Source organism: Coturnix japonica, chromosome 35 (assembly GCF_054131305.1).
Source record: "Coturnix japonica strain WE chromosome 35, WE-NBRP24, whole genome shotgun sequence".
Classification (NCBI taxonomy): Eukaryota; Metazoa; Chordata; class Aves; order Galliformes; family Phasianidae; genus Coturnix; species Coturnix japonica.
Genome location: NC_140697.1, coordinates 2,865,854 through 2,936,724, shown reverse-complemented (window position 1 = coordinate 2,936,724; position 70,871 = coordinate 2,865,854). Strand labels below are relative to the sequence as shown.

The 70,871-nt window shown below is 47.8% G+C and overlaps 1 protein-coding gene, 2 long non-coding RNA genes and 1 pseudogene across 3 annotated transcripts; 2 read left to right on the top strand and 2 right to left on the bottom strand.

Annotated features, from left to right (window-relative positions):
* The first annotated feature begins 16,072 nt into the window (after positions 1–16,072).
* Positions 16,073–17,182, top strand: LOC146755197 (uncharacterized). The gene is made up of 2 exons (XR_014938309.1): positions 16,073–16,113; positions 16,223–17,182. It is a non-coding gene; the product is annotated as an uncharacterized LOC146755197 (long non-coding RNA).
* Positions 17,183–17,544: 362 nt separating this feature from the next.
* On the top strand, positions 17,545–25,187 carry LOC146755196 (man(5)GlcNAc(2)-PP-dolichol translocation protein RFT1-like). Its single transcript, XM_085526215.1, has 8 exons — positions 17,545–17,643; positions 18,088–18,222; positions 18,916–18,994; positions 20,052–20,182; positions 21,305–21,449; positions 22,062–22,167; positions 23,242–23,491; positions 23,942–25,187. The coding sequence occupies exons 2-8, from the start codon at positions 18,187–18,189 to the stop codon at positions 24,104–24,106; spliced, it is 912 nt and encodes a 303-aa protein (XP_085382341.1). The 5' UTR covers positions 17,545–17,643; positions 18,088–18,186; the 3' UTR covers positions 24,107–25,187.
* A 962-nt stretch (positions 25,188–26,149) lies between these two features.
* On the bottom strand, positions 26,150–31,448 carry LOC146755195 (maestro heat-like repeat-containing protein family member 7; annotated as a pseudogene).
* Positions 31,449–31,477: 29 nt separating this feature from the next.
* Positions 31,478–32,000, bottom strand: LOC146755194 (uncharacterized). The gene is made up of 3 exons (XR_014938311.1): positions 31,965–32,000; positions 31,740–31,862; positions 31,478–31,523 (listed from the first exon to the last, which is right to left on the bottom strand). It is a non-coding gene; the product is annotated as an uncharacterized LOC146755194 (long non-coding RNA).
* Positions 32,001–70,871: the final 38,871 nt, after the last annotated feature.

The window sequence follows — 70,871 nt, the reverse complement described above, 5'->3', positions numbered from 1 at the left end:
AGAGCAATTAGAGCACAGAACCCTGAGCTGCATCTGCTGCAGGCTTCATTCCAAAGTGTTGAAGTCTGGAAGAATTCACTAAGTTACTGTGCGGTGTCAGCTCAGACATATGTAAAGTACAGGTAAGGATCTTCAAATACAAAACCACTCACATTAATAATCCCCAGGGGACATGAAGGAATGCAGGTCTCGGTGAAGGCAAACAGCATCTGTAGGCAGAAGGCCACGCATCAGAGACCTTTTCTTGTTGTTTGCTTGCATTGTAAGTGAAACATCCTAAATGACACTCCCAGAGGAGAATTATACCCAGGCAGTGGTGCACAGGCATGTATTAAAGTGCTCTTAGTACTTGTAAACACAATCAAATCAGATGGAAACATAGTGCAGAGTTCACTTCCAAAGGTCTTGAAGTTTGTTATTTTTCAGGCAAGATCTGATTGCTCAGGGTGTCAGTTTCATCACTATCAGGATGATTTCCCTCCTGAAGCAGAATCTGTTCGTCCCAGTCTCACAGGAAGGCTGAGGCTCACAGTCCTCATTTCCACATAGGGAAAACGGTCTTGTATTTTGTATTTTGCAAGTGTAGCTGCAGGAGAAAGTAGATCAAGTCTGTCTTTGATGCCAGGAATGAAGTACGAGGAACTGTGCTCGTTTCCCAGTTAAGGGCCATCAAGGTAATTAGACATCTTGAAGTACATTATACTTGATAGATCAGAATATTGCATCTCATTTAAATGTCAGTGGGGTCTTTTGGTGTTTTTTCTGCATCCATATTATTTTGTTTCCTTGTCTTTTGTTCTTTCTAGGGCTCATGTGCTTCTGTTACTGTCTGATTCCTTTCTCTGCTGTTGTTGTTTAAGGTTTTCAGGTATCAGGTGGAATATTTTCCATGAGTGAGTCCACAATAATAGTTTAAATGTCTGTGGGATTTTTTTCCATGGTGCACAGCAGAGGTTAAAGCAGTTCATCTGTCCTTGCACTTGAGGCCTGATTTATGCGTCCTAGCCTTCCACTCGTGACCAGCTGCTGTTCTGTAAGGTGCTTTCCTAAATAGCTCAAGTAAAATCTGAGCTTCATAAATAGGGAGCAAGACGATTGTTTAACAAGGAATGCTACTGTTTTCCGAATCCTATTATGTTCTTTATCAAGTACACTTGTCATGTGAGCCCTTTTACTTTCTCTTGGTGCTTTACTGTAAACAGAAGAAGTAGATTTGAGAGACCAGAGGAGGAAAAACATCAGGATGTTGTGTTCTCACTGGGTGAAACTTTGCAGAAGTGTGGAAGAACACGTTGTTCATCATGTGATTCTTCCCTGTTGTGTTTGCTCTCATGCTCACATCGAACGACCGTCAAATTCCAGCTTCAAACCGGCACAGCATCACAGCTGATGGTTTTGCTGTTCAAGTTATTGGAAGTCTTATCTGAACTATGAAAAGTAGGGATTCTTTGCTTTCTGAACATATGGAGTGTGTTTGAGTCACAGCTCGATGCTTTTGTCCCTCAGCTGTGGCAGCTAGAAACTTCTCTTACGTGATAGCTGCCATTCTTATGCAGGCATCTGAATTTGACACCTCAGTTTTCAGGAGAAAAGTCTTCAGTTATTAATATTGCTTACTATGATTATAGCTGATAAGGAGCCCTTGTCACCAACCCTGCGTGGATTCAGAAAATGAATGATCTGAAAAAAAACAAACATGACAGCCATAAGGGGGAAAGAAGAAGTAGAATGTATGACTGAATAATGTAGGCAGTGGCACAGAGTAGGTGGCTTATTACTGTAATTTCTTAAATGTTGGTTGTGAGCTTATTTTGGGAGAGGCTTACGTAAATCAAAAGGGAAGGATGGTCTTTGATCAATCAACAGGTGAGCAACTGTGGGTGAGGGATGCTGGTGAGGAGTCAAGCTGATTGAAGAGATTGATGAGGGTGTAGGAGATATTTAGCATAAAGAAATCTTTGGACTAGGACAGAAAGTCCAGCCCAAGTTAGAATGATCGCAGTCTGTAAGTTCCTTCCTTAGTGGATTTTGCTGGCTAGAGATTTCAGATGTTTTCTTCCTGGCAATAAAATAGTTTCCTTCTAGGGGAAAAAAAACACCAAAACATAACTGTAAACCCCACAGGATTATGATATCACAGATGTGAGAACTACTGACAGAGACTGCTGGATCTCCTTCATGGAATGGCTTTTAAACAGAACCAGGCGCAACCTTTTGTTTCTTTACGCTGCCCGTGGTTTGTCCTTTTACTCTGGGCTCCTTAGTACTGAATGTGCAGCTCCAGGGTTCTTCAGGAATGAATCAAGTGAAATGATGGATAATTCTCATGTTCTCTTTAAACGGCGAATAACAGAATTTTCATTTCTCCTAAATATTTCTGAGACAAAATAGTTAAGGACAGTGGAAGTGGTATTTCAAGTTACACTGCCAAAACATATCACAGTACAGTGCTACTGGCCTGGTTTTCCATTCTGGTCACCATTCCAATCACCAACATGCTGATCCTGTCTCCAGTGTCAGTCTTTGTGCAGTGCTGTTTTGCGCACTAAACAGGCAGTGTGCTGTCCTCCACACCACCCACGAAGGAGCTATGTGTGTGCATCAATGTGCTTCTGACACATTCTGTGATGGAAGTCACTATGCCTTAGGCCATTAAATAGATATGGTCTGAATTTGATTTTTTGTACTGATAAAGTTAGCGTTTCTGTCACTCTATGCCAGTAGTCCGGTGACTGGACTTAGAAAGCAAGTCAGTTTGCTCCTGTAATTGCACCTAACTTTGAAGAATAATTGATTTTCAATACCATTGTTCCATAGTGCTCCTCAAATATTTCACAAATTAAATTCCATTTGAAATGCTTCAGGCAATCTGAAAGAGGAAACTCCCCTTAAAAATACCTGTTATGCAGAGTTTTCTAACTTCCTTGTTTGTCTGGCAGTGATTCAGCCTGGTTGATGCTGACTCAGTTATAACTCTTGTATGTGACTCTTTATGTTCCTGTTTTCATGCTTTTGTTTTATTGAGGGACTGGTTCTTCTGGTCATGGGTTTACATACTGTGACTCAGGTGCAATGCAGACAACACGGCAGTTACAGGAGAAAGCCTGTTAATATCAGGTATGTTAGTACTTACGTTTTCCTTGTGCCTTTAGCTGAGAAATTCATACAGTCATAGAATGCTTTGGGTTGAAAGGGGCCTTAAATTTCCAACTCCCTCCAACAGCTGGTTGTCTCCCACAAGGACAGGCTGCCCTCATCCAGCCTGGCCTTGGCCATCTCTAGGGTTGGGCACCCACAGCTTCTCCAGACAACAGTGCCAGGGCCTCACTGCCCTCTGAATAAAAAGACACACGAGGGTTGAGCAGGTGATCCAAGACAGCTGGCACAGCTTCACCAAGGGTAGATTGTGCCTGACTAACCTGGTGACCTGGTGACCTATGATGGAGTGTTGGCATCACTGCACAAAGGGACAGCAACTAATGGCATCTACCTGGGATCCTGCAAAGCCTTTGGCACGGCCCCTTATGCTCTGCTCTTGTATGGCCCCAGCTGGGGTAGTGCGTCCAGGTTTGGGGTCTTTAACGCAGGAAAACTGTGAACTTCTAGCGATGGTCCAGAGGAAGCCATGAGGATGCTCGAGGGCTGGAGTGCTGCTGCTATGATGACAGGCTGAGGGAGCTGGGCTTTTCAGTCCGGCTTCAAGGAGACCTCGCTATGGCTTTACAATACTTAAACATAAGTAGGAGGGGAATAACATTTTTACACAAGTGATAGGACAAGGAGGAACTTCCTTTGTATGCCCAGCAGAGGCAACGCTTCGCCCGCCCGGTGCCAGCCCTTGGTGCTCCTTGTGCCCCACTCCGCTCGCTCAGAGCTGCGTGCCGCTGCCGACTTGGAGCGGTGTCAGACGCGCCGCGGATGCTTTGTAATTTTAATGCTAAAACGGAGCTGTGCCCGAGGGCTTGCACGAACGTGCCAGGAGGTGGAAAAACAGCAAGCAAACAAACGCGGCCTTTCCAGCGGTGTCGGGGCTCCCTCAACTCTGCCGCAGGCAGGAGCCGCCTTCTTTGTTTTACTCCGTGTTTGGCTTTTCAGATGTTGGAGCGCTCTGCCTTTCATTAGTCTTGGATATGGTGAGGACAGGCCGTATCTGTTGGCTCCCAAGGGCTAAGAACCAAATGTTTAGCTGCTCTGGATAAACCTGGCATTGAAAGTATGTTTGTACAGCTGTCACCTTTGTCCCTATGGCTATTTATTGTCTCCTGTGGTCAGTGGGTGTTTCTCGTGCATCTTTCGGAGGACAGCCCGGGAAGGGACACACCTTGTGGGAAAGGTTCTTGAAGTCTGTGCCCTTTTGACACTGACCCGAGTGGAGCAATGTCCTGAAAACCTGCATTTTCCTCAGCCAGCATCTAAAGTTCAAAAGTACAGTTGAAAGTTAAGGACAGAGAAGTCGGGTTTTTTGAATTCCTTCTTATAAATGCATCAGTGTAGGTGTGTGCTGGAAGGGATTCAGAACGAATGCTGTCTTTCTCAGAGCTCTGTGCACAGCACAGATTGTGTGCAGCCGCCTCAGGTACCTTCCAGCATTCTGTCAGTCCTGCTTTCTTTCTGAACAGCAGCTGTTTAACACTGACCTGTTTGCCTTGGGGATTTCTGCAGAGGTGCTTTTCACATCCAGTGAGTTCACTTTTGCTTTGAAGACTGCAAAGCCATGTTTTGCTGTTGACGCTGGGTGAGTGTACAGTAAGAATGAAGTGACACAAAAGGCTCAGCTGACCTCACCTCTGCCTTATAAGAACGTGTTCTGCTCGTTGGGGGTGCCAGGAAAGCAGTTCTGTCAAGTGCATTTGTCAGCAAGAGTTACCAGCCCTCGTTTAGAATCAAGGGTTGCGCAGATTAATTGCGTAGTAGTTTAGCTGTGCTCAGTGCAAGGAGTGCAGGAGTTGAATATCACTGAGTAACCGCAGGGGAACCCCGAGTTAATCAGTGTTCCTGCTGATGGTGAGCAGTACTGCATCACTCAGCAGAGCTGCTGCAGGAGTCCTTTGCAGCCTCCTATTTTTAGACCTCGGAGGAGGGCTGTGTCCATCGTCACACACGGTGACTAACCCTCCTGGAGTGCTCTGTGGGCCTATAAATACTGGGTGTGCTATTTCAGTCTCAGTACCTGTGAGGCAGATCGGTGCGTGAGGGCAGCTCTGTGCTGCTGAGGGCAATGTTCCGTCCCACACCTGCCCTCAGGTTACAGCTGGGCTGTGCTGCTGGGCTGTGCTCACACACAGAACCAACCCAGGCGGCTCTCGTTTCTGAGCCCTTGTAAGACAAATCTTGGCCAGTGAGAGTTTCTAAGGGAGATCTGCCCAGTCTGGAGGCGGAATGCTTCCAGCTGTTCATTGCAAACAGCAGACCTGCACTGAAGGATGTTACTGTTCTTAGCACTGTATATTGTGTGCGGTCTCATTGCTGTAAAATAACATATATGTACATATGTTTTAAGATATTGGAGTATCCCTACTGTTGTGGAAGTGTGTACTTAGGCAAGCATTATAAGTGCGAATGCAGCTATTTAACATGCACATGTAGCACTTCATCACTATTGTGATCCTATAATACAGCTGGCTGGTCTTTTTAATTCAGCTGGAGTACTTATCAGGAAAAGAGCTGAACTGGACTTGTATCTCACTTGCTGCTGTCTTGTAATATTGGCCCTTCTGCTTAAATTTAGCCCATCTGTATTCATATTCTCAACCAGTGACCAGCCTCTTCCTTTTGCTGTGTATGCGGCAGTGCCCAGCTACAGGCAAGGTAAGTGAACTTATAGGGCTGCTCTGTCTTTCTGTTCTTATTAAAGTACAAGCTGGATGAAGATTTCAGGGCTGTTTTGTGAGCTCTGACAACTTAAATGTGCTTAATGTTGCCAGGGAGAGCAAAGGAAAACTGTTCTTTTTATGTAGGTGTTGAGATGAAGATTTGCTGTGATGCTCTCAGCTTTGCGGAGGAACTTCTAAAAGTTCCTAATGTAGATTGCACCAGGTGAGCAACCTGGAAATTAAAAAGCCTTTGTTCCCATCTGCAGCTTTGGACAGATCACGTGCACTGCAGCAACTTACAGATCCTGAAACAGGCAAAGAAATAGAAAAAAAAAAAAAGTTCAGTCTTTTGCTGTAGTCACTGAGCTGCATTGGATTCCTTCTGGCAATGCTGTATAGCAGCTGCTCTGTCAACTGCAAGACAGCAAAGTTGTGTCTTTTTAAAGATGGGGCTGTGTCTGTATGTCGGGTCTGCACGACGAGGGTTTGATGGCAGCTGCAGCAGTGACCTCTGGTGGTCTCCAGCAGCTGCCCCAGCTCAGCTCAGAGCCAGATCCACCCAGGACTAGAAGGGTGGTGCTGGTGGCCTGAGCTGAGCCTGAGCAGTGCTGTCTATGCTCTGGGGATGTGGGGAAGGTGTTTGCATTTGCTTTAGCTCTCACTGCTCTGATTTGTTACCAGCCAGTAATAAATTACAGCAATCAGTCTATGCTGAGTGTTTTGACGGTGACAGTAACTGGTGATTGACCTCCCTGTCCTTACCTCAACCTGTGAGATTCCTTTTCCTCCATCCTATTTCCCCCCTGTTCTGTTGAGGAGTGGAGCATGGTGCGGTGGAGCTGAGCTACCTGTTGCTGGATCACAACAGTGTGTGTGTGCTGCTGGGAACCTGTGTGAGGATTCCACCATCATTTTAAAAGAAATCTGAGCAGTGGGAGGACGTTTAAGGAGGGAGCTGAGGGGCTGCTGGGAGCGGCATTCTGACCAGCACAGCTGCAAAAACATGAAACTTTTTCCCTGAAGATTTGGAGGAAAATGTTGGTGTTTCCTGTTGCAGCAAGTCCTGGGAATGTGTAAATGGAGCAGAGAAAGAGAAGGGAGCCTTCATCCTGCCCAGCCGTATTTCTGAAGGTGGTTTGCAAAGCCTCTGAGTCATACAGTATTATCACAGAGTCCCCCCTCCTCCTTTTTTTTCCCTCCATTCTGACAGCTTAGATTTGGGTGGGAGAATTTTGCCCTCTTGCTCTCACCCTTCTTAATATTCTGCAGTAACTGGAATAAAAACATATAAAACTCATCATGCTCTTCTAATACAGAACAATGTGGCCTACAGCCTGCTGGAAGGAAAACTTGCATCGGCTTAGAGTATAAATGAAGAAGCTTGAGGCAGAAATTAAGAAGTAACACAAATCATCGGCATTTCTGATGGTACAGAAATGTGAATAGAAGGGCCATGTTTCACTTGGAGATCATAAGCTCAGTCAGTGTGTCAGCGGGGTGACACGTTAGTGTGCAAGGTGTGCTCAGGACAAACGGGGGCTTCCATGTGCTTTCTTTTGTTGCATCTTTTGAGCGAGCTTTCTGCTTCAGGAGCTCTGTGAGGGGGCTTAATGGCTTTCTGCTGATTCTCTGTTATATAGTCACGTAGCTCTTCCCTTTCTATCTTTTCCCTTGGCATTAGGGAGCAGCTTCTTGCTGTTTGCAGAGGTAATAACCAGCGGGTTACTTAGCACAGCACTTTCTATATAGTGAGAACATTCCACAGTGGGTAGGTGTTCTGCTTCACCAGGCAGAGTGCATCACAGAGCATCTGTTTAACGTGCGATTAAGAACCTATGAAGCTTGATAGATCAACTGCCCGGGGAAATAAAGTTCACTTTGTTTGGAAGCAAAGACAGAAGTGGAGCACTGTGTTCACAGTAAGGTTTGTACTTCTTTCCCCTTTTTAAGAAGAATAAGAAAAACAACTGAGCACCTGCCTGGCAGAATAGTTGTTCTCAGTCATATGAATGGTAGTAACTACTTTTGGGATGTTGTCTTAGATCTTCAGCACTTCAGTAGTGTTTAGCATCTGATTTAGGCCTTAAAAGGTATGCAAATCAGTATTGGTACTCCCCAGAACCTCTTCTCTAGGCTGAACAAGCCCAGCATCCTCAGCCTGTCTTTACCCGGGAGGTGCTCCAGCCCCCTGAGCATCCCAATGGCCCTGCTCTGGGCCGGCCCCATCAGCTCAGGGTGCAGAAAATGAAATCCTTCTGGGCAAACGTAAGCCGTGGTATTACTGCACTGATTTCATTTGCCCTACATGTTTGCTTTGGATTTTATGCAGGGTCTCATACGGGTTTTATGCTAATCATGCTAATGGTTTTGCAGAAGAAAACGTCTTAGAAGCACAATTTCCTTGTAGTATCTAAATCTCCGTCATGTAGAACAGTCCCAGGTTGTACATTACCTACAGACAAGGCCGCATTTAAATGCAGAATAACTGGGGGAAGAACCTGTCTTTACAGTGGGGTTGGGAGCACGTGATTAATGAGCTGGAAGACTTGCTGGAGCTGAGCCCTGACAGTGACCGTTCTTATTCCTGCTCCAGATAACATTATGCTTGCTCCATTTTATTGGCACACATGAAACACCTAAGCATGGTGCCGTTGCATCCCTCCTACTATACTAGGATAGTTGCCACCACAAATTACTGGGTCATGACTGACCGAGAAGGGCAGGGCTTGGTCTCTTGTACCTTTTTATGGTATTGCAAATAGCTATGCAGTCATCCTGGAGGAACAGTGCAAGAAAACAAATTACAGGCTAAGCCAGTCTGCCGGTGTCTCGGTGCAAGAGTTTGTTTATGTTAGTTTCACTCTGCCAGTTCTTCCAGAAAAAGGAAATACAGGGAATGCTGCCGTATCAACAAGATCTTCAGCAGGTGTAAGGTTACCAGTGAAATAAGCCACCTGGGAGTGCGCCCTGGGTGCTGCACTGGGGTAGAACAGTTAAAGACACTCGATGGTTCCTTCCTTGGATAGGAACGGGGAAGTGGACTAAATGAATGTGAAGTTCAGTTGGGACAAACACGCTTCTCCAGAAAATCATAGAATGACCCAGGTTGGAAAAGACCTTGAAGACCATCAAGTCCAACCGCAGCCTAACCAGTACCCTAACTCTAAAAACCCTCCGCTAAATCATATCCCTGAGCACCACATCCAGACGGCTCTTAAACACATCCAGGTGCAAACAAAGAATCCTCTATAGAAACGCAGTCCAGCAGAGAGAGATTTGAGAGATGCAGTGACTTATAGCCTTACTAAAACAGAACCATGTGAGCTGTGATCCTCAGGAACAGCACAAGTGCTGTCCTGGCCTGCACCGTCACTGTCCTTTATGTCTCATGGTACCCGTTTTCTCTGTAAAATGTGTGCATTGTCAGCAGTTCTTAGTCTGTTCTTGTTACAGTTAATAAAAGATAGGATAGAATATTTTAGCTAACCATTGCCATGGGGTGTGGTTTATTTTAGCTCTCTGCTGAGTTATTTCTGAGAATGGCCATCCTTCTTTCAAACATGTTTTACGTTTTGTTCCTATTCTCAGATACCGGCTTCTGCTGAAGTCTTTGCAGGGCTATGCAAATGCTAGTTTTAGCTCTAAATAGCTTCTCTATTTATTCAGAACTAAAGATTTGTGGCAAGACAAGCTTTTTTAAGAGCAAGTCTGTATCTTAGAACCAGTGATTTGGCTGCTGTGCAAGAGTTGAACTGACCCTAACCGATGCAGGTGAGGATTGGCCTCTGCACGTCCCACATCTCTGCCTCATCTCTGGAGGCGAATGGTGCCTTCAAGGCCAGGTTGGATAGGCAGCCTGAACTAAGGGGTGGAGACCAACCCAGCCCATGGCAGGAGGTTTGGAGCGAGATGATCTTTAAGGTCCTTTCCAATCCAAGCCTTTCTATGTGTCTGGGACAAATAGGCACAAATAAGCAGTTAGATGAATGATTACAGTCAAAACCGTGGTCATTCCTGAACAGGCTGTTTGCTCTGGGAAAAAAAGGGGTGATGAAAAATATATGGTATGAAGTTCCATGACTGCTGACGTTCTCAAGCCCCATAAATAGTCCGTGACTGCAAACACAAATTCAGATTTGTTAATCAGCCCAATCCCTGGAGAGAAATGGGAGAAAATGTATCGCAGATACTGCATCCATCATTGGTGTCATTACTGTCGCTTCCTATTTGCTCTAATAAAGAGACAGAGACCTAGAAAAGGAGTCTAAGGCTGTGATTGGCAGCACAGGGAGGAACCTTTGCAAAATGGAGCCAGCTTGTTTCCAAGTCACTTCAAAACTAACAAGCTTTCTGCTACTTTTAGACTGCAAAATATGTAATGTCTCCTGTGCTCACCCTGATACACGGGGTGCTTTTATCGTCATTCTCATCACAGTCATGCTTTAAGAAACCTCAGAAATATTGTCTTATCTGTCATAAAATCTAACCTTTTATAATAGCTACCAAAACTCTTAATTCGTGGCTGCTCTGCTTCATAGCAGGATTATGGTTTCCATTTAAGAGGAAAGAAAAAAAAAGCAGTTTGCCCAAGATTAGTGACAAGAGGCAGCAGTTTCAGTAGCAGCTATAGCCATTAAGAGTGCTTTCTTGCTAAGCCCTGTCACCTTTCTTTTAAGACAAGTGTTTCTGCATCTTTTTGATCCTGTAGTCTATAAAACAGTACCATATTTATTTGGCACACTTGTGTTTTTCTTGTTAGTCAGATTTTTCTCCTTTCTAACTTGAAGGCTGTAAACTGTTTCCAGTCAGTCTGATGCTTAAGGGCCAGGAGCCTAATGAGAACAAACGAGAGGCTAAATTTTGCTTTTGCTTACAGTGGGTTTGTGCCAGAAAAACTCAGCTGAAGTTACTGGAGTAGAGTTACCCTTGTGCAAAGCCAGAGTAATAGAGTGACCTGGATTAATTCCACTCCATTAATTACAACTTTCCCTCTAGTCTGATTTTCTCATTTCAGCAGTAATAAAGGCTGGTAGTGAGAGGGACTATCAGAATGAAGACTATGGTTTTTCATTTCCACCTTACAAACGATGCTGACTTTCTGTGTGCTTTAGTGACCCGTTACCTTTCCTGTTCACAGCTGACTGTAACGTTCAGTCACCTTCAAATCACAAAACAGACACTGGACACTCAGCAGTGGAAAGGAATCAGAACAGATGGACATTTACATAGGTTAATAGCTGCTAAAAACAATTCACTGCAGCAGTTCTGGAATTAACTTTCCAGTAATTGTAGAGCTGCTTGAGAACCTGCATAATTTCAGAGTGCCACGTTTGGACCAGCAGCTGAGTGTCCATGTAGTAGAGCTATAGAACAGGGACTTCTCATTGTCAAGATTTAGTTGGACTGTGGATGGATTTGGAAGTCGAAAGCTGCTTGATTTTGGTCATCCTAGCACAGAAAACAGGCAGCTTTCCCAAAGACATCCAACCCAAGAACGTCAGTAAGGAAGAGTACAGAGCACTTTCTGCAGGCGGTGCTGCACAGACTTGGAGTAGTTGCTGGCACTCACTTGGCAGTTCTCTTCTGCAGGGATGAACCTGTCCACTGCCACGGACTGAGCCTGTTTATTAATACTGGGTGTGGGCACAGATTTTAACCATATTCAACCCAAACAACAAAAGCTAACTGTCGTTAACCTTCTTGGCCTGTATCCCTAAAACAGTTCTACCTAAAGCTGGAATACTCACGCCAGTAGGCAAGAGCAGCAAGGCAGGAGCAAGACTGTGGGTGGTGAGAACAGATGCAGCACGCAGAAATATTTTAATGCTGCAGTTTTACTTTAGCATGGAGGCGGGCTGTGTGTGTTTGGGCAATGCTGTGAGCCAGGAGAAGAGCCCCAGGCTGCCACCCACATTTGTCAGTATTCTCACAAGGGGAAAAAAGAGAATATTTTCTGTGGGGGGTGGGCTGAGGCCAAACACCCCATGGTGAGGCTGGGAGGAGTCTTTATAAAGTCTCAAATAGGTTGTGGATTTTTGGAGGGTTTCCTCCCCTGCCCCAAGTTTTTATGTGCATGTTTGTTTCACGGTTTGTGGTGGGTTGGCTTTTGTCAGATCTGCAGCATGGCTATTTCTGTACAAGTTATTAAACAGTAAAAAGGGAGAGAAAAGGAAGGCTGTTTGCAGTCTTGGAGGACTTTGTTACAAAAGCAAACATTAGAGTTTAATAGATTTTCACGGATGTGAAAACAGCTCCAGCAGGGGAGCTGAAGAGAGGATGGTGGATAAGATTCTGAAAGAGTTTTTGACTGCTCAGCCTCTGATCAAACCTGGCTGCTAACAGCATCAGTGGGGCCAAGCAATCACAGGTGTGTGTCTGTACACCACTTCCTTGTCTTCCAAGTACACAGTGCTTTGTGGGTATGTAAAAGGACCAGGAATCTCTGAATGCTGCGTGCATCCTGGATGACTTCAATGAACGTTGGGTACTTTCCACTGTGCAGGTGTACGTGTGAGCTCTGATGCTCATCGTTTTATAATGCAACAGGAAAGATCTCAAGAACCCCTCTGTGAGTGAAGATCAGTCAGTCAAGACTGCTGTGATCTTTGTGACCTGACTGTCCTGGCTGCTTTCAAAAAGCACCGTAAGGATACTGGCTGTTAAACCCCTGTGCTGTATGACATGTGTGTGCTCCCTGCTTCTATACACAAGTCACTAAGCAGCGCGTCCCTCATTCCAGTGAGTGGCCATGTGAATTACTAGCAAAACTGCTCGTAGTTGTGGACAGCTCATCCTTGCTGTTTAGCTGAGAAGTTAAAGCAGTAAACTGAAAACATCATTTGTCCTTTCAGCCTCAGCTTTTTCAGTCTGTTTCCCAGAGAGGTGAAAGTAGCTGCGTTGGCTGCCTCAGTACATGTCTTCCCATGCATCTCCTGGGAGCACTGTGCAGAGTTCTACTTGTGCTTACTCTTTGCTTGGAGGGGGGAGCAGCCTTAATGAGTCCTGTGAGAGTCATTCTTAGGTTTTTGCCTTGGAAAACGAGAGGATCAGAGGCATGCTATGAAGGAGCTGGCGTGCTCCTTCAGTGACAGAAAGGGAGACAGATGGTGAGCTTTGGTTCTTGAAACCTCCATCCATTTCTGCAAGGAGAGGACATTCATTCTTTTAGGCTTTCTGCATTATTTCAGTCTCTAAATGCAGTTAACAGTTTCACTTAGTGAAGTGTGCTTTAATTCCTGTCCTGTGCCTTCCAGCTGTAATGCTTGAGCAGTGGAAATGCTGTGTTTTCCCCAGGGGGGGAAGACGGTCTTGTGAAGGACAAAGTGTTTGGGAACCATTGGGATGAAAAGGAAGTTCAGGAACCGCATGGCATAAGTTTCAAAGAAAATCCCCAGGATGGTTTTTTAATCTTATAAAGGAATGATCTGCTCCACTTCTCCCTTATTTGTGACTTGTGTTTAGTTATGTCGGTGTGTGCTGTAAGGTGTGCTGCTTCAGTTGACGTTACCCAGGCTGAAAACACCAGAGGAGAGCAACAAGGATGAGACAGTATCGTGGAATACAGTGCAGTTTATAGCATGCATGTGCTGTACAAGCATTCTGACTATCAATATGCTTTCCTTGTTGTCCATAAAATTCCTCTCATTCACTTCCAGGAGAAGACTGGGGAGTCCTTCTTTTCCACGTGTTGTCTGTTCACCTTACAGACTGCATTGGAATAGTTAGACTGACATTTCCTATTTATGCACAGCTGGGTACAGGATGGGCAGTAACACACGAAGCTGTCTCGGATTTGCCCACCTGGCTCTGGTGATGTCAGCACATTTCGGTCCCTGTAGCAGTTCAGTGCTGCTGGTTTTTGCACTCTGCTGGTCAAACACTTCAGAAATAGTTGCAGAGGAGAGTTCTGTGTTTTTTTGTTTTGAATCCACCTCGGTGTGTGTGGGGGAGGCAGCTCTCGGCCCTACACTGACTGCTTTGGCAGACCCATCCAGTTTCCTCTGTAGTGTTCTCCACATGTGGTTGTGAAATCCAGTGCCTGACCTCTTTTCTAAATACTGAGTCACCATTCTTTTAAAATAAGTGATGCCAGAATTCTCCCTTGTTTTCAGGACCTTTCTTTCTACTTCTGCAAGTATTGAGCATTTCTCCCTTGTCCATTCTGCACAATCACTTTTCAAGTAACTTTATTATTCTTTTTGCTTTACTGTGTTCTGGTGTAAGTAACTGTTTGGTTTGTCTTCCAAGCAAAAGATCTGCTAACAAAGACTGCTTTCCTTCAGCAATGCAGGAGCAGCCACCGAGGAGTGTGCTGTGCCCCACAGTTAGCACAGAGCGTGTTCTTCACGTGGGCACACCTTCTGTGTGTAGAACACGGACAGTAACGATGGTGTTAGCAAAGATGAAGTGTTCTGTTTTCTCAGTTCAGTTCTGAGCAAATAGCTGATATGTCTTCACTGCACTACCCAGCTGGAACCACCTGATGTCCTGCATTATTAACGTGGTTAAATGGTATTGCGTGTAAGTAAATGTCTTAGCTTGGCCTCTTGCTAACGATGCTAGACTTTGGCTCAGAGGTAAAAAGGGACCAAATGTAAGCCTGGGCTGCAAAACAGCCAGCAGACTGAATGAGTTCACTTTTTATTGGTGAGTCGTCATGTGCTTCAAGAAAATGACACGCAAAGCTCATAGCAGCCTCACATGGATTTGGTTGAAAAACCCAGTGTTGCACAGTGAAAAGGGCTGCTCACCCTTTTATCTGTATGGTTTAACAAGGCAAGTCTGATTTTGGGCCTCCCCTGTTGCAAATTACACATTCCACTCTCTGTACCGCTGATCTGATCTCATTGTTAAGCACCACAGTTCTCTCTTTTGTTTTAATAATCACACAAAGGTCTGGAAAACTGCCATAATTCAATAAAAAAGCAAGGCTGACTTCATGGTTTCCTGGCTAGTTCTCTCCTAGGCTGCAGTGAACCTGCATATACCCTTCGGAAACGTTACTGACAACATTACGGGGTTTCGTTCTGTACAATGTAATGTTTGTGAGAGGATGAAGTGATTCAAGTCACAGGCTCGGGGTATGGTGTCACTGCAGTAGTCAGAAGTGGCATTTGTGCCTTGCTGCTCCCATAGGGATGCTGTGGGGCTCTGTTTCTGTTGGAAAGATTTCAGGTTCGCCACAGACAGAGAACAGGTTTTTGCTTTCTGTATTGTGCTTTCAGCATAATTGATCGCATCAGGTTTTGTGTGCGGATGGACAGGAGTTTGCTCCACATCAGACATGGAATGTTAGGAGTATGGTGTGCACGGAGGATGTCAGTGCTGGTTTAGCCTCAGACGTGGGGTCAGAGCCTCTTCTTTGAACCTCTCCACATTCCTCAGGATGCGATGGGAGTGTTCTACCGCTTAGAACAGCCTGAGGTGACTCCTGAAGTGTCTCTTACGATGAACCTTCGGTACTATTGGATTCTCAGAAAAGAGTCTTACATTTTAGGTAGGATGATAAGGCACAGATAAAATGAGGTGGTGAAGTTGTATTGTACGGGCTGCTCCAAAAGTAATGCCTGCCGTTTATTTCCATGGGAACTGCACCGGGTGCAAAGAGCACAACAGCACAGTTGTGTGGAGCAGTGTCAGCTACAAAGCGCCGTGTCTCAGCACTGTCACTACCAGCAGCTCCGTGTTTTGGCCAGCAAAGAACAAGAGCCGAATGCGGCGCTGCTAAAAGCTGCATGGCCAGATCTGGGGCTTTTCTTTCCTGTCCGTGCCCCCAGTGCTGCAATGCACCACATCACTGCGCTCACACACGCTGCTTGTGCTCCATCCACATTCACAAGTGGAGCTGGACGCCTCTGGCTGCCATTTCCCCGCACACTGAGGCCGTACATTGTATCGCTGCACACCCCGCTGTGTCACCCCGCCGCCACCTGCTGACAGGCACCACACGGGTCGGGTTCAGCTCTGCTGCCGTCCGCCCCCTCGTGATGTAATCGCGGCGCGACGCCGTCCTTCCGGCCGGTCGCTCGGTGTCATGGCGGCCGTCGGTGCTCTCCGTCAGACCGCCCGCCTGGCCTCGTCCAGCGCCCTGCTGCAGGTGCGGGCCGACCCGGGACCCCCGGCCCCGCCTCCTCCCGCTCCTCGCCCTCCTGGGCGGCGCCCGCGGGAGCCGGCCCGGCCCCCCGGCAGCGCTTTCCTCCCCCGTTCCCCCGCAGGTGCTGTTCTGGGCGGTCACCTTCGGGCTGAACGCGCTGACGCTGCGCTACCTGTCCAGGGAGCTCCTCGACGTCGTCAGCGTGAGGTGACGCCGCGCTGCCCCGGCAATGGGAGCCGCCGGGAACCGCCTCTGGTGGCCGGGTTTCCTTGGCACGGAGCGGGGCCGACCCCGTGTCCCGTCGTGTCTCCCGCAGGCTGACGCTGCTCTATTCCACCGCGGTGTTCCTGGCCAGGGAGGCGTTCCGCAGGGCCTGCTTGAGCGGCGGCGCGGAGCGGAGCTGGGCCGCGACCATCAACCTGCTGTGGCTGACGTGAGAGCGGCTCCGCTTTGCTTTAGAGCTCACTCCTGGTTCCGGCTGGAGGAGGCGGCGGGTCCTGCAGCGGGACCTGCACGAGGCGGCCCGTGTCTGCAGCCCGTGTCTGCACTGCATGCCGTGCATGTTTTCTTCTGCTGACTCCACTGCCGTTGCCTGGAAGGCTCACTGTAACAGTTACATTGGGGCTATCAGACTCATAGCTGCAAGTAGTAGCTCGCACTGACAGGTTTTACACCAAAACTTGTAGCTACAATAGCAATGAGTTTGTCTGATCTCTTTCGACATACGTAAAGTACAGCAGCGTGGGAAATTTGAATCAGATTTTCTCTTGTTCTTTTTTCTGCTGAAGGAAACCTGACTGTTTTTACATTAACTTTTTAGAGTCCCTCTTGGTGTCTTCTGGTCTGTTTTCCTGGGCTTCGTCTGGCTGCACGTACTTGAAGTTCCGGATCCATCCGTGGTTCCTCACTATCAGGCTGGCGTGGTGGCGTTTGGCCTCTCTGCAGTTGTTGAGCTTCTAGGGGAGCCATTCTGGGTTTTAGCCCAGGCTCACCTGTTTGTAAGGCTTAAGGTTAGTAGGGAAGCTGTGAGCATAGGGCTGTGTGGGACGGAGAAACTTCGTGCTGAAAAAGTGACGTAATGGAAATGAAGACCAGATTCCTGAACTGGATCTGTGCATGTTCAGGGGTGCTTAAAAAACAAATGAAGCTATGGGTTGCTTCGTGCTGTACGATGTAGTCATAATGTATTTGTAACGTTAATTTGCTCCTGTTTAAAAAAGGAAGTTAATTTGTTTAGAAGTTACCTCCCTAATGCTCATTAAATGTATAATCACAAGTGTTGCTCAGAGGGAGGCACAGACGCCTTCCACACTTCTGCTTTTCACTGTCGGTGTGAGGCTGTGAAATGCAGCAGCTGGGGTCACGATTGTGCCAAGCAGGATTTACTCCCATGTGGGTCCCACACAAGGGAGCGGGGCAGTGTGATGGGGGAAAAGTGCCCTATAAGACTTGAGAATGTGCAGAGATGCTGCAGCGTGAGGTGGTCAATGCAGCAGCAGAACTGTGGTAGCCACACTGACTGTGAATGCCTTACAGGTCCTTTGTGGGTTGTGTGTGTGAAACTGGAGTGCTTTGCCTTCCTGTAGGTGGTTAAGCTGGCAAAAATGAGCGTTGTCTATTTTCTCTTTCTTGAAGGTAATTGCTGGAAGCCTTTCGATAGTGTCAAAATGCACTTTGACAGTTATCTTAGTCATCCTTTATCCGCAATGGGGCCTTCACATTTTTTCCTTGGCTCAGGTAAGTTTCCTGTATTCTGTATATAAATTCTTGCTCTGAAATGTTCTTTGCTGCTGTCTGTGACATTTAACCTGCTAGATAACACTGAGGAGGTGAGAGAATGTTCCTCCGAGGTGAGGGTTTAAATGTGAAGGATTTTGGTGATAGACGTTACTTGGCGCGTTGAGCCCAGTCAGTTTAATGGGCACCTTTGTTGTGTGCCTAAAGGTACATTTTGTGAATAAGGTTGTTACGTTGTGTGTGCTTTAGCTGTTCTTGAGGGCAGAGGGCTGTGATGCTGATCTGCTGATTAAAATGAATTTAAATCAACAGTACTCTGTGTGTGGGGAGGGGAGTTACAGTAACGCCTTCAGCTAGGTTCAGAGTTGACAGGAGGAAGAACTGCCTTCACTTCTCACTGAGTTCTCACTCATTCTTTGTTTTTTCCCTTCCTTGTCTTTCCAGCTTTTGTACACCAGTGTTCTGGTGCTGTGCTATGTGGTTTGTTTTGCAAAGTTCTTGGGGTCTCCTGAAGCAACAAAGAAGTCATTTCCGATTACAAGAATGAAAGGCCTGTTACCTAACTGGATGGCGGATAAGGTGGGTCACACAGTTCATTCTTAAGTCTTTGACGAGAGCGCTTTGAAAACTGGAGTTGATGGAGTGACTGAGAGATTATTTCTGCTCCTGGACACCATGGCTGGTTAGGAAGCATGGTTGCATAAAATTCCATTCACAGTTGTTGCATTCAAATCCTTGTCAGAAAACCACAGTGAACCTGGAGCTCTTTGTTTCTGGGCCTCGTTGGCTGCCTCATCTGTTGATTGGAGATGGAACATTTACAGTGTTAAAGGGAGTGAGCTGGTATCAGGTAGAAGAGAATCCAGGGTTGTCTTACAGAGCTGGTACTTCAACTTCTCCTCAGACAGAACGTGGTGGTGCACAGCGTCCTGCAGATACTCAGATCTCTGATGTCCTCCAAAAAGGAAATGGGGCAAAGAAAGAAATGAAAAGGCAAAGATGAGGAAGAGACTGAGAGATTGAGGACATGAAGGCAGTTCTGTCTTGTGAGGCTTGCAGGAGTGCTTTGAAGAGCACTGAAAGATGTACAGTACTGTGAGGGGCAGAGTTATATTGGTCTGCTAAACAACTTTTCCCCCTCTCTGGTTACTGTTGAGTGATTTACTCTGTAGAAAACTTATGCAGTTCCTTTGTGTATCTGCAAAGATGGTGATTTTCCACAAGGGAGAAAGTCAGCCAGACCAGGGTGACGCTGCTTCTTTGATTTTGCAGGCTTTCCTTAACTGGAAGGAAGCATGGCTGACTTGGAGCTTCTTCAAACAGTCCTTCCTGAAGCAGATTTTGACAGAGGGTGAGGCTCGATGTGTGGGAATGCTGGGGGAAGGAAAGTGGATACAGGTCACAAAATGGACAAGGAGCCTGGGAAGGCTGGGAGGGGATGGTGGTCAGAGCGGCACCAGCAGGTGTTGGCAACCCAGGTGCAGTTACGGAAGGTTTGTGGAGGATCAGAACTGTACCGTCCTGCTGGACATGTCTCTGGAATGCGTCCTGTTAGCAGGGCCTGGACACACACGGGGAGAGATGTGGGGGTTTGTCCTTACTTCTGTGTTTTCAACTTCAGGTGAGCGATACGTGATGACTTTTCTGAATGTGATAAACTTTGGCGATCGGGGTGAGTGTGGCGATGCTGTGCAGCAATGACATCACTTTCTAGTTGCTCCTTTTTGTCTGCTTCTGAAAATACTGAAAATATTAGAAACCATTTGAAAATAACATGAAAATTTTGGAGGATTTCAGTGGCGCTGGGACGTTGAGGTGCATTTCAGAGAATGATGGGTAAATGGTTATTAAATATAACACACACCAAAAACAAGAAACAAAACCAGAGCAACTTGTTTGAGGGTCATGGATTTAAGGAATGCTTCTCCCTTGGATCAAAACTTGGCAGTTGTGCCTCTTCTGCTGTGCGTCTTGTTTCTGTTTTAAAAACTTGGAAGGAGGCAGCATAGTATCTGATACATTGCAGTTCCTTCTCTTCATTTTCTTGGCCCTGTTGTCTTCCTTTGCAGTCTGTTAGCTGTTACAGCAGGAACACTGTTGTTTGTAGCATCACATCTCCAACTGAATGTGCTCCATAAAAGCAGTGTCCTTACAGAGTAATGAATGGCAGCAGCAGTTCAGGTGACAGCACTGGCTGCGCCACAGGCTGATTCTCTTGCATCTGGATCTTTTATCTTCCTCTGTAGTAAGAACTGAAGGGGCTGCCTGGGGGTGTCTGGGGCTATTGCTAGATTTGCTCTAATGCTGCATTAAGTTCCACTGGTTCTCTCTTTGTTTATCAGAAATGTGGAATAGGAATTTGTGCCAGAAAAAAAGTGACAGCTTGTTGGTGTGTTTTGTTTGTGAAGGTGTGTATGATATCGTGAATAATCTCGGGTCGCTGGTGGCCAGGTTCATCTTTTTGCCTATTGAAGAGAGTTTTTATGTCTTTTTCACTCAAGTATTGGAAAGAGGGAAGAATGTAAAGGATCAGAAGCAGGTACGTTTGTTAGTATTGGTTCCACATGAAATGCTTACCTTCTGTTGGAGATCAATTGTATCAGGAGTGTGACTGACGTGTGTTTAAATAACTGAGTGTAAAGATATTTGGAAAGAAACTTGAAGTGGAGACCATGCCGAAGGAGTCTGGACAAAAAGCAAATGGATAAAAAGGTAGCGAAGTAGGAGTTACGAGGTGCAATGACATAATGCTGCATTGTCTGGTAATTGAAGTTAAAATCCTCTACTCCAACAGCATGGTGCTTGTGCACCATGTCTGTGCAGCTGTGCTGAGGCAATTACTGTAGGTTCAATCTCTTTCCAGCAAATAAGTGGCACTTGACAATATTTGACTGACTTGAAAATACAACAGGCTGGTAAGCATTGAGCGCTTCAGAGGGTGCCCTTTCCAGAGGAAGACAGCTGTGTTTTGGCTGAGCTTTGGGATTGTTTGCGCAGTAACGATGGTTACATGAAGGAGAGGTTTCTGTATGCTCTAGAAGAAATTCTTGGTCAGATAGGAAGGTCCCAGTCAGCCAAGTGTCATGTCTCACGTTAATGGTAGGCTGACAGAGGTGTACCTGTGTGTGTGTTTGACGTGGAGTGTTCATGGTGTGTTTGTGTGTGGGCTTATCCCGTGCACCTGGCAGGAGGTTTGACTCCTCATGAGGGGTGTGGGCAGCTGCATCTTACCATGTACAGAACTCACAAGTGGCTCCTTATGCTGTGGCGAAACTTGTAGTCCAGTGTAACAATGAAGACGTGGCCCTTTTGGTGATTCAGGCTGTGGCCCTGGGCAAATGCTGTGCTTTTCTTTGCTATTTACTGGCTGCTGTTTGCCCCTTTCCTTAAGCCCTGAAACAGAGCTGTCAATGGCTGATCTTTGTTGAGAGTTCTGCATATAATACGGAAGAGAATAAGAATACCTGAGCACAGCTGGAAGCCAGGACCAAGTGTGTAGGTGTGTCAATACCAAAAAATAGTCTTGGCTGTGCCTTGCATTGTGCCAGTGGACTTTTTCCCCCTGGAACAGTTTCTCTTGGTGACAGCAGCAGTTGTGCTGGTTCTAGTTCGTGTAATTGACTGCTGGGTTTTGTTGTTTTGTTTCTGTTTTTTTCTCCAGGATGATGTTGCTATGGCTTCGAATGTGTTAGAACTGCTGTTGAAGCTGGTGCTTCTGATTGGCCTTACCATTGCTGTTTTTGGATGTGCCTTTTCTCAGCTGGCTCTGGATATTTATGGAGGTTCAATGCTCAGTTCTGGAACAGGTAAAAAGCTTTAGCTGTGTTTTTTGTTTCTCAGCTCTGTTCTGAGCTCTTGGCTCGGTCAGCTTTCTGTCTGAAAAAAATCAGCTCAGGTTAAAAGGAGCTTCAAGTAGCCTCATTCTGGTAGAATTATTTGATTGCTTTGCCCTCCTGTAGATGCATGCATTTAGAATATTCCAACTGTAGCACCACAGCTCCCAAAGTTACCTGCAGGGATGCTTGCAGAGGCTGGAATGTAGCCCAGCAGTAGTTTTAACAATATTAGGAGGTTTACAAGGAAGGAAGGATAAAGCATTGGCTTTTCCTGACTTGTGTCACGTGTACCAGCTTATGGCCCAATAAATACAACCACCACTTTTGTGGAGGAGATCTTGTCTGTTACATTAATAGCTGCTGCCGCCTTGTACTTTGTGTTTGGGTTCCCCTTGCTTTGTTTATTCTGTTTGTCATCTTGTCAAGATGTCCAGACCAGAAGCTTCTCAAAGGGACACAGAAGTTGCTGTTATCATCGGTGATAATGTTACAGCTTCTGTTGTGGAGTATGAAACTGTGGCTTTATAAAAGAAATAATGATCTCTTTATCCTTGTAATGCTGCTGTCTTTATTTTGTTGTAGGTCCCGATCTTCTCCGGTGCTACTCGTTGTATGTCCTATTTCTTGCTGTCAATGGAGTAACAGAATGTTTCACGTTTGCTTCGATGTGCAAAGAAGAAGTGGACAGGTGAGGAGTACCCCCAGTGCATCTGTGTGTGATTTGCATGGAGTTAAGCATGCAAATGGGGAACAATTGTTCTGCTTGGATATTCGCTTGGAAATGCTTTTCTGTTACTGAGAAGGCAGTTTCTTTTTGCAGTCGTTTTAAGGACTGTGTGCAGACCTCGATGTAAAAGCTTTAGTTTAAACCTTTGGGTAAAAAGGATCCGAACTGACAAGGTTATTAGCTTTTAATACACAGCAAACTGGGAAAGTAATTTAATGTGAAGTCTTATTTTCTGTACATGTACGTGAATAGAAGCTTCAGTTTTTAAGGTGGACTGTTATGTTAAACTCCTTAAAGTCTTGCAGCTGTTAAAACTTCTCAGTCACAGTTTCTATAGATCACATTTGGGATGACATGAGTTCAGTGGTTTATCGGCCTTGAGGAGAGCTCTGGACAAGATGACTTCCTGTGATGTTTTGCAGCCTGGATGTTTTCTTGGTTCTCTGTTATGGTGTGTTGGCACTGCAACCTGATGGCTGCCATCGGACTTGTTTCACTTCTGTGGCTGTTGTCTATTACAGCTCTGTTCCAAATTAATTAGGCCTTTATTTTTTTTAGGTCATTAATTAAAAGAGATCCTCTTTTAGCAGTTTAGCAATTGAGCAATTCTTTTTAGATGTGCAAGGACTGCTTTTGTCCCCCTTTCCAAGTGTGATCTTCTCTTTAAAGCCACTTTTGGAGCAGGACTAAGTGTCACCCTATTGAGCGTTATTGTTCTTCAGTACCGAATAGAGAAGGAAAAAGTCCTCAGTGTTTGATACTGCTAATTATTGTTAGTAGGTTTTCTGAAGTGAATGCACAGGTGAATAGTAGGATAGAATTTCCTTCACTTAAAGTAGTTGTTGGTTTAGTTTACTCAACGTATTTTTCATTCTTGTGCTGCATTTCTTTTCTCAGCCTTGCCGGCTGTTAGCAGATGACAGGAGTTGTTGCTCCCATGTTTTAGAAAGCGAATGGATTTTTATCTTCTGAAAATGAGTTTAGTAATTAAATAGTGCAACTGCATATGTTGTTTATATTGTTTCTTCTTCCTAGGTACAATTTTGTTATGCTGGCCTTGTCCTTCGTGTTCCTGTGCATCTCTTATTTCTTGACCCGCTGGCACGGAAGTGTTGGCTTCATCCTTGCCAACTGCTTTAATATGGGTATTCGCATTGCTCACAGCATCCAGTACATCTATGAGTACTTCAAGGAAAGCTCCTACAGACCTTTGACAGGCTTGCTTCCCTCACCGTTTTTAATACTCGCTTATGTCATAAGTGGAGGAATTACTGTTTATTCAGAGGTAAGTATCTGCCTCGGGATGTTCCTTTCACTGCGGAGGTTTGTCAGATGGCTTCATTACCAGAAGGAAAGAAATATTATCAACAGGAAAGGCTTACAACCATAGCCTTGGAGATTTCCATTACATCTTGCAAGGCTGCGTATAGATCTATTAAAAATGAAACAAAGACATGCAATTATATTGATCTTCAGATGTGTGCCTGCTTGCCTTCTCCAGGTGGCAGAGAACTGTGTACCTAATGAGTCAGACAGTTCTGCTGGCCATCTGTATATCCACATTCTTAGTTCTTGGTAATTGATGGTGATAGTGCAAAGAAATGGTCACTAAAGATTCGGTTAAAAAATAAAAAAGCAATGCAGGGGGAATAAAACAACAACATCTATCATGTATGTAGCTGGTCTACCTTGTGCCAACTGGTTTTCCTTCAGTTGCTGGTTTCCTTTGTTTTAGGCATTCTTCTGCTGCGATAAGGGTTGGATGTCAAGGCTGATTCACATCAGCATTGGGGCGCTGTGCTTTGCAGCTACCACCATTACCATGTTCTGCACAGAGACCAAGCTGGTCCACTTTGTCAGAAGCCAGTTCCTCTCCCAGTATATGAAGAAAGGAACATGAAATGCTCGTGGGCAGAATAATTCTTGTTCGTGGCTGCAATTATGGAGGGTTGTATTATTTGCACGGGTCTGCCTGGATAAAGGTTTCCACATGAGTTTGTTGGAAGTATTGATAGTGACAGTACAAGTGGTTGCTGACTAAACTACTCTGTACAGTGAAAGAGAGCCGAGTAATTTTCTCTTCATGCATCATTCGTTCTTAGCTTTTCTTCCAACAGCCTCGTTGGTGATGAAGGTCTGTAGTGCACCTGCCTGACATGAACTGATGGCCAGAATTAATGTGGGGAGCTCCCATTCTTACTGGTAGGGAGACATATATGAAGGCATTGTATGGCTTACGTCTTAATTAACATGTAATTAAGAATACCCTTATTGAGGATGGTGGGCTGTTGAAAAAGTTAGCAAAGAAATGGTTTGATGTTGAAAAACAAAAACCAGAACCAAAACCTGAAGCAAACACTGGAGCGAGGACCAAGCACGAAACCAGTACCAAAGTGGAACGTAATGCAGCGCAGAAAAACCTGAGTTATCGGTGCCCTGAAGTGAGAAGCATTAAACAGACAGTTCTGGTACTTGCAGGGAAGCTACTGGAATATGCAGCGTGTCCAAGTCCAAGCTGGCTGTGTGAGTTTACTTCTGTCAGCATCATTCATGTAAGGAGAGAATCGATTAGCTTGTCAGAAATGCTCTGAAGCTTTTCTCTAGACAGAAGTGTGGTGGGTTTTTGAGCAGTGCCAAACAACAGCTGTGAATTACAGTCACGTCCAAGTTCCAGAAGGTAGAGTTAAATATCATTGACTTCACTGCTGTTCTGTTCCTACCTGAGGTGATCAGTGCAGTTATGAGCAGATTTGTCTCGCCTTTCTGCAAAGTGGAATGTTGTGTATGTTGAATGAGATTTCCTTCTGGGTTTGTGCGTGTTGGATCTCTTGCTTTTGGATTAAAAAAATGCTGCTTTTTCTTACAACGAGGTTTTTCATCTGGTTGCTCCTTTTTGTGTTTGTTATAAACCTTTGTGTTGATTTAATTTATTGAAAATGTCAATGCTCAGAAGCAATAAAGCATTGAATTTTGTTTCCTAAGGGCGCCATGTCGTATTGCTGGTCTAAGATGTGACTTCAGAGCATACGAGCAGCACGTTGTAACAACCAGCATTCCCTTCACATGGTTTGAGTGGAGCAGGAAATGCCAAGTGTGCTGAGACGTACAGCATGAAGACTTCACTGTCATCACATAGCAAACTCCACAGGTCCTGAGACAGCTCTAGAAGCATCTTCACTTCCAATGGCAGTGAGGAGTTGGTACCAATGGACAGAGCTGACGGGGTGAAATGCTTTCTGGTATCGCTGTGGTACCGTTAGAAATGTTTGGTTCTGTTAGAAATGTTTTCTTAACTGTCGCCTCCAAATCCGGCGACAAGTCAAGGCTGCGTGTGAAAGTACCGTGCCTCCGCACATGGGGAACAGATGAGACTCACACACAGTGCGTAATGCCAAAAGAACGAATTTAATGCCTTGCAACAAATAGTATATACCGGTACATGTGACCGCCCCCATCAGGTACTTGTGACCTCCCTGACTCCAGCCCAGGTGCACCCAACAGCTTTGTCTCAAGTGATGCACGGTCATAGTTTACAAATCCTGATGAGCGGGCTGAAAGGAAGTGATCACACTATGATACAGGAACATCCCCTTCACCCGAGATTTCTGTCCAGGTTTTGTCTTCTCCAATTTAGAAAAGGCTCATTGGTAGGCTAACAGCATTGTAACCAGCATTACTAACACATCAAATGCCTATTCCCATAGATTCCAGCATTGGTAACATTAGATCCTATTTGATTCACATCCAATTTATTAATAAAATAGAAGCACACTGGATAATAACCTGGATAATGCCTAATAATTGCAGTTCCTGAGACTGCATTGGAAATGCTAGAAATTCTCCCATTATGTCGCTCCGCTGTTATCTGCAGTATAACAGGTTACAAAGCAGCACACGGGCCCAGTCACTATGAAAACTGGATACTAGGGCCAGTCCTAACGACTCCCATTTACTTTCCAAAAGCACAATTTGTGCGGGCGATGGGGCAAAGGGAAGTGATGTGCCCGAGGAGTGGGGCTGAGCAGCAGGCAGGAGATGCTGGGAGCTTTGCAGGGCACTCAGCTGTCTGCCCGGGAGGAGCGCCACCTCCTCCATGTGCCACGGAGCCTGGTGGAGAGCTGCCCAATGGCTCCTTGTGGATGTGGCCTCGTTTCCTTCAGGATCTTCAGCGTCTGAAGGGCCAAGGAAGCGACAGCTGGACTGGGGTCATGCTTCATTCCCTGAAGGCCTGCGATAAGAGGAACAGAGAGGCATGATGACCCAGCTCTCCCCTCTGGCAGGAGGGAGCGAGGGACAGGCATGTCACCTGCTGGCTGCCCCAACATCCCACTCCCTGGCTTACTTTGGTAGATGTGCTCTCTGTCAGCCCGCTGCTCATCCCTCATGTGCCGCCCTAAGAGCCCTGCGAACACAAAGCCCCGTCAGCGACCCCCGCTGTTCCGTGGGTGCAGCATGGAGGGCCGGGGATGGGGGAAGCTCAGCCTCGTGGCTCACCGATGAACCTCACGGCCTCCAGTCGCAGGGTTTCCTGCAGGCTCTGCAGGTAGAGCAGGCAGTCGCCCAGGTAGTCCTGCGCTGCACTCTGTCTCCTCCTCTTGGTCAGCTGAAGAGGGAAGAATGTGAGGTCAGTGCAGGCTGGTCCCGACCCTGTCCTGGGGTGTGGGAATGGGCATACTGTTGCGCATACACACCATGCAGTCGCTGATCTGCCAGAACTGCTCTGTCTGCACCAGGTGCTCCAGCTTCCTCCAGCGCAGGAACCGTGCAGCACCAAGGAGGGCTTTCTGGGAGGCCTGCCAAAGAGCTGAGATAGCACCGCAGCCCGAGCAGCCGCAGAGCCCGTGTCCCCAGAGCCCCTCTGCAGGGAGGATGCAGCAGCAGGGGCTGATGCTGCTGTGGGCTGCAGTACTCTTGATGTATGGGGGGCACCACGGGAGCAGCATCACCCTCCCCCAGATGAACCTGATTCCCACCTTGGACACGTTCTCTTCCTCATCGTGCAGGTGTAGATACAGCAGGACCAGGTTCCTGCACACCGTCTTCTGCATCTTCCTCTTTTCTTGGCCCTCCACAAAGCTCAGCGTTTTGAGGAAGAAGTCGATGGAGAGCTGACGCACCGTGCCGGACTCCTGTGGAGGAGGAAGGAAGGACATCTGTGTCAGCAGCTCCAAGTCCATGGCAAGCAGGGACAGCACCACCAGTGAAGTGGGGGCAAAATCTCCGAGCTGAGAGGATGCAGATCTTGAGGATGCCCTCAGAACTGCTCCAAAGTGTGCAAGCTCTGCCCAGCGGAAAGTCTGCCCAGGACCACGCAGTGCCTGAACCTGGTGAGCGGCCAGGAAAGACCCCTGGTGCGCTGTCACAAGGCAGCAGGCATGGGCACGCTGGGCTGGCAGCCACATCCCTCGTGTGCTGGACTCCCTATCATCCTTACATCGTTAAGCAGAGCTGGGAGCTTGCCGGCCAGCTCCAGAGCCATGACGCTGAGCTTAACCTCCTTCAGGAGGTGCAGCAGGTTGCTGAATATTGGTAGGGCCGTGGCACGGATGTCACTATCTGCATCCTGCAGCTGCTCCATGATGCACGGCAGGAAGATGATCATTGTCCTTGCCTGTGGGGAAAAACACCCCATCCTTTAGGTACGGCAGCAAGCGTAATGAGGGCAAGGCTACTCCAGTACCAGCCCTGAATAGCAGGCAGTGATGGGGTGGGCAGAGCGCACCAGCTCCTCACTGCCTGAAGAGTTGCCGAGTTGTACATGGCCCCGCTACAGCCCCATGGCAGGCCCAGCCCAACCTGTGGCATTCCTGGCCACCCCTGCTCACCGTGTCCTGCCTCTTGCTGAGCTGCAGGATGCCCCTGAGCACCAGCTGCTGCATGCTCACCCTCTTGCTCTGCAGATAATGGGCAAAGATTCCTATGATGCGGTGCAGCTCTTTGCTGAGGTCCATGCATTCCAGCATCTGCAACAACACACGTGGCTCTTAGTGCTGGATCTAACAGTCAGCTTGGGGAAAGACAGCAGGCCCCGAGGGAGGCAGCAGGGCTCGTGCTGCCAGTGGCCTTGCAGCCTCCAGTGTTCTCTGCTTCTGCAGCTGTTGCTCACCTCAACGAGGAAGACCATGGCCACCATATCCCAGGAGTAGAAGTTGGTGCTGAGCAGCTCAACCAGCTGCTGGAAGATGGGGTCACGCAGAGCATCAGGCAGTTCCCTCATCACCCTGCAGGGATAAGAAGGCACCGTGAGCCCTGAACCAGGCAGACGCAGCTCTGGCTGTGCAGCCCTCTTGCCACTGCTGCAGGGGCCACAGGCTCTGGTGCTGTGGCTGCAGTTTGGCTTAGAACTGGGGACCCCCATGACACCACAAGGAAGGGCTCCCACCTGGCCACCACCTGCACACCCTGGAGGTGGGTCACAGTGCTGAGAAGCGCGTCCCAGCCCCCCTGCTCCTGGATGGCCTCCATCTGCTTCTGGAGGCCCACGCTGCAGAGCAGCACCTTCAAGGACTGCACCGCGGACCTGCAGGTGGAGAAGGGTGCGAGTCACATCAGGAGCCCCAGCACCGGGTCCCTGGGTGCAGCAGGGGGACGGGGATGTGGCACCTGATGGGAGTGAGCTGGTGCTGCTGTTGCCCCTCCCAGAAGATTTCCACCTCCTGCAGCGTCAGCTCCGTGGTGAAGGACACTTGCAGGAGAAGGGCTGGGAAGAGCTGGGGGAAGATGTCTTCAGCCTCCTTGAGGACCAGAGGCAGCTGGAGTATCTCTGGTAGGATCCTTGCTGCCTGCAGAAAGCACCCAGATATGATTCTTGCCCTGTCCCCTGGGTTTCCATCCTGTCTTTAGAAGTGTAGGGATGGAGAAAGGGAGGGGGGGGGAGGGAGACCCCCAGAGCCCCAGGCAGGTCTATGGATGCATCCCAGGGCAGGAAGAAGGCTCGGGGGTGGACAGGGAAGGGGAGTGGGGACTCAGCTGGGGTTCAGCTGGGTGAATGAGGAACTCACGGCCAGGGCAAGGACACGTGGCCTCTCCTTGATGAATGGGGAGGTGTGCTGCAGAGTGTGGTTTATGAGCACTTGGAACACCTCCTGCAGCACCGTCTTCACGGTTGAAGACTCCGAGAGCATTTCCCTCCACATGGTGACAGCAACTCTGCAGGTCCCCAGGGCTGTCAGCGTGGCTGCTCCTGCCTGGCTGACGGCCGTGGGGTGGGGAGGGGGGGGAGAGGAACCCTGAGGGCTGTGGCCCCATACCTGGAGCAGGTGAGAGAGCAGACCAGCAGGCTGCTGACCATCTCCTTTGGGAATTTGCTGGCCAGCACAAGCAAGGCCCTGCTCAGGCTTTCAAGAGCTGGCTTGGCTTTGATGGAAGGCAGGCTGCTGTGGATCGCCTTCACAATCTTTTGCACCTGGAGGGGGGGAGCATGGGTGAGAATGGGATGGCACCAGAGCAGGGCCCTGCTGCCATCCCCACTGCTGCCTGCCGGCCAAGCGCAGTGCCAGGGATGGAGCAGAGCCCCCAGGGCTGGAGCGGAGGCAGCAGCAGGTTCCCACCTGCTGTGGAGGGAAGCGAGCCTCTCCTGCGAGCACATCCACCATGTGGGCAGCCAGCTGGGTGCTGTGGAGGCTCGGTGCTTTCATGCTCTCAATGGCTGTGAGTAAAATGTTGACCTTTTCAGGGTACAGGAGGTATTTCAGAAGGACCTGTGGGAGGGAGGAGAGGAGGGATGACTTATCCTCTGCTTGGCTGCTCAGCTGTGCAGGTGTCCCAGGAGAACTGGGAGCAGAGGCTGTGCTGGGTGATGCCAGGGATATGAAGCGTGAGGGCCCCAAAGGCACCAGGGCTGCTCGGGGACAGTGCGTGCACTCTTCCTGACACTGCAGGCCTGGGTTCTCCTGTGGGCTCAGGGTTTGCTCTTTGTACCTCGAAGATATTTCTGGCTCTGTCCTCACGGGAAACCTCCTGGTGGAGCGAAGTTTGGCTGTCCCAGAGCTGTGGTACTGTGCACTCCTCCGGTTGCCATGGCAGTCCTGGACAGGAGCACACACGGTGTCAGTGAGGGGTCTGGGCATCTGGAGGGACCTAGCCCAACACAACTCCTCTCACTTGGGGCAGCGATGAAGATGAAAAGCTGATGAACAGCATTAATCGCCTCATCTCTGGTCCTGTCATCCGTGGAAGTGCAGGACAGGATGAGGTGTCCGACCAGCTTTCCCAGCACGGGGAAGCGTTGGTTCTCCTGGCACTTGTGCTGGAACACCGCGGTTCCAACGAAGCAGGTGCACAGCTGGGGAGAGAGGCAGCACGGCTGAGTGGGCAGCAGGGCCCAGCCCGGGCTCTGTGCAAGCCTGGACACAGGTGGGCTCTGGCTGGGGAGCCAGGATGTGGTCCCAGAGCTTAGCGTGCCGGGACTCCCTACCTCAGGCAAGACGCAGGTGTTGCTGAAGGCGAGCAGCCTGGCAATGCACACCACAGCCCTCTCCTCCACGGCCGCCAGCTGGCACGTGGTGAAGGGCAGCAGGAGCTGTGGAGAGAAAAGTTGCTGTTGTGCCCACAGCACGGGGCACTCGTCCTTCCCCTTGCTCCCCAGCTGCAGCGGGGTGGGTGGTTGCGTCCCTGTCCTGCTGCAGCCCTGCCATCTTCCCGCTGCTCCCCACCCATCCCTCTAACACCACACGGGCTAGTTTTGGGCCAGCACCCCCTGCCCGCAGCAGGCCCTGGGGGGACCTTGTGTGGATCCCTCCTTTGTGGCCTTGAACCATCCCCGCAAACCCCAGCGTTGCCACATCCAAACCTCCATGATGTTCTGCAGCTCCACGAGGACAAAGCGGCCAGCGCTGCTCACCAGCACCTACAGCAGGTGGTGCAGGGCTTCCATGGTCTGCAAAGGAGGACAGGCGTCAGGGCGGCCTGCCCAGCTGCGTCCTGCTGGCAGCAGAGGGGCATCCCGGGTGCTGGTGCCCAGGAAGCGTCCCCAGGGCTCAGCTGATGCGCACCTCCACGTAGAGTGCCGCATCCAGGTCCGCGTCGTCCTCGTAGCGAGGGAGGTGGAGGACGCTGCCGAGGCAGGCACGCAGGAGACCGTTCTTCTCCTCTGGAAGCAGCCATGCTCCACTGCGAGGGGAGAGAGGGCAGAGGTGTGATGCTCCGCTCAGCACCCTGTGCCCTGCAGCCTGTCCCGCTCAGGGCCCCGGCTGGGACCGATGCCTCCACGCTGGCAAAGCCGTGCTGGGGCGGTACCTCATGGCGGCGATGGTGCTTATGGCCTGCTGCTGGAGCTCCGTGTCCAGGTGCTCGGCGGGCTCCTCCTGCAGCAGCGCCTGTGGGCACAGCGGGATGGGATGGGATGGGATGGGATGGGATGGGATGGGATGGGATGGGATGGGATGGGATGGGATGGTGCAGTGTGCCCTGCTTGGTGTGCAGAGCCCAAGCACCCCATCCAGGCCCCCAGTCCTGGCCCTCGTTCAGGGCTCCCCAGTGATCCTGCAGTGGATGGGCTGTGCCCTCAGCCCAGCCCTGCAGTGCTCCATTACCTCAATGCACAGCACCACCTTCAGCACGTAGTCACACAGCTGGCTGTGGACCACGCTGTCCGTGATGGCAGCTGTGCAGGCAGTGCGGACGCAGGCCAGAAAGCGCAGCTTCTGTTCCTGTGTCTGAGACAGGAGGGGAGTTACAGGGGTTGGCATCGGGGGACCCCGGCACCCTCTGGGCACAGCCGGGCAGGGGCAGCCATGGAAGCACAGAGTGCACACTACCTGCGGTCTGCATGCACAGCAGGCGTCGATGTAGCTATGGGGATCCTCGTCCTGAGGTGACACGACGGAGGCAAAAGGATCCTCAGCTGAGCCCACGGGCCCCTGCTGGGGCTGCACCCCATGCACCTCGCCGGGCCCCTGCGGGGCCGGGGGTGCGGGATGCTCCGCGCCTCTCTGGCCAAGCCTCTCGAACTCGGAGTGGGGGTCTCTGCTCCATCTCGCAGCGAGGAACAGCGGCGAATGAGCCTCGTGTTCCAGCTCTGCCTCCTGGTGGTCAAAGCCCATTGTAACGGGGCTGTGATCTCACCCCGTTCCATCCGCCTCCACATAGAACCCCTCCTCTTGCCCTGGGCTCGCCCCAGAGCCCCACAGCCGTCCCTGTCCTTGGGCAGGTTCGGTCTGGAAGGAGCCCTTGTATTCACTGTGTGTGTTTGCCACAGCTGCAGTGTTGGGATCCGGGAGTCCTTCTTCAGTCCATCCCCGCATCCCCCCCTGTCAAATTAAACCATGTTCTGGTCTCCATTGGGACGGAGTTGATTTTCCCTTCTTGGCATCTGGTGCTCTGTTTCGGCTTTAGGAGAAAAACAGTGTTGGTAACGCAGCAGTGTTTCTAGCTGTTGCTGAGCTAGATGGGATGGGATGGGATGCGATGGGATGGGATGGGATGGGATGGGATGGGATGGGATGGGATGGGATGGGATGGGATGGGATGGGATGAGATGGGATGGGATGGGATGGGATGGTGCAGTGTGCCCTGCTTGGTGTGCAGAGCCCAAGCACCCCATCCAGGCCCCCAGTCCTGGCCCTCGTTCAGGGCTCCCCAGTGACCCTGCAGTGGAAGGGCTGTGCCCTCAGCCCAGCCCTGCAGTGCTCCATCCCTGCAGGCATTCAAAGGCAGGCTGGATGTGGCTCTGGGCAGCCTGGTCTGGTGGTTGGCGACCCTGCACATAGCAGGGGGTTGGAACTGGATGATCTTTGAGATGCTTTTCAACCCAGGCCATTCTATGACTGTACAGTTCCATACTGGAACAAAGATAAAATGGTAACTATGTAAAACATGGAGTCAAACCTGTGTGATTTGTCCACACCAGGAGGTGATTAGAAAACAATTTGTAAGCTACAAAGCTGCTTGCATGAAAGGAAAAGAAAATAAAACTACAAGAATAAGGGAAAACCTTTCTTCCTGAAAATAGGAAGAATAATGGACCTGACATGAAATTTGGGTGAAGCTGCCTGATTTTATGAAGCTATTCCCATTATTTTCTTGGTGCTGTGTTTCCCAAATGAGTGGTTTCTGGCTGTGCTGCAGCACCAGTCTGCATGTGAACATCAACTCTATTCACCATCTGGGAAGATTAGGACTTCCCTTCTCCCACCAGCACCACTGAATTACAGTTACTCAGTGGTTAAACAAAGGAATCCTTAAAGAAGGGTTTACAGCTGTCGTGTTATCTGAAGTGCTTGGGACATTCTGATGCTATTAAGCTCTATGTATTAACAAGTTCAAAAAGAAAAGGTAGGCATCTGATTGTTGTGCCAGTTTCTAAGTGATTTGGAAAGCTGTACCACCCAACCACTCCTTCTGTTTGATGGAGGTGACAAAGCTCAGTTTAATTTCTGACTGCTGTTTAAATTCTGAAGCTCGAGCTGGTTCCTGGAGCAGAAAAAGCTCGGAAGCTGTCCCTCCTACAAGCAGGCACCTCTGAGCAAAATATGACATCTCAATTTCTGATGGTAAGGTCAGGAGACCTGATTCCAGCGTCTAGCTTTCGGATTCATGCTATGTTAGTGGGACCTTTGGCATCTAGCACTGACCAACAGCAACTGACAGGCTGGTAACAGTGCACCCCAAAACAGTTACGTTTCTATTTATGTTATGAGGGAAAATTGTATCGCATTGAGATTTCCAGTTTTTACTCTTTGCAGATCTAACTAGCTGCTGGAAGAATCCTGTACACCATGTTCACACCATTTTCAATGAGCTGGATGAGTCTGTTGTTGGCATTTTAATACCACTGACCAGGCAGGCAATATGTATGGAGTATTTGGCTCTCTCTACAGTCATGAATGTTTGAGTATCTTCAACATGTGGCTCATTGCTTCCATTTCAGGCTGCCCAGAGAAGCTGTGGATGCCTGTCCTTGGTGTTGAAGGCGAGGTTGGATGGGTGATGGGCAGCCTGAGCTGGTTAGTGGGCAGCCAGCCCATGGCAGGGTGTTTAGAACTGGATGATCTTGAAGGTTTCTTCCAACCCAAGCCCTCCCGTGATCCTATGATTCTGTGATTTCATTCAGGTTTATTAAGATGAGATGGGTTCTCCTAAATGCTCTGTTCTCCATATGATGATAATTGGAGTCTAGATGGATGACTTAAACCAGACACCAAACTTTCTGATGGCCAAAATGAAATGAACTCAATCCTTTACTGTGTCAGTAGTCTGTAACTAGAGTCCATCAGGTAATTCCCAGCCTCCTGCCTGTATCAGTGGCTGCACACGGTGAAAAAGTCTGATGGGATTTTAACCTCTAAAATGTTCAGAATCAGCCAGAAGGTGAATATATTCACTATGCAAATACCTGCAGGAATAAGCTTGTCATGTATGTCCTCAGGTAGCACAGTACTTAATGGTGGGACTCAGTAGGTCATGCTGAAAGTTGAGTCTGCTGATCTTGAAGGCCTTTTCCAGCCGAAATGACCTTATGCTAATATTTCTGTATTTATTTCTGTTCAGCTCCCAGAAAACCTCCCACCCAGCCCCCAGCTGACCCCGTGGTGAAAAATAAAACAGAAACCTCTGTGACGCTGGCATGGTCCCCGTGGTGAAAAATAAAACAGAAACCTCAGTGACGCTGGCATGGTCCCCTCCGAAGATGCAACGCCCCATTCCAATCGATGGCTACATTGTGGAAGGCAATAAACTAACTGGCTTCACGTGGGTGAGGTGCCACGAGTCTCATGTCCCCGTCCCAGAGTTCACGGTGAGCAATCTGTCTGAAGAGGCTGATGATCAGTTCCGAGTGTCTGCAGTCAATGCGCATGGACAGAGCCTGTCTCTGGAATTCCCAGGGAGCGTGCACCTTGGTAAGCACAAAAACCCCAATGGAAATGGGTCAGTGTGAGCTGAGCAGCTGTGTTGGTTCCCTAAAGATGTTTCCTTTGACTTTAAGGATAGTAGTGCATTAACACACCAAAGGCTTTCCCTTCTTCCTAGTTCTCCTATCAACCTCCAGCTACCACTAAAGTGATACAAGTTCTGTTTCTGTGACAGAGACATGAATATCCTTATCTTTTGATATCTCACATGTGCAAGAGGCAGAACTTTCTGTAACAGATTTGAAGCATAGAAGTTCTTCTTCCAGCACTCATGCAAAGGGAGAAAAAGAAATGTCCCTATGATTTAAACTTCCATCTCTAAATGAGATACCAGACTTGCATCTAAAGAGCATTAAGACATACATGTTGTTCTTCCTCAGAACCAGTCCTGGCTGTGAAATCCCCCCTAACAACTGGTGAAGCTGTACCTGGAGGGGATGCCATGTTTACTATTGACCTTATAACAACGTGTTGCAGCACTTGGTACCTCTATGGTAAAGTCTTACAAGAAAGTGAGACCTGCATCATCAAGAGAACCCAAACTACTCACAGCCTAATGATAAAGAACGTCACCAAGAACGATGATGGAGCAGAAGTGAAATTTGTTGCCGAAAATGTTGATGTCAGCAGCAAGATGAGAGTGAGAGGTATTTGCTTTGATCCTTCTCCTTTCCTCTTACAGTCAAGGCAGAGTTGCTGTGATCTGATGATTAGAACTGGGGCTGCAGGCATTCACTGCCTGTACCAAATACCTGAAATTGCATCCCATGGACTGACGTGAGTCCTGGTAATGACCTAAACATGATAGCACTGAGTGTAGGGTAAGCCAATCTACCCAGCTGCTTGGTATCTGAACCAGATTGCTTCATGCCAGCTGATGAATGTCTGCAGTTCACAGGTATTGGCCAGTGCATTCAGTCAGCAGGTTTACCACTGCATCACCATAGAGCAGTACTTTCAGCTCCAGGTTCAGACAGCCTTTCTGATTGCACTGGAATAGTTTAGAAGTAGGGGAGCAATCATTCCAATAATATCTCTATCAATCAGCTTTGCATGACAAAATAGAACAAATAAACATTCATTATGGGAGGACCTGTTTGTCATTGGGTGGAAACCTCTGCAGAAGCATGTTTAGAGCATTCTTAATCAGTAGAAGGAGATGTTTGGTTGATTTTTACTTAGTAAATCCGGCAAGAAGACCAAATGAAATATCTTGAATTGCTCAGCACTGACACAATGATGAGTGCAGGAACAGAAGGTGATACTTTTTCAGAGATGTTGCAGGAAACATTGACCACGTTAGCGTGATCTAAATTGAAATAACGAGGCCTTTGCTCCTGACAGGTGCTGCAGTGAGATTTACCAATAAGAGCAAAGATGTAGAAAAGATCTCCGCTCGGCTGCATGAGGAAGCCAAACTGCAGGCTGAGCTTTCAGACACAGGCGCTACTGTGGGGTGGATGAAGGATGGGAAGGAGCTCAAGGCCAGTGAAAATTATGAACTGCAAATTGTGGGGAAGAAACACACCCTGAAAATTCACAGCGTCTCAATGGATGATGCTGGAAGTTGTCAGTGCATGTGTGAGGGGGATAAAATGCTCTATCAGCTTTCAGTGAAAGGTATGTGACAGTCTGGGCTGTCCTCTTCCTGCCCAGGGCCAGCAGACTGCATTCACCTGACTCCCTGACAGTCCAGCTGTTGTCAGACAGCATGTGGGGTGTTTTCAGTGGCTGTTTTGACTTGAACTGGCCAATCTGCTTTGTAGAGCCATTTGATTTCTGTGTTCTGTCCTGTGATTCGTCCCTAAGATATAGAGGAAATCAAGGGAAAGATAGGAAAAAGAGCATCCCAGCCTTCCTGCTCTTCTCTCAGGTTGGCCACGAGAGATGATGTCAACAGCTCTTTTTGTAGCAGTGATCCCAAGTGTAGAAGAGACCTGTGAAGAGTCACAGGGATGTTTCCTTAGCTGTCATTCCATGGTGGGCTTTTTCTGACACAGATGTAGAGAGAAACTGAACTTTCCCACGCAGGTCTCTGTTTTGCTGCAGGGTGTAGGTCTGATCTCTGAGATCCACACGCTGGGCCTTGATTGCAATAAATGAGAGCCCTTTGTTTGCTCCAGTGGAAGACTTTCCATTTCTGCAGTACCCTCTGCAGATGACACAAATGCAAATGCACCTTCTTCCCAGCAACAATTGCCTTTTTTTTTTTTTTACACTGAGTATGCATGAGGCTCTTCATCATATTCTGCTGGCTTGTCACCCTTGTTGATCCATGGAGAGACGAGAAAGCCCTAGAGTAGTGTATGCACTTCGGCATTGGAGAGCTTACTTAATTGCTTCTTCTCAAAGAACAAACTCCAGAGAGGCATGGAGACATCTCCAAAGTGAATTGAATAATGGGTATAAATTTAAGGAGAGCAGAACACCCTGCCAAGGCTTGTCAGCTAGTCTTAATTTTGCTTTTCTTCTCTTTCTTTGTCACGATAGCATAATATTTCATACTGGCAGTTCTGCCCACAGAATTAACTGGCACAGGCTGCCCGGGGAGGTGGTGGGATCCCTGGAGGTGTTCAGGACCAGTTCTTGGGACCAGTGCTTTTTTACATGGTTATCAGTGACACCAATGATGCAATGGAGTGCACCCTCTGCTGTTTGCTGAGTGGTGCGGCTGATGCAGTGGAAGGAAGGGATGCCATTCAGAGGGAGCTCAACCGAGAGGTTGGCCTACGTGAATCTAATGAAGTGGAACACAGCAAAGTGCAAGTTTTGCACTTGGGCTGGAGGAATCCCAGGCATTTCTACAGCCTGGGAGGAGCAGTCCTTAAGAGAAGCCCCGCAGAGAAGGACCTGGGGGTCCTGGTGGATGAAAAACAGAACGTGAGCCATCAGCGTGCTCTTGCAGCTCAGAGAGCAAATGGTCCCCTGGGCTCCATCAGAAGAGGGGATGGCCAGCAGGGACAGGGAGGTGATTGATCTTCATGATCCTTGAGGTCCCTTCCAACCCGGGCCATTCTATGATTCTGTGATTACACTCGCTGTCAGAAATAACGGCAGCTGTACAGAAGCTGGATATATTGTGGGACAGTTCTTGTAACCAGCTGATTTTAAGACCCTGCCAGAGTTGAGAGTCTAAATTGCATGTCAGAAGAAAACTGGGAAAGTGGTTATTGCTCATTCTTTTTCATTTGCTGATTCTTTCTTTAGGGATCCTTTTCCAAAGGAGATTCTGGTGCTGGAAGCAGTTGAAGAAAGAACCTAAGCAGCTCTTGCCAAGAGTGCTTGAAGTCCCTGTGGAGAGAAGCAAAGAACTTGGGCTTCCTCTGGGATGCTCCCCACCATGTCTCAGGAAGGAGACAACTGCTGTTCCACTTTCTGCTCTGTGTGTGGAAAGGTACGTCTGGGTTTCTTCTGCTTGTTTTTTCTTTCTTTTTCTGGCTTTGAAGGAGAAGGGGTGGAGCAAGGAGAGACCCACTGGTCATTTGTTACCTCAAGAACAGGATGGATTCTGCATTGACTGTGAAAAACCTGGGCTAGTAGCATGGGCATGTTTCAGGCTGGACTCTTCTTTGGCTGCTTGGTTTCCTTTTGGCTACAGGGAGACAGCTGTCTAAAGGTGTGTTTTCAAACCCACTCTCCAAAACCATGTTTCACTGTTGCAGGTGGTTCAGTGTGCTCTTGCAGTGCAGATGCTGTAGTTTGCTGTAGAATCTGAATGGTTTCTGTTCCTAGGGAAGGAATGGGAGGAGGTAGTGAGAAGAGAATTCAATGCCTAAGGGGAGGGGAGATCAGGGATTGGTGGGAGAGGGAGCCAATAGGAGGGAGAGAGAAGTTGGGCGCAGGGTGATGGTAACATCCCTTTGTGACGTCATAATGCTCCTTTGTGACATCATAATGCTCCTTTGTGACGTCATAATGCCCCTTTGTGACATCATAATGCCCCTTTGTGACATCATAACGCCCCTTTGTGGCGTCACAATGCCCCTTTGTGAAATCACAATGCCCCTTTGTGACATCATAATGCTTCTTTGTGACATCACAATGCTTCTTTGTGATGTCATAATGCTCCTTTGTGATATCACAATGCCCCTTTGTGATGACATAATGTCTCCCCTTTGTGACGTCACAATGCCCCTTTGTGACATCATAATGCTTCTTTGTGATGTCATAATGCCCTTTGTGATGTCATAATGCTCCTTTGTGATATCACAATGCCCCTTTATGACGTCACAATACCCCTTTGTGATGCCATAATGCCTCTTTGTGACATCATAATGATCATTTGTGACGTCATAATACCCCTTTGTGACGTCATAATGCTTATTTGTGATGTCATAATGCCCCTTTTTGACATCATAATGCCCCTTTGTTACATCATAATGCCCCTTTGTGACATCATAATGCTTATTTGTGACATCATAATGCCCCTTTGTGACATCATATCACCCCTTTGTGATGTCATACTACCCCATATGAAGTCCAGGCAGAGTCAAAACTTATGGACCTGCACGAGGATCACTTTCAAGACAGTGGCTCTGTTGCTTCAAGCTTATTTGCTTCGTCCTGCCACCACTCTATTACCAAGTATCAACAACCTCTTGCATGATTCAACTTGCAAACGTTTGACACTAACCCTTGTGTTTCTGTGCCTTCCTAGATAATTCGAGCCCTTGTCAACCCCAAAGATCCAAACCAAGTAGTGATGTGCAGTGTGTTTCCATCAATGGAGAGTTCTTATTAAGCACAAATCGCTGCAATTCGGATGACAGCCTTCCACATGGTAACAGTGATGGACACAAGGGGCTCATCCACGTTCATGCTCTCATATCTCCTGGCTCTGCTGAAGCTCCTGACCTGAGCCTGCCAGACACCACAGTCACCTGCCTGGATTGTGACCCAGCGCCTTTGCAGTGCTGCCCATCCCAAGCACAGCCCGAGTGCCCCAGCAGCAGCACCACCATGCAGGAGCAGGGCAGCATCAGTGAGGTGAAGCTGAGCATCTTAGATGGGGACTTAGAGTCAGGCTGCCAGTCCCAGGCACCAGGCAGCAGCACCAGCTCTGAGCCACTCTCATCTTGACAAGAGGAGTCCTATCTTCACCCTTGACCTCTCAAGCCCTCCTGTCTTTTATTGAATAAAGTCACTCTCATGCTCAATCATCGCCTTGGCTGCATTCCGAGTCTTCATTCACAGGGATTGGGATGAATGCAACAAACAGCAAGGCAGCTCAGCTTGCAATGCTATGGCTGTGGGGTTCGTGCAGGCAGAGCTCTCGGTTCCCATTTTGCCTGGCTTTAGGATGTCTGCAGCATTTTGTATGGGAGCAAATAATCTCTAGCATCCAGGTTGCTGCTCATGATAATCCCAGTCTTCCTGGCTGTCGCTTTGTGATACCTTTCAAAGCCTTTTGATACTCTTTGATGCCTTGGCTGCTCCCTAACACCTCTGTCCTCCTGCCATGTTGACTCATGTCTCCCACTTTGAAGCTGGCTTTGCAGATCATCTCCAGCCCTGTCATCATCACGCTGCAGCAGGAGGTGCTCACCTGGCCCAGTGTCTGGCAGTGCTGCTTGTTCTGCAGATGAGCAGCTGCCTCCTCATCTCTTCAGCTACAGTAGTTTTTCTCAGGGCAGTTAGATGCAGTCACGCTCCTCTGGATTTGGTGTGTTAAATCCATGCTGCATGGCAGCAGTCAGTGCAATACAAAGGCGTTCTGTGTGCCACAGCATTTCTCCAGGGGCTGCCAAAGGTAGAAGCACAACACAGCACCATCCTTCTGACAGTAATGTCTGTGAGTGTTAGACATGTGAGCACTGCATCATCCCCAGCGTGTCAGTGCTTTTCCACACCAACCTGACTCTCACACTCTGCACTGAATGTAACTCTGCTCTTGTGGAGACAAATGCTTTTTGTCACATCCTCCATCCCTGCAACCATTTGCCGGTAGGCAGCTCTTGCAGAAGAATCAAGCAGCAGAACCTTTTGCTCACCCTACAGCATGCAAATGCTATGAAAGCAGAAATAACCTGGCGTGCTCTGGGTCTGCAAGGCTGCACAGATGGGAGAGGTAGATTGTGTTTTTGCAGTGGAAGTTTCCAGTATTTTCAGTACATAGTGTAGGCCCTAACTGAATGTATAACCCTCTTGTAAAACAGCTGTATAAGTAGTTTTTGCACCAAGAAAGTTGCTGAACAGAATTAAGTTCAGACTGGGGGCATTCTGACATGGGTAGAATTGAGACAAGCACAAGATAAATACAGGGTGGGTAGAGCCCAGCACAGGACAGAATGAATGTACTGACTTTTGGAAACATTGCCCTTCTCTGTCCGCAGAAAAGTACAAGGCAGACCTAAAAACAAGAGGTTGGTAATTGACCTTCTATGGAAATGAATCCTAGCCACAGTCTCGAGGAGTCTGTGAGCCTGAGATGCTCAACCAATGAGAGCCATGAGAGCATCACCTGCATTGGGTTTAGGGCACAGAACAGAATTGATTTCACTGACTGGTGTGCAGTTTCTCCCTTGCCAATAGGGGATGTGCGCGCAGTATTGCAATAATGAATAAGCACTGCTGCTATCGCTGCCATCTTTGCCTAACTAGAAATCTTTGACTTTGAGAGTTTCTCACACAAGGGGAGAGGGTAAGAAAGTAAAGAGGCACAGAAAACTAAGGGAAACTGCTCTTCTTTATCTTATCTATAAAAATTGATACGATGCTGTTGTGCATTTTTTTTAATTTTATTTTTAATTTTTTGCTAATGTCAGTTAGATTGTTTTAAAATATCCACACACCAAAATCTGACTACCAAGCAAATGTAATGAAAATGAAATGAAGGTGAGTTAGTGGAAAGCACAAGGCCATATTATATCAGGCTCCAGCAAATTTACAGGCAGTCACTGCACGAAGAGGTAGATCTGAGTTGCACATTATATGATTCCCACAAAGATTAAGGAAATCTGAAGCTTTCAATATATTTTTTTTTTATTCTTTTTTCATTTCATTTTTTAAACACCTGACCCAGACCCCAACCCTCACAGGAGCTGTAAAGATAACAGCATTAACCAGCAATGTAACTCTAATCCTAACCCTTACCCTGATTCTAAAATCGTCTCTAACTCCAAATGTAACAACAAAAATGATGCTAGAAGTTTGTAGCAAAAGGAACCTTAACCCTGATCATAATCCAAAAAAAAAAAATCATTATGATAACAATAATCTTTACCTTAAGAGTAATATTAATCAGAGCCCAGATGATGCCTGCATCCAATCAGAAGCATGCTTTGCATTATTTAAGAGTTGTATTTTTTCCAATGAACTCTCTCTATTATCACGTTTATAAAGTAACAGAGTCTGTTCTTTTTCTCCTGACACTGTGCCTTACTCCTGACATCCCCTGGAAATGACCCAGATAGGGCACCATCAAAGTAATGCTAATAGTAATGTCAATCCTAAGGGTATCTCTAGCCTCAGTGTTAATGGGACGCTAACAACAATCCCAACAGCCTTAAACATTCTGGTGGTGTGAAAGAGGTGCTGCCTTGCACATGCTGGGCAGTCCCATTGCCTGTTAAATGCAGGCGGCAGCGTAGAAACATGATGCCCGTGGTCAGAATGCCCTGTGGCAGATCCTGGCACCGGAGAACTGACCGGAGAACCATGAGAGAACTGACAACAAATCACGCGACATCAGAACCGACCCAGTGGTTATTTACAAGCCTTGGGTGACCCAGACAGGATCTCAGAGTGGTGAATGTAGGTACAGAAGTTGTTACTACTCTGTTTTCTTCTAAAAAAAGTGTTTTTTTTTCATCTCAGAAGTTGGGGGGGGGGGGGGGGGGGGGGCGGGAAAGGGATATCAATTTAATTACTCATTAATTTATTGACAGACATTCACGTTTGCTACGTTTGGAGAAGTTTTTATTTGTTTTCTGTGGTTTGATTTTTTTTTTTTTCTTTTTTTTTTCCCCCTTCTATCCTCTTCCATCTTTGTGTTCTTCCCCTATAATCAAAAGAGAACGGATCCCCAGGGTCTGTCCCGCAGACGTTCTTTCCGTGGTCTCTGCTGCCACCTGCTGGCCAATAAGCGGAACTGCCACTGTTGGGCGTTTGGTGCCGCAGGAAGCACAACGCAGATCTGAGTTCTGACCGGTCTACGCAGCAAATCCGCCAATCTTTATTGCGATAAGCCCTCCAGACAAGAGCATAAAGTCTTTGCCTGAGGGCAGGGTTAGTAGTAATGGATGTCAGTTTTGAAATTTCCAGTCCATTCACCATAGCACTTTCTGCCTCCATGTCCCATAACCAGAGCAGCTATGCTGGCATGCTCTCTTGGTTTCTGTCTAAACCACTGTACTATATCCATCAGTTCAGCTGCTGTATTATGGGCAGCAGGGTTTGGGGGGTGGACACTGGTCAGGGCACTCCCACCAGCCTATCCTGCATTTTTTTTTTCATTTTTTGGTTACAATCAGTCAGATCTCAAATAGATCTAGTCCAAATGGAACCTCAAAATCTGACCTTTTAGTGCCTTCATTTACAGAGTCCATTTTATACAGATTCCCTTGTACAGGGCCCCCATGGTCCTCCAGACAGTTGTTCCTGATCTTCCATAGGAGAATGATTGAATTAGGTTTTTTTCCCATCAAAACTGCCACCTGTCTTTCCAATTTTTCAACACTATCATTCAATAGCTGATTTGCATCAGCCTGAGCCTCTTCAGTTATGTTCAGACAGTTCAAGGCCATTAAAAGTGGCCATGCCACCATGAACACAGCTAACTGTCATTCTCAAGTTGTAAGTATGTCTTTGCTAAGACCATGGAAATACTCAGTCAGGTGGGCCAGGGACTCATGGACCCTCCCTCCGTCCCACACAGGGCCCCATTTTTCAGTGACAGAAGCAGTGCTGCATTTTGAGGATCCTAGGAATCCCAGGACATGCCCTGACAAAAGGTCATTCAAAGGGGTAGTCTTTCCCCATCCAAACAACTCCATGATATTCACAGAATCACAGAATTGTAGGGGTTGGAAGGGACCTCCAGAGACCACTGAGTCCAGCCCCCTGCCAAAGCAGGTTCCCTACACCACGTCGCACAGCTCAGCATCCAGGCAGGTCTTGAATATCTCCAGAGAAGGAGATTCCACAACCACCCTAGGCAGCCTGTTCCAGTACTCTGTCACTCTCACCATAAAGAAGTTATTGCACACATTAGTGCAGAATTTCCTATGGTCCAGTTTCTGTCTGTTTCCCCTTGTCCCTCCTCCACACACTGCTGAAAAGAGTCTGGCCTCACCTCTTTGCCCCCCACACCTCAAATATTTATAGACCTGGATCAGGTCCCCTCTCAGCCTTCTTTTCTCAAGGCTAAACAGACCCTGTTCCCTAAGTCTCTCCTCATAGGGGAGATGCTCCAGGCCCTTCACCATCTTTGTGGTCCTCCACTGGACTCTTTCCAAGAGATCCCTGTCTTTTTTGTACTGGGGAGCCCAGAAATGGATACAATATTCCATATGAGGCCTCACCAGGGCAGAGTAGAGGGGGAGGATCACCTCCTTCGACCTGCTGGACACGCTCTTTTTAATGCACCCCAGTATGCCATTGGCTTTTTTGGCTGCAAGGGCACACTGCTGGCTCATGGTCAATCTGTCGTCCACCAGGACGCCCAGATCCCTCTCAGCAGAGCTCCTCTCCAGCAACTCTTCCCCCAGCCTGTACTGGTGCATGCAATTATTTCTACCCAGGTGCAAGACTCTACACTTACTTTTGTTAAACCTCATCCGGTTTCTTACTGCCCAGCTCTCCAGCCTGTCCAGGTCTCGCTGAATGGCAGCACAGCCTTCAGGCGTGTCAGCCAATCCTCCCAACTTCGTGTCATCAGCAAACTTGCTGAGAGTGGTCATTGATGAAGATGTTGAACAAGACCGGACCCAGCACAGACCCCTGGGGGACGCCGCTCGTTACAGCCCTGCAGCCAGACACTGCACCGCCAACGACAACCCTCTGCACTCTGCCATTCAGCCAGTTCTCGACCCACTTCACTGTCCAATCACCTATCCCATACTTCCTCAGCTTTGGTATAAGTATGTCATGGGAGACTGTATCAGTTATAGAGGTTATAGAGTTCAATTCCTGTAGTCAATTTGGCGGCCCAGGTGGGACCAGCTCTGTTCGCTGCAGGACCAGCTGAGAGGGAGACACTTTTGGCGCACCCTGAGATTTCTCTGAAGGACTCCCTTCCTCACCTGATCACTGCAGGGACAGACAAGGACCACCCATAGGTGGACCAGGTATGTGTATGGTAAGTGGAGCCCATATGTCTTGAGGAGACATCCTACACAGTTTACAGCCATACGTGCTGATCCCAGGGAGGTGAGCTCATGGCTTTGGTTGACAGCTGGGGTAGGAAGACTCCTTGGGTGAGTTCCTATGAAAGGGAACTGTATGTCATATGAATGGAAACAAGAACAAATACTCTCTCCCAGGTAGTTGACAATAGGAGGGACCTAGGTTGGTCTCTCCTACGGGTATGGGATATAGTGGATAGCCTGTCAAATGGTAGCCTGGGTTCTCCAAGTTGTAATCACGGGGGTTATAGGTTGTATGTTCAATATTATCATCTGCTTTAAGTGTTTGGTACCGTGTGTCAAGCCGACTCTGGGAAAAACATTAACGTTTGCAACTGGTCGACCAGAGTATGAGTGTTATTAAGATTCCAGCTAGAAAACGTTGTCAGCATTGTGTAGTATGAATAAACCATGGTTTTTGATCTAAATGTCAGAGTGAGTGTGGTGTGAGTGAGACACAGAACAGCTGCAGGGTGAGTGCCGAGTCCCGATCCATGTTTCCTTCCTCCTGTGAGGGAAATGGCCAGACACGGACAAAGTGAAAGACTGTGTTGTCTGTCCACTCATATGTACTTTCTGCTTGTATGTAAGAAGACGGGAGTTTGTACTCTGTAGATTAGTAAGATTGTCCTGAGGAGAGGTGTACATTCCACCCAACCAATGAGTGTCAACCCATTTATGTAATACTATGTACTGCTTGCAAGGAAGTGTGTGAGGGAGGTGGTTCAATCAGTGCTGGTTCTGTGGCACAGTGTTTATAACTGAAGAATACAGACTGTATTAAGGGAGTTTATGTGAACTGAAGAACTGTACTGTTTGACAAACAGTTTTGATGGTATAAGAAAGTGTAATTGTTAATGATATATGGAAGTGTACTTGAGGGAATGTGGAAGTGTATCTGAGCATACAAACAGAGGAAGCATTTACAGAAGAAAAAAGGTTAAAGTGAGTTTACCTGCACTGACATGAGAGCAACACCCTGAACCTCTGCCCTGTGAGCTGAGCAGAGCAGAGCAGAGACACAGTCCTCATGTATCAGGTAGTGTTATTCTGCTTACCAAATGAATGAGTTCACTACAGAAGAGGCAAATCTTCCCCTCTGCTCCATTTGTGGCATACTCTGGAGTTCAAGACATTGCAAAGCTATTGCACATCTACTTTCTTTCAATGATGACGCCTTTGTGTGCTCTGGGCTCTCATTTCAATTGCATCTAAAGAAGTCTAGGGTCATACCAGCTGACAGGAAGCTGGCAAATGTTGTCTCATTGTAAGGAAGAGCAAGAAAGATGACATGGGCAATTATGGACCTGTCAGTCCAGAGCCTGGTAAAATTATGGAGAAAATGATGGTGGGAATTATGGAAAAACAGCTGAAGGACAATTCTGTCATTGGTTGCAGCCAACACAAGTTTGTGAGGCGAAGGTCCTGTTTAATTTAAGCTCATTCTGTGACACAGTTATCCGTTTAGTTGACCAAGGGAAGCCAGTTGATGTAATCCTTGAGGATTTCAGTGGAGATTTTGATACTGTTTCTCACAACAACCTTCTGGACAGAATGTTCTGCATATGGCTAGACAGAAACACAATGTGGTGGGTGAGCAGTTGGCCAGTAGGTCAGTCCCAAAGGATTATAGTCAGTTTTTTTCATCAGGCTGGTAGATGGTCACTGTCGGGGTCCCCAGGGTTCCATTTTGGGGCCACTTTCCTTTCATGTTTATGCAGATGACTTGCATGCAGGACTAGAAGACGTTCTGAGCAAGTTTGCTGATGAGACCAGATGAGGAGGTGCTGTTGCCTCGACTGAGGGTGGAGAGGACTTGCAGAGAGATGTGGACAAGTCAGAGAAGTGGGTACCAGTTGGTACTAAGCACCAAGTGCATAACGTATAACAAGAACAAGTGCCTGATTGTGCACCGCAGAACATAAAGGACATCAAACTCTGGGAGAATGTGCAAACGAGGGCACTGGAACTGAGAGATCTGAAGTTCAGAGTTTCACAGGGATTGACTGTTTGTTCAGACTGGGCCCTTCTCACATCCCTTCTCACATCCTGCAATGAAACATAGGTCTCATATGGGACATGAACGTCACAGCGTCCTTGCACCACATGTAGAGCCTGGGATCTTCTGTCCCCATGTCTTTCATTTAACATCATACGGACCTCCAACCCATTGCCCCAGGAAATGCCAGGAGCCAACATGAGAGACAGGACCTCTCTACCACTGGTCTTGCAATCAGGGCTTGACCTGTCTGCTTCGTAAGGCAAAGGAGAGGTTTCTTAGCATGCCAGTGCCTTTGCCTGCCTGTAGTCATGGCTTCCAGTTATCTTCTCTAACAAGTCCCTTGGGAAGCTTACTTGGTAATGGCCCTCAGTGGGCCCATTAATACTCCAAGAAACTTCACTGTTACTTCTGACTTTGTCTTGTTGAGCACTTTGTGCAAACTTCTCTCTGCACTAGAGGCTGATGAACTCAGCATCAAATGCACCCTGGGGCCCATTATAACCTAAAGAATCTCCTGTGCCTTATGCCATCTTGTTATCTTCTTCAGGTTATCAGAACTTGTTCAGCAAAAAGGAGGGATATCTGGAGAGAGCTTAAAGAATCCAGTATAAATTTATTGTCTATTTATTTATAGTTGGGTTTAAAGAAGACATTAAAGCAGCACTGTGCAACTGATACCAATCCAGGATGTCCCAATGAGTTCTGTACTGTTACTGTGTTGACAAAGGTCCTTCTCAACCTCCCTACACAATTTCTGCTCACAATGGACCTATGGGACTTGCATCACTTTTCTTCACATCACTCTTCTCCTCTGCATTCATCCGCTCAGTGTTAAAACTGCTTTGCACCAACTCCCACTGGCTTTCCTCAGAGAACCAGCTACACATGGAAAAGGAAAGATTTCTCTTTTTTATCTGGCCAGCAAATGGAAAGAAAGGTGATGCAATTGAATGAACAGTAAAACACAGTGATCAACTGCATGCCATGTTCAAGCTGCATCTATTGAAGTTTGTCTTTCATATGGAATACTTTTAAAAGAAATGATTTATTCTGAGGTAGGATAGGATAGATTGAATCACAGTGAAGTAGCTGAAAACAGAGGCCATCAGACTCTGGTAGATAGAGCAAATTCCAGTAATCTTCCTGGGATAGATCAGCCAGGTAGTTGAGAGGTATCAACTTAAAATTGATCAGGACTTGTGAGTATTTCACACATTGAGATGGGTTAACACATTCTCATTGATTTATATCTTTGTCTCCAACTCTGTTTTTCACTTTTACTGACATTAATGAACATCTTTCAGACTTCGTGCCTTAATAAAAAAGAGACAGTGATTGAGAAAAAGAAAAAGTATAAGAAGAAAAAGAAAAAGAATAGATAGGAAGGGATAGATCAAATCACAGTGAAGGAGTTGACAACACATTCCATCAGACATTGGGGAGATGGAACAAATTCCAGTAATCCCCCTGAAAGTCAGAAATCAGACAGATAATTGGGAGGTATCTGACTGAACAAAGAGCGAGGGATGGAGAAATCTGGAGGGCAGTAGGAGTAGTGTGTGCCCAAATGGCCTGCTGAAAACATGCCCTTAACCATGGCCATTTCTTTAGGAGAGCTGAAAAAACTTGGAGGATGAGGCACTTCAAATAGGCAGCAGGGAAGAGTAGTGCTGGGCACCAGGCTACAGTCACAGGGCATTGGCACTGGCAACGCTGTCTGTGTCTCTGAACCTGAAGGCATTTGTGTCCAGCGAACACAGTTCTGGAAAACATTGTAGTTTCAGTAAAAGAAAAAAAAAGACATCAAATCACCTCAAAGATTCATATTTACAACTTAAAATGGAACAAGACTCATGAGAATTTTTCATGTTGAGAAGGGTTAACACATTTTCATTGATTTCCATCTTTGTCTTCAATTATTTGTTTCAGTTTTATTGACATTTATGATCAACTATTAAGCTTACAGCCTCAAAATAAATAAATAAATTAAAAGAGATACATTTGCATCTTGCACATGGCCTGATGCCCCTTTCACCTTCACAGTTCCCACAAGTCCTTCCATGCCGGAGAGTATGAGATCCAGCAGAGCACCTCTCCTCTTTGGTTCCTCCACTGCTTGGTCAAGAAGCTGCCATCTGTGCTCTCCATGGATCTGCTGGATGCCACATGCCCTGCTGTGCTGTCCCTGCCACAGATAATGGAGTGACAAAGGCCACCAAATGGGACAAGGGACAGACAACATCAGATTCCCATCTGTCTGCAGAGGGCACCTTCCATTTACTCTCCCTGATCAGGAAGACAGGAAGAGACACTGATGGTCTCCTCTGTTTGCCATTTCCATTAGCTCTGACCTGTCTGCTCTTCCATCCCCAGGCAGAGCTCAGTGCACTCTCACAGAGGGCAGTCGCCCTTCTTTGTCTCCTCGCCCATCCATCCTAAAGACTCGGTATCCCCCTTGTGCTACAGTGCAGTTGTGGAAATCATTAAACTGTGTCCCCATGGTCCAAACAGGAGCTCAGGCCTGCAGCTCTACCAAGATTTCTAGCTTCTTGTGTGTTGGTGTTTGCATTAGTGCAAAAGCACAGAAGTAAATATCCTAATTGAAAAGCATCACTGGACATTGCCTGACTGGATAGCTCATCTATAGAATCAGTGTGCAGAAGGTGGCACACAAACATTAGACCGATCGTGGGTCTTGGAGGTGACGTAGCAGCACGGACACACCATGGGCATGGCTTTCCTGAAGGCCCTGTGCTGCTCTTGTAGCTGTGAGTGAATTCACCGGACAGCCGGTGCTATCCCCTCTCTGGCCCTCAGCTGATGCCCAGGAAGGAGGTGTCTATCTCAGGGATTTCCCACACGGTTTACAAGCACTTGCAAACATCAGGAGCAGCCCAGGCACCTTGGGCATCACCCAGTGTCTGTGTGTGAGCAGCTGCCTCCCAGCTGAAGGACCGAGGACTCGGAGCAGGAGCTCACATGCAGGCAACTCCTTGTGCACTTCTGAACTGAACCAGAGAAATCCCAGCTCCTGTGGTTCTGTGGGGAGCCGAATCCCATTTCAGCTCCAGGATTTCTGTCAAGGGATGAGACTCCTGCGCTGCCTCAGCTGGATCACTGCCCTGCACAGGGAAAGTCCAAACCTCGCCTTCCTTGTCTGGTTGCCCTTATTGTTTCATCAAACGATCTCTGGGAGCACTCCCCATATGTCTCCAATCAGTCACTGACCACTGGACATGTGGTGGTTAATTGAGCGGATTTCAAAGCACAGTCATGATGCTGTTGTCTTTCAGGAGCTGTTGGCCATGTGGACCCAGGGACATGTCAGGGGAAATGAGTGGGAAGGATAAAAATGACATAATCTGCTGCTTGCTTGTCCAGGTTCCTGGGACACAGGGAGCTCATAAAAGTGGGCAGAGCTGCAGAGAGACAGCTGTGCCCAGGAGCAGATCTCGTGCACAGCACAGCCTGCAGGTGACAGAAGGAGAGGAGAGAAATTGGAGAGAGCTTGCAGGATGTGTGTGGTGTGAGCGGGCTGTGAACTCACTGCAGGAGCATTGCTCACAGACCATGACAAGGTAAGTCTCACAGCTGGCCATGAGCTGCTTTTAATTAAGGGGTAACTATAACTGGGACATCCCATAGGAGATCTGACTGCAGGCACTGCATGTTTCTTTACTGTGGAAAAAGCTTTCTGCTCCAGCTGAGACGTCCCAGGGCTGTCCTGCAGAGCAGGGTCCCTGCTGTTCCCCAGGGGCTGTGTGCCGGGTATGGGACTCTGCCGTCTGCCAGGCTCAGCACTCAGCCTGCCCGGGGAGCTGCCCAGGGCACTGCGGGGAGAAGGGTGGGGGGAAGGAGCCCCCGGCAGGGTTTGTGCTGCCACAGCTGCTGCCTGGGGCAGGGGATCACAGCTCCACTGCACAACTGAATGTTTCTGAGGGCACTTTGCAAGAGGAGAGCCAAGGCAGGGGGTTTCCATTTCCTGTTCTGAGGCAAAGAGGTTTGGAGTCAGAAATCTAAAAGGGGCAATAAGAGTTCTGAGAATTTTTCGTCAATCAATTGCTTGTTTTGTGAACAGTCACACATGATGTGCTTTCAGTCTCCCCTTTCTCAAAGGATGGAATTATCATCATTTTCTGTAGGCATGAATAATTCACTTATCCTACAAACAGGCAGCATTTTCTAACTGAAACTGAATGCCACAGAAGCTCGGGTAGGGGGCTCTAAGAGCACTTGGGGTAAAGATATGAGACTTGAAACAGATGAAAATATCCAGGGAGAAGGGATAAGAAAATAAGAGGAAGGTTAGAGCTCCATATGCTGCTTCTGCTTAAGGAATGCTGATCTACATGAAATTAAATGCAAGTAATGGTGCTAAATGTACACTGTTGTAGGAGAATTAAAACATTTCATATTATAGCAGGAGGAGTGTGTCTGAGAATGTTCTGGACTTGTCATTATCTTCTGCACTCTGAGCAGGACTCCAAGCCCAACAACAGCAGATGCCCAACAGCAGCTCCATCAGTGAGTTCCTCCTGCTGCCGTTGGCAGACACGTGGCAGCTGCAGCTCCTGCACTTCTGGCTCTTCCTGGGCATCTACCTGGCTGCCCTCCTGGGCAACGGCCTCATCAGCACAGCCGTAGCCTGCGACCGCCGCCTGCACACCCCCATGTACTTCTTCCTCCTCAACCTGGCCCTCCTCGACCTGGGCAGCATCTCCACCACTCTCCCCAAAGCCATGGCCAACGCCCTCTGGGACAACAGGGCCATCTCCTACACAGGATGTGCTGCACAGCTCTTTTTCTTTACCTTCTTCATGTCAGCAGAGTATTCCCTTCTCACCATCATGTCCTATGACCGCTATGTTGCCATCTGCAAGCCCCTGCACTACAGGACCTTGATGGACAGCAGAGCTTGTGCCACCATGGCAGCAGCTGCCTGGGGCACTGGGGTTCTCAATTCCCTGCTGCACACTGCCAGTACGTTTTCACTGCCTCTCTGCCAAGGCAATGTTGTCAACCAGTTTTTCTGTGAAATTCCCCAGATCCTCAAGCTCTCCTGCTCAGAATCAAATCTCAGGGAAGTTGTGTTTCTCATTTTTACTATCAGTTTAGATGTAGGCTGCTATGTTTTCATAGTTGTGTCCTATGTGCAGATCTTCGTGGCTGTGCTGAGGATGCCCTCTGAGCAGGGACGGCGCAAAGCCTTCTCCACGTGCCTCCCTCACCTGGCCGTGGTCTCCCTGTTTCTCAGCACTGGTGCTTTTGCCTACCTGAAGCCCCCCTCCATTCCCTCCCCACTCCTGGATCTGACAGTGGCACTTCTGTACTCAGTGGTTCCTCCAACACTGAACCCTATTATCTACAGCATGAGGAACAGGGAGATCAAGCACGCTCTCAGGAAGGTGTTGCAATACTCACTATTCCCGCTTCAATAAAGTGCACATCTTCATCGCATGATTCCCAGTGATGGTTCTTCATCTTTTATGCATCTTTGATTGATTGATTATGTGAGATATAGCAACGTGCAAAAAAATGTTATTGAACTTATAAATAAAAATTTGTTTCACTTCTTTCACACCTACTATCCTTTTTCTCACTCCAAGAGCTCATGTAAACATGGAACCAGATTCCCCGAATAGGTTAAGAGATAAATAAATAGCATTCAAAATACGCTTTTCCTTAGCTCTTATCTTATCCAACTTTGTCTGGATTTGGGGAAGGTACAGCCACAGATAGAAGCACAACTAGTTCTTTTCATTCCTCCTCTCTTTACACTGATACAGTGCACAGAGGATTCGAGTCCTCTCATTTCTACAGGCCTGAAGGTCTTGTGTGTCTCACAGCAGTCCCGTCGTCTCTACAGCAGCACTCAGGGGTTTGCTTAATTTTCTTATCTCAATACTTGGAACAGCTACAGGACCTGTAGCATAAGTGACCGCAGAGCTCCTTATGAGGGGTGGAGTGACAGTGGGATCTGTCCAGAGCTTGGAGCAACTGCAGGATGTGTAGCAAAAACTTGGAGCTATTGCAGGGACTGTGCCAGGAGTTGCAGAGGCTGCAGCAATGTCAGCAGATCCAGCTCTCTTCCCCTTGAAGATGCTGAATAGTGTTGAACACAGCTCAGTAGGTGTGGGCCAGGCCCTGGCACACTGCAGTCATTTGGGCCTTTTAGGATTACCAGTGCCACAGCAGACCTGTCTCCAATATTCTACCAGTTTCTCAGGATCCTGCAGTTGCTCGGAGATGAAGTTCCAAAGCCCTGGGGGTGAGCAGTTGGCCAGTAGTTCTGTCCCAAAGGATTATAGTCAGTGGGTTCCATTGGGCTGGTAGATGGTCACTGTCAGAGCTCCCCAGGGTTCCATTTTAGGGCCACTTTCCTTTCATGTTTATGCAGATGACTTGCATGCAGGACTAGAAGATGTTCTGAGCAAGTTTGCTGATGAGACCAGATGAGGAGGTGTTGTTGCCTCCACTGAGGGTGGAGAGGACTTGCAGAGAGATGTGGACAAGTCAGAGAAGTGGGTACCAGTTGGTACTAAGCACCAAGTGCGTAAAGTATAACAAGAACAAGTGCCTGATTGTGCACCTGGGTATGGGCAACCCTGGACATAAACACTGTCTGTATATTGGACACATGAGAGACGTCTGACTGAAAAGGATTGGGGGTCCTGCTCAACATAAAATTTTAAGTGAGTCAGCAGTGTGCCCAGCCAGCCAAGAAGGCCAACAGTCCCCTAAAGTGCATCAAGCAATTTATTGCCAGCTGGGTGGGAGAAAGGTTTGTCCCTCTTTGCTCTGCATTGCTACTGCCTCACCTGGAGCACTGGGTGCACTTCTGGGCAATGCAGAACATAAAGAACATCAAACTATGGGAGAGTGTGCACAGGAGGGCACTGGAACTGAGAGATCTGAAGTTCAGAGTTTCACTGGGATTGACTGCTTGTTCAGACTGGGCCCTTCTCACACCCCACATCCTGTGATGAGACACAGGGCACATGTGGGATATGAACTTTAACAGCATCCTTGCACCACATGCAAATGCTTTTCCCAGTGCTTCAGTGTTCCACCACCCATTGCTTTCAACATAGTTTTCAACACCCCATTGTATCTTTTAATTTTACCAGAAGCTGGTGCATGGTAGGGGATATGATAAATCCACTCAATGCCATGAACTTTGGCCCAAGTATTTATTAAGGGAATTTTTGAAATGTGTCCCATTATGAGACTCAGTTCTTTCTGAGGTGTCATGTCTCTATAGGACTTGTTTCTAACAACCCAATATTGTGTTTCTGGCAGTAGCATGGGGTACTGCGTATGTTTCAAGCCACCCAGTGGTTGCTTCCACCGTGGTAAGCACAAAACGCTTATCATTATGAGATCCTGGCAAGGTGACATCATTCACCTGTCACTCCTCCCCATATTTATACTTTTGCCTTGGCCTTCCCCCCAGAGAGGCTTCATATTCTTGGCTTGTTTAATTATGGCACATGATTCACAGTCATGAATAACCAGTGCAATAGCATCCATAGTTAAGTCCACCCCTCAGTCTCTAGCCCAATTATATGTTATGTCCATTCCTTGATGGCCTGAGGTCTCATGGAACCATCAAGCTTGAAATAATTCACTCTTGTTCTGCCAGTCCAAGTCTATTTGAGCCACCTCAATTCTGGCAGCTCGACCTACCTGATGGTTGTTTTGTTGTTCTGCAATAGCCCGACTCTTGGGCAAGTGTGCATCCACGTGACACACCTTTACAATCATATCTTTTTTTGAGCAGTTATGTTTTTCTACAGTTCAGCAGCCCAAATAGGTTTACACCTCCATTGCCAGTTATTTTGTTCCCACTGCTGTAACAACCCCCATAAGGCATTTGCCACCATCCATGAGTCAGTATAAAGATAAAGCATTGGCCACCTCTCCCGTTCAGCCACATCTAAGGTCAGCTGGACAGCTTTTACCTCTGCAAACTGACTTGATTCTCCTTTACCTTCAGTGGCCTCTGCGACCTGTCGTGTGGGGCTCCAAACAGCAGCTTTCCATCTCCGATGCTTCCCTACAATATGAAATGATCCATCAGTGAAAAGAGCATATTTCTTTTCATTTTCTGGTAGTTCGATGTATGGTGGGGCCGCTTTAGCACATGACACCTCTTCTCCTGGTGATGTTCCAAACTTTTTATCTTCAGTCCAGTTCATGATCACTTCTAAAATTCCTGGACGATTGAGGTTCCCCATCCGCGCTTGTTGTCTAATCAGTGCAATCCACTTGCTCCAGGTGGCATCGGTAGCATGATGGGTGGAGAGAACCTCCCCTTTCAACATCCGGTTCATCATTGACAGTCGAGGTGCCAGAAAGAGCTGCATTTCAGTACCAGCTACTTCGGAAGCAGCCCGAGCCCCCTCATACGCGGCTAAGATCTCCTTCTCAGTTGGAGTGTAGCACTCTTCAGACCCCTTGTACGCTCAGCTCCAGAATCCCAGGGGTCGGCCTTGGGTCCCTCCTGAGGCTCTTTGCCACAAACTCCAAGTGGGACCTTTCTCTCCAGCAGCAGTATAGAGGATGTTCTTTACATCCTGTCCAGTCCGTACTGGCCCCAGGTCCATGGCACAGGCTATCTCCTGTTTAATCTGTTCAAAAGCCTGCTGCTGCTCTGGGCCCTATGCAAAATCATTCTTCTTCTGCATCACCTGATAAAGGGGGCTTACAATGAGGCTGTAGTTTGGAATGTGCATCCTCCAAAAGCCCACTGCACCCAGGAAAGATTGTGTCTCTTTCTTGCTAGTTGGTGGAGACATGGCAGTGATTTTGTCAATCACTGTTGGGATGTGATGACATCCATCCTGCCACTTTATACCTAAGAACTGAATTTCCTGGGCAGGCCCTTTTACTTTGCTTCACTTAATAGCAAAACTGGATCATAGAAGAATTTGAATTATTTGCTCTCCAGCACAGCAGCACTCAGTGGGGGTGTGACCTCATTCAGGCCACGGTAGTCTACTGTCAGCCTCCATTCTCCACTGGCTTTACGCACTGGCCATATGGAGCTGTTAAAAGGTGAGTGAGTTTTACTGATCACTCCCTGATTCTCCAACTGGCGAATCAAATCATGAATGGGGAGCAAGGAATCCCTGTTGGTGCGATACTGCCGTCTGTGCACTGTCTTTGTAGCAATCGGTACCTGCTGCTCTTTTATTTTTACTCGTAGCAGCCTCACAACAGACGGGTCCTCTGACAGGCCAGGCAAAACAGACAGCTGCTTAATGTTGTCCATATCTACAGCAGCGATTCCAAAGGCCCAGTGATACCCCTTAGTATCCTTGAAATGCCCTCTTCTGAGGTATCCTCAATACCAAGTATGAACGGAAACCCTGGACCACTCACATAGGATGTTTTTTCCAGTCTTTACCAGTGAGGCTTATTTCAGCCTCCAACACAGTCAATTCTTGAGAGATATCCAGAAATATGGATTGATTCTGTCCCTTCATGACTGGAGGGCATTAGGGTGCACTGTGCACCAGTATCCACCAGTGCCTTATATTTCTGTGGTTCTGATGTGCTAGGCCATCAAATCCACACAGTCCAATAAACTCTATTATCCCTTCCACTCCCTTGAATGAGGGCAGGGCCCCTCTATTGGTTACCTGTGATAACTGGAGCAGCCGTACTGGTGGTTGGACTGTTTTGTAGTTCCCTCACCCATGCTCATAGTACAGGAGTAGGCTGGTCATGCCACTTCCTCGTGTCTTCTCTGTGGTCACGTAGGTAACACCACAAGGAAACACACAGTGCAATTTACTGTTGTTCCTTGCTCAATCTGGAAAGCGCTTGTGTCTAATAGCTGAGAATTTTAATGATACACATGAAGGCTTTATGGTCGTTAATTTCTTTACGATCTCTCGCCTTCAACTGAAGCAGCAGCTAGGCCAATTACCAAGTGACGCCAAGGAGATGAAGTGGCAAAATGGCGATTTATTGAAACAGACACATCCTTATATAACCTACGCCTTTTTGTCTACACCCACTGTATTACACTAAGATTCTTCCAGAATATGGGGAAGGGCCTGTCACATCACAACAAGCTACCGTCCCAGCTGTCCCAACAGCGAAGCAACCAGGTAACAAGAGATTCATTCTGGTGCCGTGTGAACTCCTTTCTTACGCCTTCGATTTCAGTCATCTTCAGGGATCGACAAACAGTAACAGAGATTTCCTCCTCATCACTCTCTTCTTCATGACACTTTTCCTTTTTCCTTTCTCGGTACTTATCCAGACCTGTCACCTGGATCTTCTGTTGCCTCCTCCTCCACTTCTTTTTTCCGTTCTAGACGTGAGGACACCCATTTCCATTTCTTGCCTTCCACAAGGGCAACTGATATTGTTACTGGTGCCTCCTGTGACTGATCAAAATTGACTTGGGGATTTCCCTTTTTGGCTAGAACCTCAGCTCGGAAATTCTCTCTTTTCGGAACAGTGTTATATAGAGCACGGTAAGCACAAGCCAAGCCCCAAATAAGTCATACCCCCTTAGATCTATCTAGGCTGCGCCATCCCTGACTCAAATACTGGCTTAGTTTCTCGGGATCCCACAGGTGTTCAAGAGTTAAATCCCATGACATTGCGGGCCCCCATGTGTTGGCGAACCTGAAGGCAAAAGTCAGTGTTCTAGGACAAACAACCACACACCAATATAGTTAAATATAGCTGTGTCCATCTATTGCCTGAAGAGCCGTACTTTTATAGCAAACAAACAAGGGTGTTCAAAAATCACACGTACTAATTGGAAGAAAGCTTCTGCAATAAGAACCCTAAAACCCCGCTTCAAAGCCACGAGCCTTTCACTCTTTTGCTAGAGGTGTCCTTGGTTCTCATGCTGTTTATCCTGCTCTGCAGCTGCTGCTCTGTAAAGTGCTTATCTTGATCCATGGCTGCTGCTCTGTAAAATTCTTCTTGTATTACAACAGAATGGCAGTTCCCTGGGGTCTCCAGCACACCCCCAGCCAGCTGGCAAATGCCACTGAGGACCTTTAGGAAAGACATGCCCTGGGTAGTGACAATGTTCACTGGACAACTGTGAGCCCCACAATGGGTCTCGTACCTGTGTGCCATCTTCTGAACACCAGTAGCACGGTGTAGATGCAAGGCCCAGCCAGGCAAAATCAAAACATGCTTCTGGAAGGGGATCCTTTCTGAAGAGTCGTTACACTAATGAGAGGACCACAAACATTCACTCAGCAAACTCCAAATCTCTGTGCCTTTGCAGGCCTAGGGTCTTGTTTGGTTCACAGAGACATGGTGGGTTGATTCTCAGCTCTGTACTGTAGCAAATGGGGTACAGATTCTGCATGACGGATGGGCAAGGAAGAAGAGAAAAGGCTGCTGCCATCCATGAGAGGGCACTGAGCTCTGCCTGGGGATGGCAGAGGAGCCAGCTGAGAACTGATGGAAAGGGCTCAGAGAGGAGAGCGGCAGATTCTGTTCCTTGCTTCCTGATCAGGAAGAACAAGAAGAGGGGACAGGCAGGAATCTGAGTTACAGCTGGAATGGAATTGTTTTCTTCAGACTGTCTGCTGTGGTGCAGTGTTTTGGTTCTAGGAGAAAACCATTGATAACACTCTGATGTTTACAGCTGCTGCTAAGCAGTGTTGTACAGAGCCAAGGCCATGGTCAGTGGAGGGCACATGGAGCTGGGAGGGAACAGAGTGAGGACAGCTGACTGAAAGTGGCCAAAGAGACGTTGTCTATCAGCTGACAGCAAGCAGAAATTGTATTGAAAGGGGTGGGAGTTCATCTCAGTCTCTTCACTGCCCAGGGTCCAGCTGAGCATCAGTCTGGTGGTGCTGAGCAAGTGCTTGTGCATCAGTTGTTACATACAATTCCATATCAACGGATATATAGTGATAACTATTACTCCACTTCTTTTATCTCTCTTAGTAAACTGCTTTGTTACATCCCAGAAGTTGTACTCTTTTTCTCAGTTCTCATCCCCATCCCACTGGGAATTGGGCAGTGCACAAAGCACTGTGTGCTGCTGAGCCACATGTTGGGTTCAACAACCACTGTCATTTTGGTGCCTGATGTGAGGCTCCAAGGGTTGAGATAGCAGCACATCTGTCCAGAGCAGACAGGGCTTTGTGGGAGCTGGAGAAGTGCAGGCCATGGTGCTGATATGTGTGGATGTGCTCCCTATGTGTGGAGCTTGTTGAGTCTTCTCATGAAGCTTCACTGCACAGCTCCTTACTTGGTGCTTGGATGCTGCATTAGGGTATTTATTTTGCTATGCTGTTTGACCTCAGTTTGTACCACGATAAAATTGGCAGCTGACAAAGTGAAGTTTTGTGCACATTCAGCTCTGCGGTCATCTTTGGGTTTTGGAAGTAATATTGTCCATATGATTAGGAATTACACAATTTACATTGTCGCCTCTGTGAGTCCGGGGGTGTACTGGATATTGTGTTGAGGGACATGGTTTAGTGGGAGCTATAGGTAATAGGTGAACGGTTGGACTGGATGATCTTTTAGGCCTTTTCCAACCTTGGTGATTCTATGAATCTATGATTGAGGTTAAACAATTATTCAGGAATATCAGTGAGAGATCTGCCCCAAGGTGAGAAGGCTCTGCATGGCAGAGGGTGTGGGACGGTCTGGGCAGCTGCCTGGAGTGGTGGGCACCCCCAGGGCTTTGGAACTTCATCTCCGAGCAACTGCAGGATCCTGATTGTTGTATTAGGCGAAATACGGGGATGTTATCGGGCTGTGACGTGACAGGCCCTTCCCCATATTCTGGAAGAATCTTGCTACGTGTAATACAGTAGGCGTAGACGAAGTGGACAAAGGTTATATAAGGTCGTGTGTGCTTCAATAAATCGCCATTCTACCACGCTACCACCTTGGTGTCACTTGGTAATTGGTCTAACTACTGCTTCAGTTGGAGGCGAGAGATCGTAAAGCCATTAACGATCATAAAGCCTTCACCTGATAAACTGGTAGAATATTGGGGGCAGGTCTGCTGTGGCACTGGTAACCCCCAAGAGGCACAAATGACTGCAGTGTGCCAGATCCAGAGAGCTGGATCTGCTGACAGTGCTGCAGCCTCTGCAACTCCTGGCACAGACCATGCAGCAGCTCCAAGGTTTTGCTACACGTCCTGCAGTTGCTCCAAGCTCTGGGCAGATCCCTCTGTCACTCCACCCCTCATAATGAGCTCTGCAGTTACTCCTGCTACGGGTCCTGTAGCTGTTCCAAGTATGGTAATAAGAAAATGGTACAAATTCCTCCCAAGGGAGGAAGTACAGCCCTGCGGTGGCTCCAACCCCTCCAATGAGCCCAGTGGCTGCTCCAACATAGTCACAGGTCCTGTGGTGGTTCCAGCTCTGGCAATGAACTCTGAGGTCACTTCAACTCCTGCAACAGCCCAACAGCCACTTCAGCTCCTACAGTGAACCCTGTGGCTGTTAAAACCCCTGCAACTAATCCTGGACTTGCAGACAGATGCGCATAGGGATTAGTTCATATATGTTTGCAACTGCATATGTTGTATATGTGTGAAAATACACTAAATATATTATATATGTATAAATACATTTGTCATAATTATTATCCTTTTCTTTTTCTCTTTGTCTCAACCCATAAACCTTAAACCACAGCACTGCCTTGAGATGCTTACGGATCTCCTTGGGACTATTCAATCTGATCTGGTCACACAGTGAAGAGCACCTGAAGATCTCAAGGTTTTCTCAGGGAGCAGCTCCTGAGGTATATTCCTTACACCAGCTTTGGAAGAGGCCTCCCTCCAGTTCTCTGGTCCTGCTCTAAAGGGGCCCTCTTGTTATGGCAGTGCCAGCAAGGAGACCAGCTCTGACAGACCTGTTCATATTGCCGGCTACTGACTGCAGCCCTGGATTGCTGCTGTAGAGGCAACAGGACTGTTGTGAGACACACAAGACCTTCAGGACTGCACAAATGAGAGGACTCAAGAGCACTGCAGCACTGGTAAGAGCACATGAATGAAAAGAGCACGTTGAGCTGCTGTCTGTGGCTGTACCTCCCCAAATCCAGGCAAAGTAGGAAGAAAGAAAATCTAAGTAAGTCTATTTTGAAAGCTTTTTAGGTATCTTATAACATATTCAGGGAATCTGGTTCCATGTTTACATGAGTTCTTGGAGTGAGAAAATGGAAATTAGGTAGGAAAGAATTTAAATACATTTTTATTTATAAGTTCAATAACATTTTTTTTTTTTGCACATTCCTATATCTCACATAATCAAACAGACAAAGATGCATAAAACATAAAGAACCACCACTGGGAATCCTATTGAGGAAGTTGTGCATTTTATTGTAGCTGGAATAGTGCTTATTGCAACACCTTCCTGAAAGCGTGCTTGATCTCCCTGTTCCTCATGCTGTAGATAATAGGGTTTAGTGTTGGAGGAACCACTGCATACAGAAGTGCCACTGTCAGATCCAGGAGTGGGGAGGAAATGGATGGGGGCTTCAGGTAGGCAAAAGCACCAGTGCTGAGAAACAGGGAGACCACAGCCAGGTGAGGGAGGCACATGGAGAAGGCTTTGTGCCGTCCCTGCTCAGAGGGCATCCTCAGCACAGCCATGAAGATGTGCACATAGGACACAACTATGAAAACAAAGCAACCAAAGCCTAAACTGACACCAAAAAAGAGAAATACAAATTCCATGAGGTAGGAGCCAGAGCAGGAGAGCTTGAGGATCTGTGGGATTTCACAGAAAAACTGGTTGACAACATTGCCTTGGCAGAGAGGCAGTGAAAACGTACTGGCAGTGTGCAGCAGGGAATAGAGAACCCCAGTGCCCCAGGCAGCTGCTGCCATGGTGGCACAAGCTCTGCTGTCCATCAAGGTCCCGTAGTGCAGGGGCTTGCAGATGGCAACGTAGCGGTCATAGGACATGATGGTGAGAAGGGAATACTCTGCTGAGAGGAAGAAGGAAAAGAAAAAGAGCTGTGCAGCACATCCTGTGTAGGAGATGGCCCTGGTGTCCCAGAGGGCGTTGGCCATGGCTTTGGGGAGAGTGGTGGAGATGCAGCCCAGGTCGAGGAGGGCCAGGTTGAGGAGGAAGAAGTACATGGGGGTGTGCAGGCGGCGGTCGCAGGCTACGGCTGTGCTGATGAGGCCGTTGCCCAGGAGGGCAGCCAGGTAGATGCCCAGGAAGAGCCAGAAGTGCAGGAGCTGCAGCTGCCGCGTGTCTGCCAACGGCAGCAGGAGGAACTCGCTGATGGAGCTGCTGTTGGACATCTGCTGTTGTTGGGCTTGGAGTCCTGCTCAGAGTGCAGAAGATAATGACAAGTCCAGACCATTCTCAGACACACTCCTCCTGCTATAATATGAAATGTTTTTATTCTCTTACGACAGTGTACATTTAGCACCATTACTTGCATTTAATTTCATGTATTTCAGCATTCCTTGAGCAGAAGCAGCATATGGAGCTCTAACCTTCCTTTTATTTTCTTATGCCTTCTCCCTGGATATTTTCATCTGTTTCATGTCTCATATCTTTACCCCAAGTGCTCTTAGAGCCCCCTACCCGAGCTTCTGTGGCATTCAGTTTCAGTTAGAAAATGCTGCCTGTTTGTAGGATAAGTGAATTATTCATGCCTACAGAAAATGATGATAATTCCATCCTTCGAGAAAGGGGAGACTGAAAGCACATCATGTGTGAGTGTTCACAAAACAAGCAATTGATTGATGAAAAATTCTCAGAACTCTTATTGCCCCTTTTAGATTTCTGACTCCAAACCTCTTTGCCTCAGAACAGGAAATGGAAACCCCCTGCCTTGGCTCTCCTCTTGCAAAGTGCCCTCAGAAACATTCCGTTGTGCAGTGGAGTTGTGATCCCCTGCCCCAGGCAGCAGCTGTGGCAGCACAAGCCCTGCCGGGGGGCTTCTTCCCCCCACCCGTCTCCCTGCAGCACCCTGGGCAGCTCCCCGGGCAGGCTGAGTGCTGAGCCTGGCAGGCGGCAGAGTCCCATACCCGGCACACAGCCCCTGGGGCACAGCAGGGACCCTGCTCTGCAGGACAGCCCTGGGCACCCGCCTGCAGCCCCGGCTGCACAGCCTGCAGCCGTGCTGGGACATGCAGCCCTCAGGGCTGTGATTTCATACTGCAGTATGGAAGCCCTCAGCTGGAGCAGAAGGCTTTTTCCACAGTAAAGAAACATGCAGTGCCTGCATCCAGATCTCCTATGGGATGTCCCAAATTAAGTTGACCCTCTATGAAAAGCAGCTCATGGTCTGCAGTGAGACTTACCCTGTCATGGTCTGTGAGCAATGCTCCTGCAGTGAGCTCACAGCCCGCTCACACCACACACATCCTGCAAGCTCTCTTCAGTTTCTCTCCTCTCCTTCTGTCACCTGCAGGCTGTGCTGTGCACAAGAGCTGCTCCTGGGCACAGCTGTCTCTCTGCAGCCCTGCACACTTTTATGAGCTCCCTGTGTCCCAGGAGCCTGGACAGGCAAGCAGCAGATTATGTCATTTTTATCTTTCCGACTTGTCTCCCCTGACATGTCCCTGGGTCCTCATGGCCAACAGCTCCTGAAAGACAACAGCATCATGACTGTGCTTTGAAATTCGCTCAATTAACCACCACATGTCCAGTGGTCAGTGACTGATTGGAGACATATGGGGAGTGCTCCCAGAGATCGTTTGATGAAACAATAAGGGCAACCAGACAAGGAAGGCAAGGTTTGGACTTTCCCTGTGCAGGGCAGTGATCCAGCTGAGGCAGTGCAGGAGTCTCATCCCTTGACAGAAATCCTGGAGCTGAAATGGGATTCGGCTCCCTACACACCCACAGGAGCTGGGATTCCTCTGGTTCAGTTCAGAAGAGCACAAGGAGTTGCCTGCATGTGAGCTCCTGCTCTGAGTCCTCGGACCTTCAGCTGGGAGGCAGCTGCTCACACACAGACACTGGGTGATGCCCAAGGTGCCTGGGCTGCTCCTGATGTGTGCCAGTGCTTGTAAACCATGTGGGAAATCCCTGAGATAGACAGCTCCTTCCTGGGCATCAGCCGAGGGCCAGAGAGGGGATAGCACTGGCTGTCTGGTGAATTCACTCACAGCTGCAAGAGCAGCACAGGGCCTTCAGGAAAGCCATGCCCATGGTGTGACCATGTTGCTGTGTCAACTCCAAGGCCCACGATCAGTCTAATGTTTGTGTGCCACCTTCTGCACACTGATACCATAGATTAACTATCCAGTCAGGCTATGTCCAGTGATGCTTTCCAATTAGGATGTTTACTTCTGTGGTTTTGCACTAATGCAAACACCAACACACAAGAAGCTAGAAATCTTGATAGAGCTGCAGGCCTGAGCTCCTGTTTGGACCATGGGGACACAGTTTAATGGCTTCCACAACTGCACTGTAGCACAAGGGGGATACCGAGTCTTTAGGATGGATGGGCGAGGAGATAAAGAAGGGTGAATGCCCTCTGTGAGAGTGCACTGAGCTCTGCCTGGGGATGGAAGAGCAGACAGGTCAGAGCTAATGGAAATGGCAAACAGAGGAGACCATCAGTGTCTTTTCCTGTCTTCCTGATCAGGGAGAGTAAATGGAAGGTGCCCTCTGCAGACAGATGGGAATCTGATGTCGTCTGTCCCTTGTCCCATTTGGTGGCCTTTGTCACTCCATTATCTGCAGCAGGGACAGCACAGCAGGGCATGTGGCATCCAGCAGATCCCTGGAGAGCACAGATGGCAGCTTCTTGACCAAGCAGTGGAGGAACCAAAGAGGAGAGGTGCTCTGCTGGATCTCATACTCTCCGGCATGGAAGGACTTGTGGGAACTGCGAAGGTGAAAGGGGCATCAGGCCACGTGCAAGATGCAAATGTATCTCTTTTTATTTATTTTGAGGCTGTAAGCTTAATAGTTGATCATAAATGTCAATAAAACTGAAACAAATAATTGAAGACAAAGATGGAAATCATTGAAATTGTGTTAACCCTTCTCAACATGAAAAATTCTCATGAGTCTTGTTCCATTTTAAGTTCTAAATATGAATCTTTGAGGTGATTTGATGTCTTTTTTTTTCTTTTACTGAAACTACAATGTTTTCCAGAACTGTGTTCGCTGGACACAAATGTCTTCAGATTCAGAGACACAGACAGTGGTGCCAGTGCCAATGCCCTGTGACTATAGCCCGGTGCCCAGCACTACTCTTCCCTGCTGCCTATTTGATGTGTCTCATCCTCCAAGTTTTTTCAGCTCTCCTAAATAAATGGCCATGGTTAAGGGCATGTTTTCAGCAGGCCATTTGGGCACACACTACTCCCACTGCCCTCCAGATTTCTCCATCCCTTGCTCTTTGTTCAGTCAGATACCTCCCAAGATACCTGTCTGATTTCTGACTTTCAGGGGGATTACTGGAATTTGTTCCATCTCCCCAAAGTCTGAGAATCAGTGAGAATGTGTTAACCCGTCTCAATGTGTGAAATACTCACAAGTCCTGATCAATTTTAAGTTGATACCTCTCAACTACCTGGCTGATCTATCCCAGGGAGATTACTGGAATTTGCTCTATCTACCAGAGTCTGATGGCCTCTGTTGTCAGCTACTTCACTGTGATTCAATCTATCCTATCCTACCTCAGAATAAATCATTTCTTTTAAAAGTATTCCATATGAAAGACAAACTTCAATAGATGCAGCTTGAACATGGCATGCAGTTGATCACTGTGTTTTACTCTTCATTCAATTGCATCACCTTTCTTTCCATTTGCTGGCCAGATAAAAAAGAGAAATCTTTCCTTTTCCATGTGTAGCTGGTTCTCTGAGGAAAGCCAGTGGGAGTTGGTGCAAAGCAGTTTTAACACTGAGCGGATGAATGCAGAGGAGAAGAGTGATGTGAAGAAAAGTGATGCAAGTCCCATAGGTCCATTGTGAGCAGAAATTGGGTGGGGAGGTTGAGAAGGACCTTTGTCAACACAGTAACAGTACAGAACTCATTGGGACATCCTGGATTGGTATCAGTTGCACAGTGCTGCTTTAATGTCTTCTTTAAACCCAACTATAAATAAATAGACAATAAATTTATACTGGATTCTTTAAGCTCTCTCCAGATATCCCTCCTTTTTGCTGAACAAGTTCTGATAACCTGAAGAAGATAACAAGATGGCATAAGGCACAGGAGATTCTTTAGGTTATAATGGTCCCAGGGTGCATTTGATGCTGAGTTCATCAGCCTCTAGTGCAGAGAGAAGTTTGCACAAAGTGCTCAACAAGACAAAGTCAGAAGTAACAGTGAAGTTTCTTGGAGTATTAATGGGCCCGCTGAGGGCCATTACCAAGTAAGCTTCCCAAGGGACTTGTTAGAGAAGATAACTGGAAGCCATGACTACAGGCAGGCAAAGGCACTGGCATGCTAAGAAACCTCTCCTTTGCCTTACAAAGCAGACAGGTCAAGCCCTGATTGCAAGACCAGTGGTAGAGAGGTCCTGTATGTCATGTTGGCTCTGGGCATTTCCTGGGGCAATGTGTTGGAATTTTGTATGATGTTAAATGAAAGACATGGGGACAGAAGATCCCAGGCTCTACATGTGGTGCAAGGACGCTGTGAGGTTCATGTCCCATATAAGACCTATGTTTCATTGCAGGATGTGAGCAGGGATGTGAGAAGGGCCCAGTCTGAACAAGCAGCCAATCCCTGTGAAACTCTGAACTTCAGATCTCTCGGTTTCAGTGCCCTCCTTTGCACATTCTCCCAGAGTTTGAAGTCCTTTATGTTCTGTGGTGCCCAGAACATAGTGAGGCAGTAGCAATGCAGAGCAGAGGGACAACCCTTTCCCTCACCCAGCTGGCAATAAGTTGCTTCATGCACTCCAGGGGACTGTTGTCTTTCCTGGCTGCCTTGGCACACTGCTGACTCACATTCAGTGTGATGCTGACCAGCACCCCAACCCTTTCCAGTCAGAATCCTCTCCAGTGTCCCATATCCAGTCAGTGTGTATGTCCAGCATTGCCCCTACCCAGGTGCACAATCAGGCACTTGTTCTTGTTATACTTTATGCACTTGGTGCTTAGTACCAACTGGTACCCACTTCTCTGACTTGTCCACATCTCTCTGCAAGTCCTCTCCACCCTCAGTGGAGGCAACAACACCTCCTCATCTGGTCTCATCAGCAAACTTGCTCAGAACATCTTCTAGTCCTGCATTCAAGTCATCTGCATAAACATGAAAGGAAAGTGGCCCCAAAATGGAACCCTGGGGACCCCGACAGTGACCATCTACCAGCCTGATGGAAAAAACTGACTATAATCCTTTGGGACTGACCTACTGGCCAACTGCTCACCCACCACATTGTGTTTCTGTCTAGCCATATGCAGAACATTCTGTCCAGAAGGTTGTTGTGAGAAACAGTATCAAAATCTCCACTGAAATCCTCAAGGATTACATCAACTGGCTTCCCTTGGTCAACTAAACGGATAACTGTGTCACAAAATGAGCTTAAATTAAACAGGACCTTTGCCTCACAAACTTGTGTTGGCTGCGACCAATGACAGAATTGTCCTTCAGCTGTTTTTCCATAACTCCCACCATCATTTTCTCCATAATTTTACCAGGCTCTGGACTGACAGGTCCATAATTGCCCATGTCATCTTTCTTGCTCTTCCTTACAATGAGACAACATTTGCCAGCTTCCTGTCAGCTGGCATGACCCTAGACTTCTTTAGATGCAATTGAAATGAGAGCCCAGAGCACACTAAGTTTTCATCATTGAAAGAAAGTAGATGTGCCATAGCTTTGCAATGCCTTGAACTCCAGAGTATGCCACAGATGGAGCAGAGGGGAAGATTTGCCTCTTCTGTAGTGAACTCATTCTTTTGGTAAGCAGAATAACACTACCTGATACATGGGGACTGTGTCTCTGCTCTGCTCTGCTCAGCTCACAGGGCAGCGGTCTGGCAGGGTGTTGCTCTCATGTCAATGCAGGTAAACTCACTTTAATCCTTTTTCCTCTGTAAATGCTTCCTCTATTTCTATGCTCAGATACACTTCCACATTCCCTCAACTACACTTCCATATATCATTAACAATTACACTTTCTTATACCATCAAAACAGTTTGTCAAACAGTACAGTTCTTCAGTTCACATAAACTCCCTTAATACAGTCTGTATTCTTCAGTTATAAACACTGTGCCACAGAACCAGCACTGATTGAACCACCTCCCTCACACACTTCCTCGCAAGCAGTACATAGTATTACATAAATGGGTTGACATTCATTGGTCGGGTGGAATGTACACCTCTCCTCAGGACAATCTTACTAATCTACAGAGTACAAACTCCTGTCTTCTTACATACAAGCAGAAAGTACTTATGAGTGGACACACAACACAGTCTTTCACTTTGTCCGTGTCTGGCCATTTCCCTCACAGGAGGAAGGAAACATGGATCGGGACTCGGCACTCACCCTGCAGCTGTTCTGTGTCTCACTCACACCACACTCACTCTGACATTTAGATCAAAAACCATGGTTTATTCATACTACACAATGCTGACAACGTTTTCTAGCTGAAATCTTAATAACACTCATACTCTGGTCGACCAGTTGCAAACGTTAATGTTTTTCCCAGAGTCGGCTTGACACACGGTACCAAACACTTAAAGCAGATGATAATATTGAACATACAACCTATAACCCCCGTGATTACAACTTGGAGAACCCAGGCTACCATTTGACAGGCTATCCACTATATCCCATACCCGTAGGAGAGACCAACCTAGGTCCCTCCTATTGTCACCCACCTGGGAGAGAGTACTTGTTCTTGTTTCCATTCATATGACATACAGTTCCCTTTCATAGGAACTCACCCAAGGAGTCTTCCTACCCCAGCTGGCAACCAAAGCCATGAGCTCACCTCCCTGGGAGCAGCACGTATGGCTGTAAACTGTGTAGGATGTCTCCTCAAGACATATGGGCTCCACTTACCATACACATACCTGGTCCACCTATGGGTGGTCCTTGTCTGTCCCTGCAGTGATCAGGTGAGGAAGGGAGTCCTTCAGAGAAATCTCAGGGTGCGCCAAAAGTGTCTCCCTCTCAGCTGGTCCTGCAGCGAACAGAGCTGGTCCCACCTGGGCCGCCAAATTGACTACAGGAATTGAACTCTATAACCTCTATAACTGATACAGTCTCCCATGACATCCTTATAACAAAGCTGAGGAAGTATGGGATAGGTGATTGGACAGTGAAGTGGGTCGAGAATTGGCTGACTGGCAGAGTGCAGAGTGTTGTCGTTGGCGGTGCAGTGTCTGGCTGAGGTCCTGTAACGAGCGGCATCCCCCAGGGGTCTGTGCTCAGTCCGGTCTTGTTCAACATGTTCATCAATGACCACCCTCAGCAAGTTTGCTGATGACACGAAGTTGGGAGGATTGGCTGACACACCTGAAGGCTGTGCTGCCATTCAGCGAGACCTGGACAGGCTGGAGAGCCGGGCAGTAAGAAACCGGATGAGGTTTAACAAAAGCAAGTGTAGAGTCTTGCACCTAGGGAGAAATAATTGCATGCACCGGTACAGGCTGGGGGAAGAGCTGCTGGGGAGGAGCTCTGCTGAGAGGGACCTGGGCGTCTTGGTGGACGACAGATTAACCATGAGCCAGCAGTGTGCCCTTGTAGCCAAAAAAGCCAATGGCATCCTGGGGTGCATTAAAAAGAGCGTGTCCAGCAGGTCGAAGGAGGTGATCCTCCCCCTCTACTCTGCCCTGGTGAGGCCTCATCTGGAATATTGTGTCCAGTTCTGGGCTCCCCAGTAAAAAAAAGACAGGGATCTCTTAGAAAGAGTCCAGCAGAGGGCCAGTAAGATGGTGAAGGGCCTGGAGCATCTCCCCAATGAGGAGAGACTGAGGGAACTGGGTCTGTTTAGCCTTGAGAAAAGAAGGCTGAGAGGGGACAGGATCCAGGTTCTATAAATATTTGAGGTGTGGGGGGCAAAGTGTTGAGGCCAGACTCTTTTCAGCAGTGTGTGGAGACGGGACAAGGGGAAACAGACAGAAACTGCACCATAGGAAGTTCTGCACTAATGTGTGCAATAACTTCTTTACGGTGAGAGTGACAGAGCACTGGAACAGGCTGCCTAGGGTGGTTGTGGAATCTCCTTCTCTGGAGATATTCAAGACCTGCCTGGATGCTGAGCTGTGCAACGTGGTGTAGGGAACCTGCTTTGGCAGGGGGCTGGACTCAGTGGTCTCTGGAGGTCCCTTCCAACCCCTACAATTCTGTGATTCTGTGAATATCATGGAGTTGTTTGGATGGGGAAAGACTACCCCTTTGAATGACCTTTTGTCAGGGCATGTCCTGGGATTCCTAGGATCCTCAAAATGCAGCACTGCTTCTGTCACTGAAAAATGGGGCCCTGTGTGGGACGGAGGGAGGGTCCATGAGTCCCTGGCCCACCTGACTGAGTATTTCCATGGTCTTAGCAAAGACATACTTACAACTTG

Bases quoted from the DNA above. Each gene is read 5' to 3' on its own strand.
- LOC146755196 (XM_085526215.1), top strand. From the start codon at position 18,187: ATGAAAGGCCTGTTACCTAACTGGATGGCGGATAAG. The intron at 18,995-20,051 runs GTGAGGCTCGAT...TTGTTTGTGAAG, and splicing joins GAAGCAGATTTTGACAGAGG to GTGTGTATGATATCGTGAAT. The intron at 21,450-22,061 runs GTAAAAAGCTTT...ATTTTGTTGTAG, and splicing joins AATGCTCAGTTCTGGAACAG to GTCCCGATCTTCTCCGGTGC.